General features: G+C 32.4%; 1 protein-coding gene across 3 annotated transcripts; it reads left to right on the top strand.

The window, feature by feature from the left end:
* The first annotated feature begins 25,973 nt into the window (after positions 1-25,973).
* Positions 25,974-66,394, top strand: LOC121129301 (uncharacterized). 3 transcript variants are annotated; one of them, XR_011783587.1, is made up of 4 exons: positions 25,974-26,202; positions 45,961-46,072; positions 55,860-56,040; positions 66,209-66,394. XR_011783587.1 is itself a non-coding variant. In XM_071893370.1 (3 exons), the coding sequence occupies exons 1-3, from the start codon at positions 26,065-26,067 to the stop codon at positions 55,955-55,957; spliced, it is 348 nt and encodes a 115-aa protein (XP_071749471.1). In that variant the 5' UTR covers positions 25,974-26,064; the 3' UTR covers positions 55,958-56,133. The 3 variants fall into 3 exon arrangements, 2 of the variants coding, with proteins under 2 accessions (XP_071749471.1, XP_040580942.1); XM_071893370.1 differs by lacking the exon at positions 66,209-66,394 and having other exon boundaries at positions 55,860-56,133; XM_040725008.2 differs by lacking the exons at positions 55,860-56,040; positions 66,209-66,394 and adding an exon at positions 49,668-50,122 and having other exon boundaries at positions 25,978-26,202.
* Positions 66,395-72,089: the final 5,695 nt, after the last annotated feature.

Below are 72,089 nucleotides of genomic sequence, written 5' to 3'. Positions count from 1 at the left end.
ACTCGTATATGCAATAATATATTGTTATACACATATATATATTTATAACTGCACTTCTTTTTGTTATTTATAAAAAATAGCATGTTATAGAACAAACTTTTTTAGCAATCAGATCAATGAAGCTTAATAAACTACAACTGTAAAAGATTAATTTGCTATTTTGACTTTTGTTTTATTTTGAGTATAAGGAGCTTACGTTTTTTTTCTTACAATAGCTTTACAATTTTCTGATTGAAGAGGCTTGTACAACATAGACCCATGTGTAGAGTTGTAAGGAATCTGATATTTGGCAAGCGCCAAATTTTTTTATTTTTCAAAGTTGTGATTCTTTTATTATTGAAGAGAGTGTATATAAGTATAATTTAAACAATAGCATGCAAAAGACATAGAGTAACACTGATGACGTTTCAACGTTTGTAAGCAGAGGACTTCCTAACCTTCTAATCCAGAAAAAGAAGAAAAATGTGACGTTTACTTTACAAACGTCATTTAGGCCCCTTCCAAATACTTCAAAATGAACCACAGGCCCCTGGTTCCTAACCTTCTTGGTATCGTTGCCGTAGTCTTTATCAACCCATGGACTCGGGGTTTATTTTGATGTATTTGGTGTTTTGTGGTCCTGTCGTATTCTTAATCAATACATGGGCCTGGGTTTATTTCGGAGCTTTTGGAAGGGGTTTAAATGCTTTTAGAAGGGGCGGTGGGGTTTTTTTAATGTTCCTATAATTTTTTAGATGGAGTTGCACTGATTAAGTATAAATAAACATTACAGTATTAAATTTACACGGTCTAACCTAGGAATCTTTTGGTGAAATCCTTATGCACAAAGTATATTTCTTTATCTAGGAATCACCTGGGCGCAAACGTACACAGATTGAATTCAAGTAGAATAACTTCTCCCAAGCGCGTTGTCCATGAGCTACAGCGATTCCATTTGGGATTTTTACCCTCGTGGTGTCTTTGACGTAGCATTAATCAACCCATGGATCTAGGGTTTATTTTAAAGTAATTGGAGTGCCTTAAATGTTTTGTGAAGTGTTGGAAGTGGTTTGTAACCCTACTTGGTGGGCCTGTTGTATTTTTAATCAATACATGGACCTGGGGTTTATTTTGGAGCTTTTGAAAGAGGCCTAAATACTTTATGAAGTGATGGCGGTGGTTTTTAAATTGAATGGAAGGCTTTGCCGTAGTTTAAATTAAACCATTGATACGGGATTTATTTTGAAGTATATGGAGAGGGCCTTAATGCTTTGGAAAGTGGCGTCGGTAGCTTTTAATCTGTTTAGTTGCCCTTCCATTTCACATAACAAGCTTTGGCCGATGTATCCTTATTTTGTTAGTAAATGACTGGAAATTTTCCCAATGACAATTTTCTCCACTGGCAATTTTCTCCAGGAGCAATTTTCCCCAATGGTAATTTTCTCAATGGCAATTATGCTCGAACCGTGTACTACATCCATACACACAAACTTTTATTTATGTAATTATGAAAAAAACTATTCGATTTAAATTATTATTTATGACTACCTTAATCTACTTATGGGCTAATATTGCTTATATGAATCATGCTCAAAATATAGATGAAAAAACCACATGTATTTATTTACACTCTTTGATGCTGATTATAATTAAAAATTCAAAATATGTATATTTTTCTCCCTAGTTGAATAAACTCAAATTACATGCGATGAATTTAAATACATAGATCTTGTTACATTACACAAAAAGTTGGTTTTTCTGAATAATAAATTTTATCTCGAGCACCAAAAAATAAAATGCTTCTTTCAGATTTAGAATGATGCGTCCTAAAGATTGTTGTATTACTCTATATCAGTGGTTCTCAACTGGTGGTATGTGTATCTCTTGGTTTGCTTGGATGGAATCCTGTATTTTTACACCTCAATATAAGTTTATATTCAATAAATTTGATTTTTTTAAATAATTGTCTGCATTTTGTGGCTGTAGAAAAAAGGCATGTTATATTTAGTAGTGTTGTGTTTCGCTCTGAAAATAATTTTTCTAATACTGAACTAATTTGGTCAAAATTCGTTCAGGACCCATTTCGTATTGAAACTCGGTCTTGATGGATCCCACAAATAACATTACGTTTTTAGAAAAGAAATTTCATAAAACAACCTTTTTTATTTTAATAAATTAGTTTAAAATTTCCCTTTTGGTTCACAGCTTCATAATACAATACCAAAATATTAGTCCAAATCCGTGTAGAAAAAGTCACTTAAGCCCGAACTAATTAGTCTCAACACTCATATTTAGAAGGGTGATTCAAGTTAGTTTTGTTTCAATTTTTGTATTAACTATCCCATGTTAAATATAATTAAACGTTATATGTAGTTTGTCAATACAAAAACAAGCTGGAATGATCTCAAAGTTGAACGTGAATTACATTCTTCGACATATAAGCCTTATTATTGGTCTGAAAGTAGAAAAATGGACTTTGTTGCTTGGAAAAAACATATAAGGGCTAAAATAAATTTCATCAATAAAATAAAGGTTCTAACTATACAGTGTCTGTATGTGCTGCAAAAACAAAAAAAAAAGTTTTTTGTTTAAAAGCAATTTTCCTCTCCAACCAGTTATCAAATTAAAAAAATAAAACTAGAATATGAAAGCTTGATGGATTCCGTTTTATTTTATTCAATAAAAGCACCTCCAGCCTCAATTACAGTCTCTTTACGAGGCGCAAAGCGCGAGCAGACCTTCCCCACTTGATCCCTTGCAAATCCTGGACTTTTTCTTAATCCCTCTGATAAGGTCGTATTTGGTTGCAGGGGTTTGTTTGGTTTGTCGTTTAATCGCACTTACACAAAAAAATCCATTGGATTCTGATCCGGTGAGTTTGAAGACCAAAAATCTGGCTAGATGAAGCCATCAAAATTGTCTTGGAACCATTTAATACTTTTTAATAAGGTGTGGCAGTGAGGCGAGTCCTGCTGCCACATGTTAGGCCTCCCATAACTTGCTAACAAACGTCTCACTTAGTCCCAAAGTTTGATCCATTGTTATTTTCTTGCTCCCGGCGCGGATTCCAAGGAGTGCTCTGTACCTTTTTCTAATATTTGGGACAACGAATTCGTCAGTTGGTCTCATTTTTTCAAACTTATGCAGGTTTGAACAAGCTTTCATTAAAAAGAATAGCTGCCTAAGTGTCTGCATTTGCCCAAGAGAGTGCGTCAAAGTGGCAGCATCGATAGCTTGCGCAAGCCTTTACCTAAAACTCTCAGGTATCTTAACTCATCCCACAAATTTTAATACAAAGTAAATAATTGACTCAAACGGGTCTATAAAATATTCAACTGCGGTTATATCTATACAAAGTAAAAAAATAAGTTGTAATTTTCTTATTTCTTCATATTTGCTCTAAATTCTTTTATATTGACACACTGTATATATTCTTCACTATAAGAGAACGTTATTCACTATTTTTTAATATTAAAAATGAATGAATGTGATTGTCAATCAATGCAAACAAATTTTGACTTGCTATTATTTGCTAAATCCATACCTATGTACGAGAAGTGAAATCATTTTTCAAAAAGATGTTACATCTCCTTCATTACCATTTTCCTTATTGAAATATGTAAAGTATTTATATCGTTTTATACAAAGATTGATGATAGACTTTGTGAAGCAATTACATTTTTCATAAAGAAGTAATTTGATATAGTTCGTGGGACGCCTTTGGCTCTTAGATTGCACAAAACAATTTATAAAGTAGAAGTGTCCTTTACTAATTAAAATACAGGGCATTTTGTGGGAGGTAATATTTCATATGAAAGTACAAATGATGGTACAATACCCAATGCCGATTCTAATAAAAATTCCCAATTTCGACATTATTTATAATACCACGGCGCTAAGTAATTTTGCTTTAAACTATTTTGCCTCCGGATATTTTGCTCTAAAGAAATTTTTCCTCAAAGATATTTCGCCTGAAACTGCGATTTATACGTCGTTTTTTCCTATTTTTGGTTAAATTTGAAGTTGACTTGGAACTTCTGAATCAAAATATGTAATGTGTATCACTATAAAACGCATTAAATGGTTGTTTTCTGTTGTAAAAAGTATAGAATCATGCCCCAAATTTCAACGTATGCACCAACAAAATCTCACTATGTACTGAATTCGAACCAGAGACAAAATAGGTAATAAAATTAGTATAATAAGAAAAACAAAAATACATAAACATGGCAACGATTCGAAACTAAGAATTGCTAGTCAATTCTCCGCTAGCTATAATCATTAGACTTGATAGATATGGATGGGTGCATTTGGTTAAATAAATTATTTTTTGAGATTAGACAAGGAAAACGATTGTTGCGTATTCTATTTCTGATCTTTTATTCATTATTTATGAATAATTGTTGTACAACATCTTCCTCTAATAAAGACTATAGTTTGCCACTTACCTTAGTGCAATATTAAATATAATTAATTTTATTAGTAAAGACCCTTAAAAAAGTTCCTCCTCCACCTGGATTGCAATTCATTGGATCTGCATCTGTCCATTTTCCATAGGAGCTCATATTTTCCATTGGATATCCTAGCCACACGCCTTCTGATCCTTTTTTCATGTTTTGTTCAAGGGATCTCGTCTCTGTGTGTCTCACACAGTGGATCTCATCTACTTTGATGGAAGGATCGTTCATTGTGTAGATGCCCCTTCCCATCAAGGTCTGTGATAGTGACTTATGACAGCGTGAATCATAGTCCTTAAAATACATAAACTCCTCCATATCTTCTACGGAAAAATTGTATAATGCTCTAAGAACTAATGAGTTCCATAAAAAGACAGAATAATTCACTGAAAGCTCAAATTAGGAACATAAAGAGTTCTCATCATTCATCCGCTGCTCCTTCATTGAAATTTTGAAGTCCATTTTTTCTTAAGTCAACCCTGCGTCGCCTCTTACTCTAATAAAAATATTTAATTGATAAGAGTCCCTCAGTTTCCTTGATGTATATATAACAGAAATAACTTATCTCAATTCCATTTATAAGGTGGAGTTTGTTAGGTATAATATATATGGATAATTACCTTTATAACCTGGACCCTTGATTTTTTTATTACATGTATGCATCTTTAGTCATTGGAGTACGGGTAGAAAATAATTCTAGACTCCTAAAGATCACGTGCCACTCTTTTCTCGAAAGTTTTGTCTGCATTGCCAATGCATATTCTATTCTGCTAGTAAGTATATTTATTACTGTATACCAATGTCTCATTTCATTATATATATGTATATACATATAATGTTACTAATAATTGGTTGAATCTATTAATTTTATTTTATATTCATAACTTCTATATTGTATCATGTGTCTTTTTAAATTTGTTTGATTCTCTGCTAATGACTTCTAGTTATAATTAATATAATTGTTTATTTTTTTTAAAATTTACCTATACTATTTTTATTTAACTTACTATTTTAAGCATAAGTTATAATATTTTAATAAATTAGCTTAATACTGGCCACTATTTCAATACAACGATAAAAACGCCATACTTCTTAATAAGTAACATTGCTTCTACCGTGCTTCGTAAAAATTCAAATAAAGTAAATACTAAGTATATTTGAAATTTCTAAGATTACAATTGATAAAATAAATTGCCTTCCTCTATTTAATGTAAATCATATTTACATTAAGAGTAAGTGGAGTGATCCCATCACAAAAATTTCTTCAAACAAATTTTCGGAAGGTAGGCTTCCCTAGATCCAGTAATAAATAGTAAATTCTAGTAATGGTTCGGAACGGGATTATACAACAGTTCCGTTTGCTACGTTTTTACTTTTGGTACGGTACGTATAAATGTAATCATATATTAAATATTTTGATATTATAAGTTTTTGAATATTTTTTTTTCTTTTAGATTAATAGATTTAGATAATGATGTAAGATTTTAATCCATAAGCATACTTTTAAATAATAAATAATTTATGTCTTTGTTTATACAAAAAAAAGATAATGACTTACGAAATGATAAAATACATCCCAGTTGACGAAAACTTCATAATTTAAATACGTTTCACAATGTTTGTAAGTTAGCATCACGAAACCTCCCTACTACGTCTACATCTGTATCATTAAAATATTTTTTCGAGAGCTGGTGATATTGTGACTCCTAATCGGTATTTTTATTAACAGAAAATGTAGACAAGCTCATCTTTTGAAAAAAATAAATAAATTAATGTATAATAGTATAATATACACCGGTTATATTTTACATCACCTGTGTTTCTTATATAAGTTAAATATATATAGAAATAATTTATTTATACAGAAAATATAAAGAATAAAATATGGAAACTTGAAAAATTACATAAATTCTTTTAAAATCTCGAAGGGTGTACTGCGGTTTGCACCGATCCGTGGGTTTAACGTACCGTCCCAGCCCTATTAAATACCAGTAATAAAAATTAATACTTAAGAATAAGAAATTAAACCACTATTTTCCCGACGTTGATGCTATAAAAATGCACCCGATTTCGATTAATAGTCTCATCACTAATCTAAATAGTAACTCAAATTTAATTAGAAATAACGAATAATAAGGATATAGATAGGGGTTTGAACTGTCCTGGTGAGAGTAAAATAAAACAGGATGGGAGGTAAATATCTTAGCGGATAGAATGTCTGGGCTGAAAAGATCGAGGGGTAATAATCTTAGTTCTAACTTTACTCTTTACCTATAGCAGTAATTCATCTTCTCTTTCCAAAATCAGACTGTTGATATTAACTAGGGTCTTAATTCAAGTGTACCCTATATCTTGCTCCCGCCTTCTCCTCGCGCTCTTACAAAAAACCTATCTCTACGTATACTTAATCAGTGCAACTCTATCTGCCCAATTAAAGGAACACAAGGGGCTTGCATGCATCAAATTTCACACATGCTTTTAAATCAAAATCCTTACTTCTCCATAGTTACATCAATTAAATACATCATCCAATATTACTACTAACTACTAATAATGGTAAAACAACAAAAGAAAAGTTATATCTAACTTTTCATTCATAATCTAATTTGCTCATAGTAAGATTGGAAACATAAATTTTAGAGTAAAAAAAAACAACAAAACTTTTATTTTTCCCCTCTTCAACTACAACATAATATCCTCACAAAACTTTTTGAAAACATGAGGTAGGTTAATTGTAACATTTTCCTATCTATTTACTTAGATACTACATATTTTTTTATTTGCTTATTAAATCTTTTGATATAGATTGGTAGGTTTCTAATAAATGAAAGGGCCTCCTCTATTTTTTTATATGTAGAATATAAAATGTATTTCCTATTGAGTCTGTACAAACTTTTGCATCCCACCCCATTATTGATCTTTGTGTCCGTATATCTTTAAGAATGGATAAAACTACTGGGTTGATTTTATCTAGTGGCACACTTTATTAAATTTTTATAAATCAAAAATTTATTCGTCGATTGGTGAAAAATAGGTTTTTTGACTCAAAATTCCTTATGTAAAGTTTTGACTCAAGTAAAAAGAAAACACACGAGAACGAGTTAAATATAGCAATAATAGACATTTTCAAGGAGCTCGGAATTAACACTGTTTATCATGCCAGTGACTTATTCACCGTATCAAGAAGAGGATGAAAAAACCAAGAACCGTCTGGTGAGGAAGGTTATGCCCTCATTGAAGAGGAAAGCCACCAGCAATGTCAGTAATATAGCCAAGCATATCAAAACCTCAAGGGGAATCCGGAATGATATTGGTGCAGAATCACAGAGGGGGACAACAAGATATATTGTCTCTGAACCGAGCAATCTGAGACGGTTGGAAGGAACAAAGAATACAGGTGTGCGCGCCTAAAACTGAAAACTCATTTAAATTTTACACCATGCACATATTCGTGATTTTATTGAGTTGAAACCGGGTTATACTTCGAGGTATGGGTCTTGACTAGTTATAAACAAAACTCCAGCAATATCTAAATAGCAGCAGTGAAACAACAGTCGATAATATGGAGAGACGTCGAGTCGCAATTTTGGAACTTTCCGCACGGGAAAAAACTCCCACTGAAATTGCCAAGGTTCTGAACTGCAGCCGCACCACCGTTTACAGCGTGGTAGCTAAAGGGACTCTTGAAGCGACCACAAGATCTAAGTCAAGGCCTCGAAGGTCGGACGAAATGGTTGCTGCCGTGAAAAAGTCTGTCGAGGACAAGAGAGGCAAGGTCACCGTCCTCTCCAGGGAGTTCAACGTCAGCAGATGGACCATGGACAGGCTAGTTATGAAAGACCTTGGCCTTAAGGTCTACAAGAGAACCACTCGTCAAGCCCTCTAGGCGTAAAATTTAAAGGAGTGTTCAGTTTTAGATGCGCACACCTCTATTCTAAATTTTCTCAAGGCCAACAAAATTTTTCACGTTGATGCCACTGTGAATAAGCCGAACAGCCGCTACATCACAACCAAATATCCAGACAATGTCTCAGCTTAAGTAGGACATTTCTTCGGAACAAAAAATCCATCCGGAACCATGGTCTTGGCGCTGTGGTCAGTACAGGGAAAGTCTGCTCTCCCATTTATGTTAAGATGAAGAAGTGGCTCAATGCAGATGCTTACATCGAGCTTCAAGATAAACCTGCTACCTTGAGCCGGAGAAAAATTGAGGAGAACTTTGTTTTCAATCAAGACGGAGCTCCGTGTCATTGCACCTCTAAGACCATCCTGAGAGACAGCTTTCCGCACATTTGGGACCTCAGCATGTGGCTGTCCTCCTCTCCAGACTTTATCTAGGGGCCTCCGGAAGAGAGGGCGTGTGCTTTTCCAAACAGGAGTGCCCATTTTTTGGAGGCATCCATCAAGAAAGAGTGTGCCAAGCTCGAGTCTGACTACATAGTCTAGGTCTGCCAGGGATTTAAGCCTCGTATTGAGGCAATTATTAGAGCTGGGGGCTCACATATTGAATAAAATTTCTCCTGAGGACTATTTTCAGACTATTTTGGTCAAATAATGTCCTAACAAAACCTCTTGTTAATTTTCTATTGTTGTAAAATTGAAAATAATAAAATGTTTACCACCAGATAAAATCAACTCTAAGGACAATTAAGGACTGAAGACTGCAATCCCTTTCAGTACACTCTCGGTTATGTACAGATCAGTCCTAAAAACATATAAAATTCGGTCTTTCATGACGTTAATCAACTGTATTTCTTCCTTTTTTTTAATCAGTTCTTGTACTGACAACCTTAAATATTCTCTTCTCAAGAATGAACAAATAATTAGAACACCTTTAATAAAAGAAACAAAAAAAAATAACAACAAATATTATAACCTATTCATGTAGTAATAAGAAAAGCCGAGTTCTTCCATTAAAGTATTATTTTTAAATATGGTTATAATCCTAATTAATCGTTTATAACGAAAGTAGTATGGTAAATTAAAGTACACATGAAAGAGAAAATGAGTAAATATGTATTAAACAATTGATACATTTTATGAACCAAATTAATTTAAGTATATAGATTATATCCAGCTACACTGGATGCTAGTAAAAATTCATGGCAGTACCCCGGAATTAACAAAAACCCTCGTGAATGGAGTTGATTCATTTCGAGACTAACTTCATTTTCGTAATCCTTAACTGTTTTTGTATTACAACTTAGTCGTTTCCTTTCCTCTGAATCTCTTTTTTGTTATTATAAGCAGTTTTTTATATAAGAAGTGTAGTTTGTATAAATATCCTGACAGACGAGTCACTGCCATGTAGTATGGCCATCAGAGACGAAAATAATGCTATTTACCGGCATGCTAAAAAAAACCCCCAGAAATTAACGTGTTCCCCTAACAATTTGAAGAATGTTTTGGAAAAGAACAGTTTAGCTGTGATGACATTTTATTAGATATGTTATTAGAAGCCCTGAGAGGGTTGAAAAGGAAATAAAATTTAGCAAGAATGACTTCAAAGTGATTCCTCAGGTCTAGTCTTAGTCCAACTTCCGAACCCATGTTGCATAGCCAAGAATGGGTACAATTATCTCAATAAGTTTTTATCAAGGTTGAATGACTTACCAAATGCTCAATTTTCAAGAAAATGACCCGTTGCTGGATCATTTTCCTCCTAAAATAGTATTATGTATGACGTAAAAGAATAATGCAATTCTCATCATCAAGACCCGAAAAAAAGAACAGCACAATTATGAAAATGTATAATTGTGATGAATATTATCAAAGTTTGAAAAAATAAATTGAATAAAAATGATAGTTTTGTTTAATGTCGCCTTGTCATGTAACAATATTAACCATTCAAACTATGTTTCTAATTTGACAAGTTACCTACGTAGTTCACCAGGGATAATTTAAGGGATGTGTTCACCATAACATCTTATCCAAAAATTTGAAAAAAAAATATTAAATTTTTTTATATATAGGCAGTAATCCATATAGGCTGATACAAATGGGTCGAGCTATTAAAAGTTATTCTACATATTTACTAATGATTCGACACATGGATATATATCAAAGTACTTGTTCTTCTAGTGATAACGAAAAGTTATTTCTAAAAACAATTTTAGTATTCCTGTAAACCCTTTCAACCTGACTGTTTGATTGTAGGCAGTGGGATTGTAGTCAGAGTTCAAGGAGCCATAAATACTATCACATCTTAGAAAAACAATAACAATGAAAAGTTGAGTTATTATTGTGTCATCAACATGTGTCTTCATCTTTATAGAGCTGTGTTCACCCTTATGAAAAGACTCTTCTGCTCTGATTGCGAGAGTACGGTGGAGACAAAGAGTAGGAATGTATCTAAATAGATACCGAGTGGTCCATTAAAATATGAAAAATTTGAATTTTAAATTCAACAAGATATGATTTAATAATTAACAATAGAATTTCAACAAAATTAATCCTATAAATAGATGTGTCTGAGCTCTTTTGATCATTAATGTAGCTGCCCTGAGCGGGAATGATCCATTCCAGGAGATGGTGGAAGTCCTGGCACCCACTGCAGATGTAGTCCCCTGTCATGGTGTACCAGTGCTGGCTTACAGTGGCTTTGAGGGACTCAGTGTTTGGATTAAAGGGGCTGCAGGCTTTCCCCTTACTTGATTCCTAAAGATGTAGTCGAGAGGGGTTATCATGATGACTGTGGGTTGTGCCAAAAGTGACAAAAAAAAAAGTTCAAGTGAACTCAAAAGAGTCTTGTAACGAGGGAGATGGGCTCCTTTAATTGTTGATGTAAAAAGTGGCTTTTTCATTCTCAAAAGGCACTTTTCCCCCTTTTTTAGATATATATCTGGGCAGTCTGGCGTGAAACCTGAGATACCTTGCATGGGCCATTATGGTCTTGAAGGGGCAAGCCTTTATTGGTTGTCTTTATCGCTTCTCGTCCTAGTTTGGCCTTTTTGACAGAAACCTTCTTCCTCTCCAACGCTTGGACTTGCTGACAGTGTAAAAGTTGGTCAATGGAACGCCCAATTCCTTGAAGTGCAAAAAAATAGAGTGGTATTATTTCTTATTTCGATATATTTAAGTATAAACAATTAGTTTAAAACAAACCTGAGCATTCTAGCTTACGTACAAGTTAAGAATATGACACTTGTAGGTGATCGACGAACTACCATTCGTGCACTCCAAGGAGTTGGGCGTCTCCAGAATCACCTTCTTCGCCGTCAGCAAGTCTGAAACTTTGGAAAACTCTGATGCAGCCCCCCTCGACTACACTTTTTGGGTGGATGTTGAGGAGAAGGCTTGCAATATCCGTCATCCAAACACTGTGGCCATCAAAGCCACTGTGAGCCAGCACTGGAACGCCATGACAAATCTGCAGTGGCTACCAGGCCTTCCACCACCGCCTAGAAGCCATCATTACTGCTATTGACGGCTCCATTAATGATTAAGAAAGCTCAGACAGATATCCATGAATTTTATTGTTAATTAATAAATTATACTATGATCAAGTTTAATATTAAAAAATTTCAGCTTTTAATGGACCATTCAGTATAAAATGGGTAAAATGTAGCTTGATTTTTATATTTTCTTTAAATTTAGTTCACAGAAAATTGCATTTGAGCAAAGTGTCAATCGAGAAAATGGCCAGTGTCGAAAATCGCCATTGGAAAATTTTCCACTGACAATTTTGCTAGAACCTTTAAATTTCAACAATTATCAATGACACTACAAAAATAAAGAAAATAAAAATATAAACAGCTTCCCAATTTACTTACTTTGTTAGTTTGTATATAAAAATCGTTTTCATTTTATAAATATATACATATATAAGTATGTAGATTCAATCATTATAATTAATTATTTTTATACAGTGGAAATGAAGAAGAAAGTTTTATAACTTCGATCTTAATTTTTTGCAAATTAAAACTCATCATTTATTTTTCTTTGTAGCAAAAAATTTGGATACACTGTCTAGTTATATTATTAGAAAATATGAAAAAACTTGTTCTCGTGAGAAGAAGAAGAACAAGGATTATGGCTTGAAGGAGAAAATTAATTTTATTAATAAAGCAAAGTTTTAGTGTATGCATGTATGTGTATATACACAGCTCACATTGAATCATTTTTGGGTGCATCTTAGGACTGCGTATCAATGCAATCAAACTTGTGCGTCATTTTTAAAGAAAAAAAAATAATGAATGTACTAAGAAGATATTTAGGAATGAGCGATTGATGCTAAAGCTCAGACAGCTCTAGAGACTAAAGTACTCTAAGCTTATCCCGTTATATTAAACAGAAAAGAAAAAGTAAATACTGAGCATAATTTAGCTATTTTTCGATTAAAACGTGCTTCCCAGAAATAAACCCGAGGGAAAGGATAGAGCTAACAAGACAGTGCCTAAGATATATATGACTATCTTTCATTTATGAGTGCTGCCATCTTCACATTGAGGTGAAGACTTTCCAGACACTCCTTGTATTTTAATACAAACACTAATTTAGAATAATTTAATTTTTTTGATGGGTCACTAATTCTGGACAACCCTGTAAATAAGTGTGTTGCTCCAACATAACACTGACCTGACTTAAAAAAGGGAGAAAAATCGATTTACGAGTATATATTTGGTTGATTGGTTTTTCTCCGTTATTTAAAAATAATATTCCCCCGAGCAGTTTTATGTTGTATAAAAATATGTAAAAAAGAAGGTATTTGCTTCTAATAAAAAAATGTTTCAAGATACCAGGAAAAAATAAAGAAGAGGTAGATGTTTATACTTACACATTTTTTTTTTTTTTCAATTTTTCCAAAGTAAAATTTAAAGGAGAGGTTTTGTGAGTAAATTTAATAAACGAAATCTTCTAAAAATAGTGCTGAGCACAACTTTAATTCAATATGTGAGCCCCAAGTTACAACAATTGCCTCAATACGAGGACTAAATCCCTTGCAGACCTTTACTATGTGGTCAGACTCGTGCATGGCCCATTCTCTCTTGATGAAAGCCTCTAGAGAATGAACACTCCTTTGAGGAGTAGCACTCACCCTCTCCTCCAGATGCACCTAGATAGAGTAGTCCAATGGATTTGCATCTGAAGAGGAGAGCGGCTGCATGTTGAGATCTTAAAAGTCTGGAAATTTGTTTCTGGTGAAGACCTGGTTCTTAGCAGTGCAAATACACGGAGCTCCGTTTTGAGTGAATACAAAGTTACCCCTAACTTTTCTCAGGCCAAAGGTAGCACTTTCTGATGCAGAAGTTCAATAAAAGTATCAGCATTGAGCCGCTCCTATCTCTAAAAAAAACCAAAAATAATTGCAGACTCCACAACGCCAAAAACCATTGTTCCGGCTGGATTAATTGTACTGAAGACATGTCTCACTGAAGTTGAGACATTATTTGGATGTTTGGTTGAGATGTAGAAGCTGTTTTGCTTATTCACAGTGGCATCAACGGTGAAAAGTTATAAACACATAATAAAAAGTTAGCTATCTACAGACTATTTAAGATAAATTCTTCTCAATAAATTTATGATGATAATTTAAAAAAAAAAAGTGAGTTATCAATTTTACTATAAAGATGTAGGCAAAACTATTTTATTTTATGTGTCCTTCATTTAAGTCAAGGACTTTTTCCACAAGACCCATGAAAGAAGGTATCATCCCCTCGTTATGTATCTCCGCAGGGATCAAGATTCCTGAATGCTAAGGTAATGGAATGCTTTAGGTAGTTAATAATGTTATGGTGAGTCATATTTAATTTAATATAATTCTTTATCAATGGATTTGAAATATTCAGCTCTAAAGTTCGATACATTTCTGCTTAAAAAAAATCAATATTATAGCTCAACTTATTAAAAAAACACAAATTTTTCATCCCATAAATAAATTCCTTTTTAAAATAAGCCTAAAAATTTTCAAGCAATAACCTACTTTTCATTTGGTTATTGATTTTTTTCTTATTGAAAAGTTGTCTCAAAAATTTTTATAAAACAAGTAAAAATACTCCAAAAATTGAAATCGATAGTTCTCGAAAACCAAACAAGGAAAAAAGATTACAAATTTGGAATCAGGGCGTAAAGGACTATTTTGCAAAAGATTTTATTTTTTTAAATGCATAATTAGTAGAAATGTACCAATACCAAAATTTCAGCCGATTCCGACATAAAAAGACATAAATATATCAATCATAATTATGATTATAATTAGTTGTAAACAATTTTAGAAATTAAAATTATTGTAAGAGGTTAATTACTTTCCGTGCTCAGGAGTCAAGTTATTCTTGATTGGGTAATATAGATTGCCTGCACAACTGAATAGACTTTCATTTTTAATGGATGGACCTAAATTTTGACATGTAAGTCTATTATTGTTGCAATTAATAGATTACATTTAAATAAATAATAATTTTATCTGGGGCCATATAGGTAGGAGTATAAGCTTTAGAAAAGAGAAAATATTCAATTGGGACTATCGTTCGCTCATCCTTGATATCATTGTCAAAAATCCTTTTTCGTATTCTGTTTTCTTTATTTTAACTTTTCAAAATCTTATAATCTCTTTTAAAAAAAAGTTTGTAAATATACTTTTTAATATTCAGCAAGAATCATTCTTAAAATTTTACGTTCTTTATTCATTGTTTTATATAAAATGGTCGTTTGCTAGTCAAAAAATTCGTTTAAGAAAATGCTATTTTAAAGCCGTTATGGCCTTGAAGGCCAAAAAAATTCACCCCAAAAAATTTATTGAGTATTAACAACCTTCATGAGTTTATTTTTATAGAAAATTCATCTATTGGTTTGGCCGTAATTCCAGGACTCACAAACAAACATTCGTATTTAAAATATAGATTAGTAAATCAGTTTCTGATACTTTAAAAAGGGCGATTCTTGTAGATTCTAATGCATCGGCACACCCCTAATAATTAGTTATCAGTTATACATATCTAATAAATCAATTTAATGCATAATTACAAAAAATACTTGATTAATTACTTTGTACAAGATAGGGATGGATCAGTTCCTACATTTTGATATTAAAACCATATAAATTTAGTGGTTGTATGGATATTGCTACAAAGCCCCACAACTCAAAAATAATTGAATCCTTCTGAATGGATCTCTCAAACCCTTCCTTGCGAATTGTACTAATAATTCAAAACAATCCTTATATTAAATTTTTATTTTATTTATCATCACTGTGATGAATAGAAGTCAACAAAATATTGTTAAAAAATGTCATCAAGTTTGATGCCCCCATCAAATATTAATAAAAAAAATACATATTTATTTTTTTATAGTATTCCATTCAATATATTATGAAGATGATGAAATTGGATATTATATAAAAATAAAATTCAAATAAGAGAAATAAAACCCCAATTTATTTATGTATATAGACTAGAGGTAAAAATATATATATTTCTTGTTCGTAAAGACACACGTCAAACAGGCTCCACCCTAAAATGCAACACTTTTTCAAAATTACAAAAAATACCATAATTAAAAAAATGTTATAAAATTTAAGTCATAAATACAATCAAGAGATTTCTTATTTCCGTTCTCAATCTATCCGCTTTATGCCTTTTATGACCAGTTCAAGCCTGATCCGGAATTTTGAACAGGATTTTGGTATAAAACACAGCTCGAGGTTGGCGGAAGCAGTGATGATGCTGGCCTATAGTTGGTTCTTTGTTGTGTATCGCACTCCATAAAGCTTTCGCTTGTGGTCTCCAAAATACAGAATTCCTAGAGGAAAAACTAAGGGTCTTGTTTTTTTATCTTGTTGAGGAGGTTTTTGCTCCGGGTCACACGCTTTACTCGATCTAAAGACTTCAAACCCTGACAAAGACCTCTCTTGTAGGCATAATATTTAAGTCTTGCTTCAGCAAGCGGTGCTTGATAATCTGGCTGCTGTCAAATTCAAGAGCAAGGGCATGGGCGGTCCCTTTGCTTCTTTTGCCTTCAATGGTGCCTTTAACTACCTCAATGAATTATTTTGGCGTCCTTCGCCTTGATATTGACCTTGTGGAAGCTTTTGATAATCCTCTCATGGTCACCTATTACACAGTACAGCGGTTACACCCCAGCACGTGGATAGCTCCAGAATTGCAGCTCTGCGTTGCTCCATGTTTTTGGTTATGATGGACTCATTACTTGGTTGACTTTGCTTATTTTTTGTTTACATTTTCGTAAGTCAATTGTTCACAATAAGTTATAATGGTTAAACCTCTTAATATAACAAATAGAATAAATCCACCATTAAAAAAAAAAGGCTTCACTTTTTAAACGGAGGCTCATGTATAAATATATTTTGTTTGTTTCCGAAAAAGATTTATAAATTATCAGTCTCAACGAATCAAGCAAACATAATGTTGAACACATATTATTTAAGCACTCTGGGATAGGGGATGGCTGTGTGTTGAACATGTTCCCCTCCAGATTTTCTGTAATCCCAAAATTTCAACTTCCTAAAGATTTATGTGTTGACACCTTGAAATTTAATTATGTCATATTGTTTTAATCAAATATTTCATGAGCCTATCTGAGGTGTGATTTTTCTGGAATTTCAAGAGTTTTGACATATCTACATACTTGTATGCTATCTAAAAAGGAGAATCTTACAATTAAACAATTCTGAGAAACACTTTCTCAAACTAAGTTAATAGTTTTATGGTAGTGGTCATTAATTATTTTTAAGTAAATTACAATTAAAAATTAATTAATCGTATTATCATAATAATTAAAAAAACAAACACCTTTCTTTTCTTTCCTTGAACGTTGGTTCTTAGGACTGACAATATACTTTTCTTATATATCAAAACTGAATTCATTTCTTAAATTTTGAAGGTATAATTTAATGGTTCTTAGGAAAAACTCCTTATTGACAAAATGACGCCGTGGACACAACCCTGAGAAGAAAATGGTTCGAGATAAAAAAGGTTATAAAATTTAAAATTAGAGTTTATACTTTAATTCTTTAATCAAGAGTCACTAATTAAATTAAATTCTTAAAAATTGTGTTTTATTTTCCAATTAACGGTACAAATGTTTTTTATTTTCATTTATTTTTTCTAAAATATTCTTTGTTATATCGGATATTTTTTTTTATAATAATTGTATATGTAAAATATTTAAATGAAAAAATAGTTATTCGTTTGTTAATTAATTATCTGTAATATAATTTATATCAAACTTTAAATATTGACATTGTTTTATGGGATATTTTTGAAAGCATTTTGACCTTTAAGACAACGGGGTTGCATAAAAAGTAAAGACCACACTCGTACCATATACCACTATATTGTAATTTCATCAACACTGTTAAGGCTACGTAGCCTCGATTATATTTTTCAAATATATGTAGTCCCCAACTATTACATTTGTCACAGTTTAAACTTACCGCTGACCTTGTTTTTAATGAAACAGAGTTCCTGCTTACTTTGAACAATATCTAGAGTCAATATATGCAAAAAAATACTGCTTAGAATATTGAAAAAACTATAAAAAACAAAAAAATGATAATAACTTTATTTTCAAAAATATTATAAATTTTATTAAAAAAGAATTTTTGGATGGGAATAGCTATATTTAGATTTTGAAGTTGGGTAATGAAGGTATGAAGATTTAGAACCACTGCTCTAAATTAATACAAAAGGTAATTTATTATTCCATGATACTCCCAAATAAGGGCAGTTATTAATTGTTTATATTGATCTAGTCTTCTACAACAACTACAAAAAATTGAGTATTACTTGCAACGACCATGACTAGACTTTTTTTTACACTATTTCAAGGTTGAGTAATTTCAATTACTCAACCTTATTTCGATATATCAAACCAAAAACAATTATTTACAAAACAAGGAAAGCCTGAGCTCTCTAGCCTACGTACAAGTCGAGAAAATGACACTTGAACGTGATTGACGAATTTCTATTCGCCCACTCCAAGCAGCTGGACGTCTCAAGTACTACTGTCTTCGTCGTCAGCAAGTCCTAAGCGTTGGAGAGAAAGAGGGGCTATTTCAAAAAGGCTAAATTGGATCGGGGCGAGTTTAAAAAAAATAGCCCAGACCAATCCTCTCAAGTCCATGAGGGCCCATACAAGAGATCTGGGTGCTTAACTCTAGATTGTCCTAAGATCTGGGGGTTTCACACTAGATTGTCCTAAGACCTATCAAAAAGTGGGTGGAAAGAGCCTTGTCATGGGGCAGATGCTACTTTTGACACCAGCAGTTAAAGAAACCCATCTCCACCGGTGCAAGACTCTTTTGAATGACCATTGCATAAGTCTTTTGAACACTTTTTACCTGCAGTATCCGTCATTCAAATAACGAGATCCCCAAACCTACTTTCAGTCAGCACTGGGACGCATTGACAGAGGACTACATCTGCAGCAGGTGCCAGGCCTTGTGCCGCCGCCTGGAAGCCATCAATGCCTCTAAGGGCGACTACATTAATCAGTAAGAGAGGTCATACACACAACTATTCATAGGAATATAGTTATTGAAATTATATTGTTAACCAATAAATTACCTCTTGTTGAATTATAAAATTTAAAGTGTTCCGATTTTAATGGACCACTCGGTATCTTTTGCTTGTCTTAGCATATGATTTATGTAGTTATGTGAAAACAATATAAATTACTCAACCTAATTTTCATATACAGTGTGGTACAGGATTAGAGTATTTCCTTTATAAAACTTGTATGCAAACTTATGTTCTAAAAAAGTAATTTTTTGTAATTTTTCCCATTTTATTATGGGTAAATTGAGTGAACATTGAGTGATGTAAAAACAAATTAATTATTCTTCAAATGGATGGTTTTAGTAGTGTGTATCTAACGTTGTATATGTGGCATAACAAAGATAAAATTTCGTACTACAAAACTTTTGAGACACTTTTGTTATTGAAAAATTAATTAATTATTGTTTATGATCAACCCTTTTAACCAATTATATTTTAACTTTAAAAATAGGTAATATATATTTCAAAAAATTTAATCTGATGAGGCCTGATTTTGTACCCGATTCTGAAAGGGAACTATATTTTTATAAGTAAAAAAAGATTAAGCCATTTTTTCAAATAATCTTATTTCCTTGATAATTAAATAGACTAAGATTTTAGGCCATTACAAAATTCTCAAAAGTTATTATATTTGAGTTCCATAATGCAGTTTCAAATTTATTCATTGTTTTGAATGTAGACTAAAGCTTTGTAAAAACAACTCTATATTAATAAAACAAAAATTTGTCATTATGTATCTATTTAAATACACTTAAGTTATTGAGGTCAATATTGTACATACAATAATAAATATTATCTATTTGTATTTTTTTTTTCATATCATGAATTAAAGTATTATGAGACTCCTATATTATGTCACATTGCCAAGTGAGTTGTTAAGTTCGTCAATAACTTTTACACATGTACTTACCAACATTTCTATATGAATTTTGAAGATTGGTGAGCGTACAAGAGTGGTTTGAAAACTTTTTAACTTGGAAAAGATACAAGACATTTTTTTAAATTTATCTTTACTTTTCAACATAGTCTTCATGTAACTCTACATGCTTTTCCCAGGGATACTCCCATCCCTGTAAAAAAAATGTACAGTTAAAACAATAATAACAAGACAATTTGGAATAAAATATGTACAAAATATATCTAACATTATATTCCTATAAATCATTATAGGGATACCGATAACAATTGCTACAGGCCCTGATTAAAAGAGAGAGAAGGAAAAAAAAAAAGATGAAACAAAGGCTTCCCTACTTAAGTAGTTTGTTCTCTTCCGATGACTAGAGATAGAGTTTTTAAACCCGAATCCGCAGTTCGGTATAACTAAACTTGTATTATCTGAAACCCAAACCAACTTTGTGTATCCGAACTTTCAAGGGTAATAAAAAGATCCGAGGGACTTACCCGTCGTTACCCTTATTGTATCATTTAACTCTTCTCACAAAAAAAAAAAAAAAAAAAAAAAAAAAAAACAGAAAAAGGGTTCAACATAAGTTGGATTTCTGGCAATTTTTCTCAACTATGGAACGCCATTCATACAAACACTAAAATGTACAATATATTTGGTCGTTAGCTGTCAAAGTTTCCTCTTATTTTCCTTTAATCAGTATTCTTAACATTGATTGGTTGGACACGGATGAGTTCATATTAAGGTACAAACATCAAGAGGCGATCTGAAAAGATTCACAGGAACCATTGCCGATTGAATTCCTCATGCCGGGATCACTTCCTTTACTCAAGCTTCTAATTTCCTACAACAAGGCCCGCCAATCCCCTTCTTCATAGGAATTGGTTCAGTGGAATGAAAAAACCCTCATCAACACCAAGTTTGTTGGTGGCCCAGGGCAAGATGAACCTTAATATGGAAGAAAAAACAATCAAACCAAGAATACTAGACTTAATCCCCTTTACTGCATGGTCACAAAAGTGGTTTCGGCTCAGATTGGCCACATCATCGATATATATCAGCAAGTTTGGATGTTTTGTCTGCAAAGAAGTTGTAGAATCTTCTTTCATTTTATTTTATTTTTGTGATAGAGTGAGACGTTTATTATCTATGGCGGAGAGTATAATTACCGATAGGATTGGGATAACTCTTAAGGCGTCAGATTAGCTCATTGCTCTTAGAATGAGGAGAGAAATTGACATTAAAGTGGAGGAGATAAATTCAAAGCATCTCATGATAATTTATGCATGCAAAAGGTCTTAATACAACAATCGTGAGATATATGGACCCGATGGACTTTTAAACTATAACACATTTTATATTTTTATTGTTTGAAAAAAAAAAGTAAGATCAACTGGAATAACCACAGGCATGGCAATTACATCCCTAACACAAAAATATAAACTATATGTCAGCTGTTGATATTTCGTTTTTTTCTCTCCTAATCAACGTTTTGAACGTTGATTGGTTGAATTAGGATGAGTTCCTCATAACTTCTTAATAATTATCAACAGCTACTGAATAATAGTTATCCTTCCATTGTTTGGAAGAATTGGCTAACTACCAACTAACTTGTGTTTTCTTCTGTTTCTTTTCGGAGATAAGGTTGAGTTATACAATTACAGTAACAACGTGTAAGATGCAACTGATTATGTAGATGTCGCTGCTAGGACGACTCAAGACTAATAGAGATGCCACGTTCTATATAGATAATATATTTTTTTAAACTAAGATTAAGCAATTCTGTTAGCTGCTTTTTTTTAGATTCGAAAAATCCTTTGGATCTTTTATTGATTCATAAAAGTTTGAGTAACCGAAGCCAATTTGGATCTCTAATCTTTTCAGATGATACAAGGATTATTATACGTCACCTGGGTCCACCACCCGTTCTATTTCTACTAGTTGGATAAACATTTATGTATATTGCAGTTGATATTAAACATTGGAGCTTACTGTAGGCCTTCTTACCCAATTTGGATTTAACAGCCTGGCTAACTTCTTGGACTAAATACATAAGGGAATAGACGTCAAGTAAAGAAGATAGTTAAGAAAAATAAACTTTATAACAAATTATTTGATCTGCAGTTTATGAGTATTCAATAGTTTGTCTATTGAATCCTCATATTTTACAAAAAAAATTTTGTTTTCATAATAGCAAGATGTTGAATATTGCTAGAAATGAAGAAAAAATATGAGTCAATCATACATCCATTAAATACTTACACATTTTCTATGAATAAGGCAACTGTTTCTAAGAATAACAATTATCTCAATTAAGCGTTGAGCCTCTTCACTTGACGAGATTAATTAGTGCCAATCTATAGTGCATTATTTTTATGAAATCAATCAATTAAACGTCTTAATATATAATGACATGTAATAAAGAATCAGTACAAAATATGATACTTTTTAGACAAGCTCTTAGTTCTAAATAAACAAGAACTCCCGTTTTTGAAAGTGAAGGGTCCAACAATTGTAACTAAAAAATAAAGATTAAAGATACTGAGTGGTCCATAAAATCTGAAAACTTTGAATTTTATAATTCAATAAGATATAATTTATTAATTAACCATAGAATTTCAACAATAATAATACTATAAGTAAACATGTTTCTGAGCTCACTTAATCATTAATGTAGCCCACCTTTGTTGAAATGATGGCTTCCAGGCGGCGGCAGAGGGCCTGGCACCCGCTCTGGATGTAGTACTCTATCATAGTGTCCCAGTGCTGACTGACAGTTGCTTTGAAGGCCTTTGTGTTTGGATGACGGACATTGCAGGCCTTCACCTCGACATGCACCCTAAAATGTAGGGGAGTGGGTTAGCATTAGGGCTGTAGATGGGCCAAAAGTGTAAAAAAAAGTTTAAAATACTCATTCAAAAGAGACTTGTCATGGAGGAGACGGTTTTTTTTTCATTGCTGGTGTCAAAAGTGGCCTCTCCACCCTCACAAGGCTCATGAAACCCATTTTTAGTGCTCTCGGACTGTCTGGTGTGAAACCACGAGATCTCTTGCATGGACCCTCCTGGACTTGAAGGGGATTGGGCTAAGCTGTTTGCTTGAATTCCTCTGGTCCAGTTTGGCCTTTTTGACAAAGCCCTTCTTCCTTTCCAATGTTTCGGACTTGCTGACGGCATAGACGGGGTCTTGGAGACGCCTAACTGTTTGAGTGTGTGAATGGAAATTAGTGGGTTACGTTCAAGTGTCATTTTCTCGACTTGTACGTAAGTTAGAGAGCTCAGGTCTATTTTTTTTTGTTAGCAATTGGTTATGCTTTTATTTATCGAAATATTAATTAGTTTCAATAACTCAAACTTAATTAATTATTGAATTAGTAAGTGTTTAGATTTCAATGGACCACCCGGTAAATACTCAAGGCCTCCCGTTTTTGAAAGTCAAGGGGTCAATAACTGTAACTAAAAAAGGAAGAAATGTAGAAAAATAAAACAAAAATACAGAAAAACATGACCTTAATGTGTTACTTCTTGAGAGACTCCTTTGTTGCAATGGTCGCATATTTTGTATCATTGTCCATCCACAGTCCATTTTCAGTCCCAGGACTGTATTGAGGAACGGTGGTTGTCCCAAAGTTTTCCCCAGTACTTGAACCCATCCACCTTCCCTTCAATTCAGTGAAGTCGTTTTTCCCCCTTAGCATAGAAAAACTATTAAAACGTAATGTTTCCACCTTCATGCTTGAGGGTGGAGATGGTGCTCTTGGGATTGTACTCAGTACTTTTCCTCCTCCAATATTTTTTTTTTCTTTGTACAATGTCTCTCACTTTTAAAATAAACCACCCATTAAAATTATTAATTGTTTTCTTTGTCAGTAGACAAACTCACAAAATCGGTCAGGGATCAAATACTTATTATCTTCATTGTCCTGTAAACTCTGTAGCATTAGCTTGACTTAAATGTAAGTCAACTTATATGCAGTATTGATTGCATAAGGAGAGTAATTATTCTATTTTATGCTTGACAGTGTAGATGGTATTCTTGGGATTATAACAAGTAGTCCATTAAAATCTGAACACTTTAAATTTTATACTTCAACAAGATATTAAATGGAATTGCAAGGAAATAAATACTTTAAATAGATGAGGGTCTGAGCTCTCTTAATCATTAATGTAGATACCCTTAGCGGCAATGATGCCTTCCATGTGACGGTGGTGGAACGCTTGGCACCTGCTGCAGAAGTAGTCTTCTGTCATGGCTTTGAGGGCTTCGGTGTTTGGATGACAGATGTTGGTCTCAGGGCTGTAAGGAGCCAAAAGTGTCAAAAAAAAAAATTATTTCATTTTATTTTTTAGTCTATCTCACTTTTGTAATAAGCCTACTATTGAAATTATTGACCTTTTTTTCTTTGTGAGTGAGCAAATGGCAAAATTGGCAGGGGATAAAATAATTACTGTCTCCACTCTTTATAGCAGAAAAATATTGGACATCATCTCTTTTTTAAAATTTATATATTTATTGGGATCCAGCTTCACCATAATATACATAGGTACTTAAACTGCTATTCAGTCTACGAGCTTGCTTTTATTTTACTAATTAGTCTTATAGATTTAATATAAAAAGTAAAAATAATGCATATAGACGCATGGGGACTTTTATGTTTGCTGATTTGTATATATGAATGCAATGATTCAACTTTTGAAATGAAAAAGAAAAAAAAAGTCGGTGAAAAATTTAGTAAATATACAAAATTAGAAAAATATACATTTGATACAAACATAGGACTTACAATTAGTTTCTTAATAAATTACATTCAGATATTGCTTCAATTTGTGTATAGATATATAGGTATATACTTAAGGTAAAAGGTCTTCATTTAAACCTATATTTCAAACTCATGCAAATTTTAACGGAGCTAATTAAAAAAAACTACTTACATCAAAAATAAATTACGTGGTCAGCAGTTTTCATCACCAGAAGAAGCCACTGATACCATCAAAACATAAATTTTGGAGCTATTTAAAAAAAAAAATGCTTCGAAAACTGGTTCAAACGTATGCAATAGTGTATTGATCTTCATAAGGAAATAAGTTAATTAATTCATTGTTGCCTTGATACACTACGTTAAAAGTTGTTGAAACTGATTACAGAAAAGTGTTCCGGGATCAATTCCATTTTTTACTGGAAATAATATTTCAAATCAGTATAAAATACTGAAATCATTTGTAATTAACAAAAAGTAATAGACAAGTTATTACCTATAAATACCAAGCTATGAATTGGATACAACAAATGGGGCTTACAATGCATAGTTTCAATGAGGCCAGAAATATGTGTAGTAACATACGTAGTTCACTATTTTTTATTTTCGGTTTACCATTTCAATTTCAGTCAAAATCCGTCTAGAAAAAAAACCCACTTAATACCCAACCGAAAAAAATTGATATGAGTGTTTCAGGACAAACCAAATACAACAAAATATGTTCGCGGGAGAAACCCTTTTCTTGTTTTTTTCATTATTTAATCAGTCGTGGGGGTGTTAACATCTCCCTCTAAAAGAAGAATTCTCGCAGATCTTTGGTGTAAATTGATTTAAAAAGGATTAATAAATTAAATATAATTAAAATATTTACCCTGTACGAATGTGGATTTAAATGTAGAAAGTTCACCTCTTTATAGCAGTAATTCAGTTTCTCCCCCAAAGAGGAAGTCCCGCTCGTGCCTTTTCCTCGCGCTCTTACAGAAATCTCATCTCTGCTCATCTCTATTAAAGAACTGCAGCTTATTCAGACATAATAGATGCCCATAGCACTGAAAATGCAAGAGCACAGTTCGTAGAACCTGCTAGAAAATAAAAGTGTATCAACTAGCTCCCTTCCCTCCTAAGTTATTTCAGAAATAATATATAATGAATATTTACATACATACTTCGAGGAGCAACTTCATCGATAACATTAATAAAATATCACAATGACAGTTCTTATCTATCACAAATATTTATATTACATAATTTTTTAAATAATTCAATTATGTTTTTATCTATTCCCTCTATTTGATTCAATCAATACTAAGAAAAATATTTTTTATGCAAACAAAAAAATTAATAATGAAATTCAACATCTCAACTTCAGTTATCGTTTATATATGTATAACAGAGGTATATATATATGTTGATGAATATACATTATATAAATTAACATAATTGGTTAAAATAAACATGCAATCCATGAAGAGCGTATACTTATGTGCAATAGTTCTTGCCATTGTCATTAGACCGAATGCAGCCTTCAAGTTCGATTATGTATCTGGGGATAGAAGGGTTCAAGAGGGAGTAGAAATTCGTTTGCTGTCTTTGGTAAGAAACATATTATTTTAGTCTTAAGTGATGAAATGAAGAAAATAATTTTTAAGTTCTTTGTGGATGAACTTTTTATGTTTACGGGTTTAATGGACCCCAAATAGTAAATATATCCCATTTCCCAAAGTGGGATATTGCAATTATACAGGGTTGTTCAGGTAAATCTGGACTACCTTTAATTGAATCCTGATTAATAAGGGAAGCAAGTTTTTTTTATGTACAAGTTCTAATAATATAAAAGAAAAACAATCATTCGTTCGTTACGAGGCCTAAATGATTTGCAGGCCTTGACCACGTCCGTGGGGTAGACTTTGTCCTAGTACTTGATGATGGAGGCCTTCAAGGAGTCGATGCTGTTGTGTGAATTGGCAGAGTTCGTCCTTTCTGACTTCTTTTAAAAGAAGTAATCCGTAGGATTAATATCAGAGAATTACAGAGCCAGGACTTAGGGTCCCAAAATGGAATCTTTTCAACAAGCTTTAGGTCATATGGGCCTTGTGAGAGGGGATGAGTGTTGTTGAAATATGAACTTGACAGCATTGCTCAGATTTTATCAAAAGTTTAACTTGGTTAGACATGAGTTCACCCATCCCCTCTATTGGCTCAAGGAGGATTGGGGGTATGAAACTGATTTTGCTCCCAATGATCTCAAGGGTTATTATGCTGACCACAAACTTGGTTTTAATGACGTGGGGGATATAAGCTCTCTCTGTGGCTAAACATCTTTTGTTCTGGATGTTGTGGGATCTATAGAAAGTCCATTGATACTCATCCAAATAAAAGATGATTCGGTTACCATGGGACTTCAAATCGTTACGCAATTTTCTTCCATGGGCAGCCCGATTGCTCTTTATTTTCTCTGTAAGGATATGCCTTTTGTAGAGGCGGTATGACTTCATCATCAGGTCAGTGTTTATGATCTTGGAGACCATAAACGGCTTACTGGGCGCTTTCTGGCTAGAAAGTTAATGGGAATACCATGAGATGCCTTCATAGACCGTTTTATGCCTACGATGAATCTGAGAGTGCATTTTTTATCCCTCGGGGACTAATGGGCTTTTCTCTGATATGTTCCTCTTCCTACCAGCGGTTGTAAACGTCGTGGACTGTGCTCTTTGCATACCTGAGCATCTTTTTAATGTACGCTGGGTTGTCCCACGTAAGCCAATTAAATGATGGTATTCCTCTGGGTCTCATCCATCGCAAATACTTGTTTTTAATTAAAAGTTGCACAATTAACTTAAGCTAACAGTCAACATCTCACTTTAAAATTGAAATAACCGAGTTAAATGCTTTCTTTATTGTTTAGGAAGTAGTTAAATATAGTACAAATGTACTTGAACAACCCAGTATTACTTATATCCTGTGTTTCATCATTACCTCCACCAACAAAGTTGAATGGAGATTTTTCAAAAAATAATTTTGATAGACATTTTTTTAACTGATAAAAAAATGTTAAAAATTTTGTTTTTCTAAAATTGTATTAAGGAACAAAAGAAAAAAAAAGTTGAGAAGTATGATGATCTGTGTATTGCGCGCATCCTTTTTTTATTTATTTAGAAAGGAAAGATCATAACTTTCTTATGTTATTCTCTATTTTTGCCCCATAACATATCTTTAGAAAAAAATTTATAAATATTTTTTATTGGTTAGAATAATACCTATCGTAATTAATAGGTGTAAAATTATTATTAATGATTAATCTTAATTGAGTAAATAAAGAGCTTGTGTCGCCTTTCAAACTTTGAACGAGATCTTCTACCTAAAAATGATATCGTAGGGAAATTAAATTATGCATTGGTTATGTACTTAATACATGACTACTTTTCTGAGGTAGTTTTTTAGTAAGTGTGTTTATCCCAACAAAGAAACAACAAGTATGAAATTTTAAACTTGTGGAGGCGTGAGGGCCCGTTTTGGAGTCCCACAAAGTTTGGCCCCCTTCGAAAGACCTTTGAACTTGAGTAAGTGTCCCATAACTCTATTAAGAACATACCAATTCTTTCTTTTTTTTGCATTAAAATACTTTCAAAAGTAAGACCTCTAATTCATATTTAATAAAAAATTGTATATGTGCAAAAAATACAATTAAAACATTGTTGCAAAATTAAAAAAGTAAGAATAGCACCAAATTACAATTTTTTTAAATAAAACGACTGAATTTTCTATTATGGCGATTATGACCTATTCCAGTTATATACCTAAATGAAGGTAATCCAATGGAGATACCAACTCTAATTTTTTACACACATATAGAATATGTGTTGGTTGAAGTTCTTACAAAATATTGGCAAAATCTATTTCGAAGCTTGGCTTGGGTGCCATTATTAATATTTTGCAATAATGTTTTCTCGATATTTTTTTGCACATATGTCATGTTTTAAGAAACATGAATAAAAGCTCAAACTAAGTCTTTTAATGCAAAAAAATAATAATGAAAATGGTGTATTCTAAGTGAAATCATGGCTTACTCAAGTTCAAAGGTCTTTCAAAGGGCGCCAAACTTTGAAAGACTCCCAGACAGGCCCTCACACCTCCACTTGTCTATTTAAAAAAAAAATGACATTATTTATTTAGAGAAGTTACACGCAAAAAATTTTATATTTAAACATTTTAGTTTTAATTTTTTTATCAAACTCCGTGACGGTGATGACAAATGGTTTGTACAATTGACATGGAAACTTCAGAGATAAGTGATCTTGAAGAAATTCTTTCAACTGAAGTCTGAAGTTTCAATTTTATTTGGCCTCACAAACTTTAGGTTTTGGGTTGGTGATTGTTTTCACCTAGTCTCTTTATCATAATGGTAGTTTAAAACATGAATTAGAAAGGACTTCAAGTGAAATAAGACCTTTTTTTTAAGGCGGAAAAAAAGAATTCCACAATTATTTCATAATATATATACAAGTTTATGAGGGCGAAACCTCCGCAAGGTAAAACTTTCTAGGGTGAAAATTCCTGAGACAAATTTTCCGGTCCCCATTAAGTTTTAATATTTTGTGTTGCTGAATATTACTTAAAGTCTATCATTGAATAAAGTCAGAAATTTCTAAAGAAGGATGGTGAATACCAGAAAATATACTGATTCACTTAGTCAGAAATAAAATTACGCACTGTTAGAATTAACTGAACTAATAACGAATTTGTAGATTTTTTTTTTTTGCGTATCTGATTGAAAATAAGTATATTTTCAAATGCATTATTTAATAATAATTTCAAATATGTATTTATCCCTATATCTTGTGGGTCTACTTTTGAGAAAGAGCAAAGTTTGAATCATAATTTATATTAGCTGTATTCAGCTATAATTAATTATGTACATAATTATTTATACAAAAAGTAAAATAAAGCCTATCTGGTGACCGGAAGATTCTCCCCATTTTCACCCTCATCAACGATTTTGGACAGTTGTTAAGGACGAAATAGAGTATCGAGGTGTCATTCAATATTTTTAGTATATAATGGATGAAACTTTGTAGAGTAACTGTAATCATATACTAGATATATGTGACTAGCTGTCTCAGCCATTTTATACAACAAATATAGAATGACAAAACAAATACAAAATCCATACTCGATTCAGTCCATTTTCACTAAAACAATCACATCAACACACTCAAAACCTTATTAGATTACAACTACACGTCCAAATTGGCTGAAACTTTCGTAAGTAACTCTTAACAAATGCTAGATAGATGTGACTAGCTTTTATTTACAAGCACTACTATCTTCACGTTGAGGTCAGTAACTGCATTAACAGTATATGTAAAGATTTGAATAAAATAAGAACGCTGGTATGTTAAAATGAATTTTTGTAAAATTTTTGTTAAAAAACGTTCTAGAGAAAAGAAAACGTCATATGAATAGATATAATTACTATTATATCGATTAGTTACGTCTAAGTGTGTTCATGAAAAACGTACAAAAATACTGAGGATTTCTTGGGGAGTACTCTTATATTTTATTTAAATAAAGTTTGTGTTTTAGTCAACGCCTAATAACTCTGGTCAATGTCGGGTACCATAGCTAGTCATCAAAACATTCTATTAAATATGCGTAATTACATGGTTTATGTGCATGTTTAAGAAAAACGAACAAAATATTTCTTGATCCACATTTTGACTACTTTCATTTCAAATTACATCACAATGCGATCTCAACTTTTCACCTAAAATAGAAAATAGGCCAGAAATTATAATACTATTATAATACAGTTGTTACTAATACATATTTAATATAGATTCATAAGAACTTTTCAAATCGGAGTTCAGCACCCAAAAAACAAAAATTAGGAGAAATTATCTTTTTGAGTTATTAGGATAATGGTCTTACTTTTACAGTATCGTACAACCATTTGACCAAAAATAAACAAGGGAAAATCCCAAAATCAGTTGGTAGCAATGTGTCAATTTTTCCCGCCATTGGAATGATTAAATTAATAATTAATGCAAATTGCTCAGAGCCGCTTAACAAGAGGTAATTCTTATTCAACCCGTCAACATTCATAACAATTGAGGTAGATAAATTGACAGCTGATTACCAAATACCAAATTTTGAATTATTTAAATTATTAATTATAATAAAAAACTATAAATTAAGGTAAAGAAGAATTTTTGTAGTGCTAAATGAGATATTTTTTTTATATATTCATGCAATAGAAGTATAGAATTATGCATTGGGGGAGTGACCTGTATGTATTTGATTTGATATCTAGATTTAAAACTTTTGGTTATTAATTTTTATTTACACAAACTTGTGATTAAAAAGGTTGCTAAATAAATATTGATTAGGTTCCGATTACTGAAATTTTACAATATTGAAATGATCGGATTAAAAATAAAGTAAATACCTGATAAACATTAAATTTTGCAATTATTTTACTTGTTTCTTGTCTGACATACATTATTTTAAGAAATGTATCATGAATAAAATGTTTTTATTGTCCTAACAATACTAAAAAACAAAAAACAAAGTTTAAATAGTAAAAATTAGTACTTTTTTTTGAGATTACACCCAAAAAAGCAATGCTTACAACATGTGAACAGCTATAAAAAAAAAATCTCAGAAATTATCTTCACGGAAGAAAAAAGTAAGTTACAGGAACTTTTATATGATCCAAAGAGTCAAAACCTGTATTGGGTATTCTGAGTTTCTAGAGGACAATTTATTAAAAGGTCCTTTTCAACTTCATTGTGTTTATTATGTTCATATAGTCTCTGCTATTCAGAGCAGTCCAAGCAGTATACAACTGAATTTGTAGACGTTGTTTATCACTTTGCTGATGGGGTAACAAAAAAGATCTTGCTTATGGCGTTGATGTTGTGAATCGTACTTCCACTATTCCTTCTTCTAAGGAGGATGTATGTGCAAAGAGTTAGTTTGGAAGGATGAAGATACAGTCCTTGTAATGCATGCATCCCGGTGTAGTACATAGTTTTAAAAAGGAAATATATAACTATAGATATTCTTTGCGTATGAAGAAAGGCATGAGTCAAAACCTCTATAACTGCTTTATAAGAGTTTATTTCATTTTATTATTATAAGCCTATCATCAGATTTTGAAACCTTTAGGCTTCTTCAAAAATAAACTATATAATTATATGTTTATGTATATATTTTTAACGGAAAACGAGTAAATTTAACCTTTTAAGTCTTTACACCAAAAATACTTTCATGACCAAAATCAATACCCCTTTAGGGAATAGTTCCATGTACAAAAAAAAACAACCTCATTCTCTTAATTTTTCAATGTAGAAAATACAAGTTTACACTATATTTGTTTAGTCAATATTGATCAATCATTCATGTATTGTAGGTAACATATATTTCAACCCATGGGTTTGATTCCATTTGCTCTTTTCTATTTCTGTGTCAAATGTGTTCAGATGGGGTTATATTCTTAATTTAAGAGGTCATATGAATGTGGATAAAATTAGTTCTTTTGAGTGCGGATTTAACCCTAATGTTAGTTATCTAAGAATATCGTCTGTACATTTCTTTAGATTTTTGGGATTTGACTTGGAGTTAGGTATTCTATTTCAATTCTTGAGAATTGAAGGCCAAGGGAATAGGGCAGAGCAGTGGCGTCGTTAGCCTATAAGTTCCTGCACTCCCCCCCAAAAGAAGTAATTTCGTATTTATCACTTTATTTATTTTAATTTTAATATGCCCAATTCTGTTTGATAAATTGTTGCGAACGAGAATCCAACTTTATAATACTCTTCTCGTAGAAACCCTTGTCCCAATTGACAAATAAATTGGACAACCAATTTTCACAGGTCTATATTGCGGGCAAATTTGTGCCCCCATGCGCGTTGGCAATAGATAGCAACAGGCTGTGGTCACTAGGTGCCAGGCCTGGAATGAAGGGTGGATACATAAAAGCTTCCTATTCGAGCTCCCTTAGCTTATGAAATGTCATCAAAGATGTGTGCGGCCTTGAGTTGTCTTGATGATCTCTTGTTGTCTCCTATTCACCAATGCTGGCAGCTTTTGTTCCATTACCAGCTTCTATTAGTCGATTTGCCCAGAGTAGAGTGCATAATTGTGTGGGGGGAATTGCTCGTACCACTGTTTTGCAACACGAACCGAAAGAGTATCGGTCCCGTATACATTGCAAATTTTCTTTCCACGTGTTTTTGTCTTTCAGGGAGTAAAAATGTAAAATATGGCGAATTTCTTCCTATGTGACCTTTATACTCGACATACGGTCATTGACGACCGAACTGGCCAAGTGCAATATTGTCAAAAAACAAACAAAAAAACAACGTTTGTAGTATATACTCGCATCTTTATAGCACTTTATTGTATGATCTGGTGCGACCAATCATGAACAAGATATACAAAGTTAAAAAGGAGGGGAATACGATATTACTTCACCAACCTAATATATTTATAAGTTTATTTTGGTTTTATCAAACATGTAATACAAAACAGTCAAACAGATCAGTCTGAAATTTAGTAAGTGAAAATATTTAAGTAAGTTACAATAATCATACTTAATTTTTTGAGGACTCCAAGGTCATTTAGAGCCTTTTATGACCTAAATAAAACCTCCTTGACATGATCTCTTTCTATATATATCTCCTTCTGTCTATCTCTTTATATATCCCTCTCTTTTCTTCTACCTTCATTCATTGTTTCAATTCAGCCCTACAACGTGGGCACCCTCTGCTAACATATATTGGCAATAAAATCGACTGATAGAAGCTGGTAATCGAACAGAAGCTACCAGCATTGGTAAATAGGAGACAACAAGAGATCATCAAGACAACTCCAGGCCGCACACATCTTTGATGACGCACCAGAAGCTCAGGGAGCTCGAATCGGAAGTTTTTATGTATCGACCCTTCAGTCCAGACCTGGAACCTAATGAATACAGCCTGTTCCAGGTCCATTTACATAAAAAAATACAATGCTGATAATTTTAAGGGCCAAGACCCGAAATGATGAAAACTATCATTCGCCTTGGACTGAGATATATTTAGGTTGTATGGTATTTATCTGATTACTAGGGATGGGAATTTTGTATGAGTGGGTAAAATTTTTTTTTGAGTGATGTGGCTAATTTTAAAAACAAATTTTTAATAAATTTTTTTAAGTGTTTTAGATATCTTTAGGTTTTGGTTTACGAGGTGGAGGGCTACAATTTTTATTTATTCTTTTAAATATTAAAAGAGTGAATACTAGTATTTTATAAAGTCAAAGTGAGGATTTTGAGGGTAGGTATATGCATCATATACGGACATACCACAAAACCATAGTACGATTAAAAAAATTCATATTATATACAGGTACTATGTTATAATGCCGAGAAACAGCGAGTAACCCATTGCTAGTATTATTACATAGATGTATTGTTTCACCAGTCAAAGCAATCATCTAACTTCCCATAAATATCTAATTTATGCCAAAAACGTAAAATTTTGTATATACATTGTTTTCCCAGATAGTTCTTTTTTTTATATTGAATTAATTTTCTAACTAACAAAAAAAAGTATAAATTAATAATTTAAACGTGAGTACAAAAATGGCATGTTGAGTGTAATTATTTATTTATTAATGTTTAATTTAAATACAACAACAACTCCTTCATCTACCTACCAACTTAATTCTTTTTTTTTTACCTGGGGAAATAACCTGAATAACCTGAAGTGAGAATGAGTAGATTATGTCCAATACAAATTAACGTTTGAGATATAATAAAGCTAGGACTAAATATATTGTTCAACAGACATTAAAAGTATAAGTCCTTTATTTTTATGTCCCATGTTGAATGGACTAAAAAAGATAAAAAACCCACACGCACCAATCGTTCTTCTTTTTACTAATTTCCAAACATGGTTTTTCTTTACAAAAGTCTCATCCCTACTTATATTAGAGGAGATTAGAAAAAGCTGCAACATTTTTTGTTTTTGGATCCGTTCGATGTTGTAATTTCGACTCAAACAGATTAAATTTAATACAAGATACCAACATATCATGTCTGCTATTCTAATAACCTATTTAAAGATTATATCCGTCTGTAATTTTTCCAAAAATTGCAGTTGAATGTTGCAACCTCATAAATTTTATAGCAGGGGACAGTTACAAACATTCTGATGCCCTCTAAATTTTTATTATATATATGTTGTACAATTTGCAACTTGTGCATATATGGAAATTGCACAAGTTGAAAACAAAAAATGAGATGAATAATTTTAAATGAAGGATTTACATTATATTGAATGAGAATAATACAATTATTGAATATTCTATAAATGATTGATACATTAATGGTGTAATTTTTGATTATTTTAATACAAACTACTAAAATATAAGTACTCTGTGGCACGTTATAAAGTTTAATTGTCCACAGTTATATTACTTATAATTATATAATAACTAGCTAATTTTAAAACATCAAAATAAAAATTAAATTATCTGTAAAGTAATTAAATAATGCATTTTATGACACAGAAATTGCAACTTGTATGGACAATGGACATCGTTATCTCTAGCTTCTCCAAGGCCCTTGCTCCCTAATAACCATGTTTATTTCCAAATACAAATATCTATGAAACAATGAATAGAATAAAAAAAAAAGGAGGAATAATGTTCTTTTTGGAACTGACTCTTTGTATTGGGCCTAAAAATATTTTAAAATTTATCCTTAGTTACTTAATTTAGAACTTTGATTTAACTATTAGTATTGAAACTCGGTGGAAGGCCGGATTATTTTTGGATCCGTGTTAGAGATTTTTTGTGGACCGATTTGGACCAATACTTTGGTGCAAACCGCGATCTGAAACTGTAGACCGAATTTTAATCTTTTTTAAATCGTTAACCCATTTTTTTCGGTCTCAATCTGTGGACTGATTTTCTTGTCATATTCGGACTTATGAGCTTTACAAAAATGATTTATGCAATCCATTTAACTCCATATTACGTTATTGTACTGATGTTCACAATTTTGAAAAACATATAGTTTATAGAAAATCGGTCTAGATCGAATTTTAAATGAAATCGATCCAGATGATTTTTTATTTATGACCGATCTAGGACATAAATTTTTTTAATGTTCCTTTAATAGGTCAGATGGAAAATTATACTACTTCAATAACTCCATCTGATCTAGGTATTGTCTTTAAAGTCTATATACATTAAGTATATTTTCTTCTATAGGAACGACCGAGACGCGACCCTACGCTCATTGAGTTAGAGGAAAATAATGTTCCCGATCATGTTTTCCATTGAGCTACGTTATTCCAATTGTTCTTTTGAGGCAGGTATTTACAAGATTAGATGGCTCGACTAAAAATTATAAAGGTCTCAAACCGATCTACGATTGTCAGACTGAAACCCAATTGATACGGGGAAAAAAAAAAAGAAGTTATAGCCAAATCAATGAATAACTAACTATACTATTATAAAAATTATTCCTGGTTGCTTGTGTTGGAGTAGACTACAAAAATAGAAAGAATGCGTTCTAATCAGTCCAATCCAGATTAATTTTGTCTCTCCTAAGATCGGTTCCTATAAGTCTTTTATGGTAACTAAAACACCTGAAAGAAAGTAATTACTAACTTTGTCATTTCACCTGTTTTTTTAAGAGCTAAAATACCTGAATTTTAAATAAGAGGTGTGTTGCTCCAACGTTTAATATTATTTAAGTATTATACGTTCCAGCTATCATTGATTATTTTCTTCAGTCCTAGTTAGAGCTGAAGAAAATATAAGATAGCTAGGACCGTAGAACTTGAGGACCAAATAAGTGGTCATGAAATACTCAATCTGTTTTCTCATAGATTATACAAATTTTCAAGTCTTTATTTCTAAACTACATACAAATAAAAAACAATTATATTAATTAAGGAGCAGTTTAAAGCAATTTATCATATTTGTCTATTTTGACGACTTTAAAAAAATTATCTTGAATGCTATAAATACAAGGAAGAAGTTAAATACATAAGTGGACAACAAGAGGATAATGATTCAATATTGTACTACCCTGAGCTTGATCTTTTATTCTTGTGTATGAATATTGAATAAGAAAGTGTGCAGTCGTAATTTACAAACATATACAGGGTGTGCAAGCGATTTTTTTTTCAAACGCAGTTTTCTCTCCAAACGGTTATCAGATTTAAAAAATAAAGTCAGATTCTGAAAGCTTGATAGATTTTGATTTATTTTATTTTGTAAAATCACCTCCAGTCTCGGTTACAGTCTCTCTACGAGGCCGAAAGAACGAGAAGGCCTCCTCCACTAGGTGCCTTAGCAAATCCTGGAATAATTCATCAGAGTCAAATCCAGAAAGTTTGTAGGCCAAAACTCCAGCGAGATATAGTAGTCAAAATTGTCTTGGAACCATTTGATACATTTTTCGAGGTGTGGCAGGGAGCTGAGTCCTGCTGGGACATGTTAGGCCTTACATTGGTTTTATTTAACACCCAGATGGGCATTAGTATTGTCCCTGATAATTTAGGGGACACAAGTCGTCAATATGGTTTTGGAGCCACTTGAGACTATTTTAGTAAAAATAATAATAAAAAAATCGGTCATGTAGATCTAAAAGCCCTATTTAGTACTTTAAAATTAAGCAGTGGTGTCACTAGCCCCTTTTTTGGGAGGAAGGGAGGCTTGAGCCCCTTAAAAGTTTCTGAGCCTCCACCCCTTCATTTTTTTATGTATCATACCCTATTTATATTTATCAGTAGATTTTTGTAGTTAGCAAACTCAAAATGGTCGAACAGGTAAGTTTGAAATTTAGCAAGTATAATTATAAAATAACTAAGTATGTTCCGATGATATATTTTTTTGGTCTCCAAGGTCAGTAAGAGGTTGTTTTGCACCGAAATAAAACTTCATGTATGAGTAATTGACTTCTTCAGGGACTGACACAGACGAATGACACATGGCACATACCTCATGCTCGATCCTCCCCCAGATAAAGAAATCGCATGTGTTCAAATCTGAGCTGTTTTCAAGCCAAAAATTTTGGCATCTACCTTCTTTGTTTCTTTCTATTCCCCTCTTTTCAGCCCTGGATGCGGGTACCCTCTGATAGTACTGGGTGCGTGGACAAAATCTGCCGTTTCAAAAAACCAACAACTACAAGCTTATTTTATAATATTTATTGATAAAATAAAATGAATATCTTTATTAGGATATAGAGCAGCTATTTATTCAATGTAGCCGCCATCTGCGCCCAAATCCCGCTCAATGCGGCTACGAAACCAAGAACAGGCATTTTGGATCTGTGCTGCTTCTATCTCACTGAATTTTTCCTTGATGCAGGTGATGAGAGACTGCTTGGTGTTATGGGAGGAACAGTTGGTCATGTTCTCGACGTAGGACCAGACAAAGTAGTCCAACGGGTTCAAATCCGGTGATGAGGGAGGCCAAGAGGAGAAGGGTACGAATGCAAAAGCATTGCTTTTCACCCATTCTTGCGTCCGCTTAGCTTTGTAGGCCTGAGCCGAGTCCTGCGGCCACATCCACGGTCTGTCGCTGACAACAGACTTGATCCACGGAAACTTGGTCTTCATGACCCTGGGAACGTCTGGGACAATCCTGGTGCTCTTCTCCTCATTTTCTTTTTCCTGTCAACAACGTCCATCGGATCCGATGACTCCTCCAGCTGCTTCCTGAGACTTCTGATTTTTCTAACTGGCATTGATAGAAGGTCAGAGATACCAGCATTGCTTAATTTCATGTGATCACTAAGCATAATCTGAATAGCAGCGCACCTACCTACAATCTCTCTCATTGAACATAATTACTTTTCTTGGCACTTAAAATGATGCTATCGCTACGAGTGTAAACAATAACTGAAGCCTATGACCCGGGAAAAATAATTTTAACACCAAAAACAGATGGATCAGACATCAGCTGATGGAGTAATGTGTTCTTTAAAATGCGGCAGATTTTGTCCACGCGCCCTGTATATATAAAATAAATCTATTTATATAAGTAATTATAAAACAGTGTCGATAATTTTTTCGGGCTAAGCTCCCAAATGATGAAAGCTAGTAATAACATAAGTACTAATGAATGGATATCAAAATAAGAATATGAAAACCATTTTTTACCAAAAAAAGAATACAATAAAAGTTATTAAATCCCCAGCTCATTGCTTAAAACAGTAGCATATCATTCGAATAGGTATAAAGTGTGTTTAATTTTCTCATATAGGTATAAATATATAACAACACTGCACCATTTTATTCTCTCTTTTATTTTATTTTTTTGCTTGCTAAGGCAGGAGTTAGATTTATGTTCTTTAATGAACAAGATCTTTAATTAAAAAGCCGCATGGGCTTGAAAATTAAATCCCTTTAGTTAAAAAGCACACACAACAAACTCATAGTATCCAGCTATGTTTGTTTGTAAAGTAATGAGATATGTGAATTCTAAGCACTTTTGGTATGTTAAAAAAATAATCCGAAAATGAACATGGCAACCAGTGGCGTCACTAGACCTTTTTTTTTTTTTTTGGGGGGCTTGAGACCCACTTAAAGTTTCTGAAGTCTCCAAAAATTTTATCCTACGTAGTATTAAAATAATTTATGTGTGTATCTGATGAACGTTCCCCTTGGGAAAACAATGATAAAATTTCAAAAACGGAGACAAATATAAATACATAGGTATAAAATAAAAGTTGCTCAAAATTTTGAGGTACATATGCAATGCTATGTTTTATTCTGATCAGGCCAGAGATTTTTTAAAAATAAGTTGATTTTTTTGCATAAGATAAGATTGATTCCCAGTACCTCAAAGTTTTTTTAAAGGTTTGGGTTGTCAATTCGAAAATGCACCAGGACAAAAAAGAAAATTAAAAAAAAATAATAGAATTTTTGAACAAACGGAAAATGGGAGAACCTATATTAAATACGAATTAATAAAGGAAATTGGGTAAATGAAGGAAGAGTGGATTAGCAAGTTAGTGAAATCCCGAGATCTCTAGCATGGGCCCTCATGGGCTTGAGTGGATTGGTATGGACTGTTTTCATTAACTCTTCAGAGTACAGTTTGGCTTTTTTGACAGTATTTCTTCCTTTTCAATGTTTCGGACTTTCTGCCTGGCGTAGCCAGTGATCCTGGATACGCTCAGCGTCATTGAGTGCGTGAATGGAACTTGTTCGATCACATTCAACTGTCATTTTCTCGACTTGTACGTAAGCTAGAGAGCTCAAGCTTTTTTGTATAGTAACATATAGTTTATGCTTTAATATATATATTGAAAATATATTAATTTAAATCACTTCCTTCATTAATTATTGAATTACTAAGTGTTTAGATTACAATAAACAACCCAGTATCTCACTTCCACATAAGTTTTTTTTATCCATGAGCAGTAAGTACTATAATAACTTTTTGAAGGTAACAGTAATGGCTAAAAGTTTTTCCATGCAATGACAGTATCTTTATGTACAGCTTTGTCACTCTGAGCCTCATTGATTTACAACTGAGGCTCCTTCGTGCATCGTTTAGGGCTCTGTGAGGTTATTAACGTCAGCAATAAATGTTTAGTCTAAAAAAAACACCATCCAAAATTTTCAAGTCAATCAAGATTTGTCTTTCATTTTTGGTTAGCCATAAAGAAGAAAGGAAAGAAAAGGTTGAGTTTCGTGTATATAGTATTTCTTTCATAAACAACAAATCGTAGCTCAGAAATTTGTTTTTTTCTATTTGTAAAACAAATTTTTTAATCATGATTTTTTGAAGAATTTATATAGATATTAAAGCCCTTAAACACTTAAGCAGTGGCATTGCTACCACTTTTTTTGGGGGGGGGAGTATGAACCCCTGAAAAGCTTTTGAACCCCTACCCCTCCATTTTTTTTATTTAACATATTTATTAGTAGATTTTTGAAGTTATCAAACTCAAAATGGTCGAACATATAAGTTTGAAATTTAGCAAGTATAATTATAAAATAACTAAGTATGTTCCGATTATATTTTTTTGGCCTCCAAGGTCAGTAAGAGGTTGTTTTGCAGAGGAATGCAACTTCATGTATGGGTAATTGACTTCTTCAGGGACTGACACAGACGAATGATACTTGGCACATACCTCATGCTCGATCCTCCCTCAGATATAGAAATCGCATGTGTTCAAATCCGAGCTGTTTTCAGGGCAAAATTTTGGCTCTAAAAGTGAGAACATTTTTTAGCCAAGACATACAGTAATTTTTTGGTCTTGTGAGTGGGTGCATTTTCTTTTGGAAGGTTTAATTTCTTCCTTGGGCTACTCCGACCATCCAGGGAATGTAAATTAATTGTGAAAAGCAAAACCAGTACGATGACAAAGCCATCCAAAATTTTCAAGTAAATCAAGATTTGTCTTTCACGTACGAGTGAGCACATTATAATTACATATTCTTTTAGTTTTTTAGAATAAGAAACTTGCACACTAACAAATACTTAGAATTAACACCCTCAATTATAAATCCTAATCCCCTGAGTGTTATTCTCCGTCATTCATGCGCATACTTAATTAATTATTAGTTTTTGAAATCAATTTATACTTTATGCATATCTTACTCATTTTTAGTATGCGAGTTTTGGTGTTGTGGGGAACCTGAATAGTCTTTTTATTTTGTAAAGTTTTTGTCATTATGAGAAGAGAACCTCTACTGGGTGGAAACTTGAAATTTAAACCCTTGGGAAAAAAACGATAATAGATTTATACATATAACAAAAATGCTTGATAACCTTTTTCTGATATAAAGCCAATCTCAAATTGATTGATTCTATTCGGCCACCCTTAGAATCAATCAAATGGCGACAAGACTCTTGCTAAAAGAGTTCCAAGTACTGCAAATGCATTTCGAGACAAAGAAAACAAGGGAATAATATCTTCTTATTTTTGTTCTTGTGTAGCGAATAACATGAGAACCTGATGTTTAAATGGTTAAAAATGACGTCAGTCAAGAAATGCTTTCCCTGTGACTAAGATGTTGTGTTCTTCATTGCTTATAGGTTGAAAAACATACAAATAACATTCATAAACAAAAATGTCATACATGTATATTTTATATACTACAAATAAGTCTTGATAAAATAAATATACATAAATATTTTTCAAGCACAAATCTTAACCCTTAAATTCACTTTGTTGCACAAATGCAACATCCCAAAAAAAACAACCACATTTTTATTTAATATTTAAATAAAATGTGTCAAATCGCTTTATTTTTTACATCTGAGACAACACTGTTGGTAAGTGTGAGTAGATTTTTGTATAATTTTGCATCAGAAACCACGCCAAGTAGGTAATTATCAATTAATAATTCGGAAAATAAAATGTTCCAAAAGTCTTTTTCTCCATTATGTTATTTCTAAAAAAATTTTTAACCTGATAAAATAATTTTCAGGCCAAAAAATAAAATTTAATAAAGTATGTAAGAGTTAAATAAATCACTTTCGAGATTGCTGTTTTTTTATTATGAAGTTTTATGTCTTCACATTACAACAAACTATAATTGTTGTTATAATGATTCAAAAATGAAAAGTTTATAAGTCGTTTTTTGTCATAGTTTTCTTACTTACTAGGCACTTTTTCCAATTCCAAATAAGATATAGAAATAATGAAAATATTTTTAGAATTTGAAAACATGTGAATGTATTTAGGTTTACGCCGCCCTGGACGTTCCTAGAGAAGGAAATATACATTATGCAAATGATGTAAAAAAAGATAAATATGTATCAACAAACTATATTTTATAATTTTTTTCTTATACCGGCCCGTGCAGAATTATTTACCGATTTTTGTTCAGAACATATTGCGGACAATAATGACATTTGAATGACTTGAGAAACAATTTATTCATACATTTTTAGAATAATAAAATAGTTTGTGATCAAATTTAATCAATGTAGCCACCATTTGACTCAATGCCACTGGTCAGGCGACGTCTGAAGCTGCCACAAACTTGCTGGATGTAATCGGCGTCCATGGAGGCCCAGGCCTTGTTGACAGCAGCCTTTAAGGCATTTATGTTCTTGTGTCGTTTTTTGCAGGCCTTGGTCTCCACGTGCGCCTAGATAGGGAAGTCTAGTGGGTTCAGATCTGGGCTCTGAGGGGGCCAGTAGTCTTTGGCCAAAAATTCATGTTGTCCTTGAGCCACTCCTGAGCTTTCTTGGAAGCGTGGGCGGGTGCTCCATCTTGTTGAAAAACCCAAGGAAAGTTGCCGACTATGGATTTGATCCACGGAAGGACCTTGGACGCCAGAAACTTCACATAATCCTCCGCTGTTAATCTGAGCCAGTGGGACACCATACCGGCTTCATGGCCTTCCCGTTGGATCTCCAAACATCTCCAAAGCTCACAACACGGTCATTTTGCCTGTTGAAAACAGGATCGACCGTAAAAGTTTTCTCATCTGAAAAAATGATGATGCGTCCAGATGAGCTCTTGATATCATTCAAGATTTTCTTGGCACGCTCAAGTCTGACTTCTCGCTGACGTTCAGTTAGCAGAGGGCGTTCAGTACGCCTCAGGGACTTTCCTCCAGCCCTTTTCAATGCCCTTGAAACAGAAGATGTCGACGTTCCCATCTTTCTGGCCATGTCGGCAATGGACCTGTTGGGAGTCCTCTTGAACACTGCCTTTACTTGCCTTGTTGAGACAGTTGGCTTCCTGCCAGCCCCAGTGGAATGCTTGAGATCACTTCCAGCCTCCAAGTGCTTGGAAACGTTGTAAATTGTCTTCAACCAGGCCCCGACCTGTTCCTTAATGTTGTTATGAGGCACTCCCGCTCGGAGGAGGGCTGCAATTTCGATCCTCTTTGTTTCCCGATTGGACATGGTCTCACGTGTGGAAGTTGTTACGCTCTCGCAGGAAGGATTTTTGTTTATCTTAACAGTAAAAATACGAAACAATCAGATTGGTTGCGACAAAACCTCTTAAAAAGTATATTTACATCATTGGTAAATAATTTTGCACGGCCCGGTATTTAGATATGTTAAAATGACGCTAAATTATTATTAAAAAATAAGTATTTTCTGAAAAAAAAAAATACAAATTTTTATTACTTTTCTAAAGGGAAATCTTAAAGAACAACCCACATTTTAGTGCTCTTGATCCCAGTGATAAAGAGCGGGTATTCCTATAGGGAATACCCAAAGTAGCTCCTCGAGACGAAGTAGAACTTTTACGTAATCCTGGTTATTTTTGAAAAATATAAAGTTAAATTTCCTATAATTTTATGTACACTAAGTAATACGCATGTCTTTAAAGTCATACACGTGTATGTACATTGGATAGTAAAGAAAAATTAGATAGAAAACAAAAGACATTAAATTATCTGAAACACGAGGGGATATTAAACTTAAATTAATGTCAGATAGCTGTGTAGTGTGTACTTATATAGGAAAGTATTTTCTCTTGGGCCTTGTCATGGTTTTCATTTTATAGCTAGCTATAATTATATTGCACAATGTAATTTACATAATTTTATTCAAGGTGAGATCCAAAAGAAAGACAGAAAAGAAATAAAAGTTCATAGAAACATTAAAAGCCACCAAATGGTTACCTTAAAGGTATACAGTTTTTGATAACGAAGAAATAGTGCACACTTTTGGAAGAATGAAAAGGAGTACAACATTCAGGCTTTATCACAGTCTTCTATATTGATAAATCTTTCTATTTTTGAAAAAAAAAAATTCCTTGGCTCCTACCATGGCCTACAACCTGGGCTTATAGGAATGCATCACTTCTTGATGAAAGCATCGTACATGGCCACTCACTGCTCCTCAGTAGAGGCTTTGAGGTCATCCAAATTTCAGTGAGGGGTAGCACAAACTCTCTTCTTGACTACGTCACACATGGACTGTGAACAAATGCAAAACTGTTTAACCATAATGCTTTAAGAAGTCGACAATTTCTGGCTTCTCTTCACCCAGTTATCCTTGGTTGCTGTTAAAAGGAGTTGCCGATGTCGTCGGCCATAAAAGATCTTCCTCAAATCCTTTACGTACCTCCTCACAGTCCAATTACTAACATTGAGAGCCTTGGCATGCTTCTTCTCGACTTAGTCGGACTTTTGATGATCGCAGTGCCCACGTCCTCAAAGATCCCGATTTTTCAGCGTCTACCGCTGTCAAGGGACCTCTCAAGGCTCTGACCTGAAGTCGCCATGCTTTTAACTTAGTATACACGACTCCAGGAGTACCGTACGCCCATTATGATCTACTCGACACTCATTTGAGCGTGGAGCAAATAAGACACCGTTTGCTTTTTCGCTTCCATGTTGACAACTGTTGTTTTTTGAAAGTTTGTTACGTTTTATTTATTAACCGAATAGGCCTACTTTTAATATTCACTCTAAAGGAATGCTGATTGATTTAAATTCAAGTCCACGATTTTACCTCGCACACTGAACAGTGTGTGAGTATCATCATTACCATGTAATATCATAGATGTAGATCATTTGAATGCCCTGATTTAGTTGGCAAACCTCTGTGTTGTTTATCATAAGGAACAAATCAATCACGAGATTATACATATATTAGGTACTTAATTCTATTATATGTGTTTATTTTACTGCCACAATCAGATAAACTATTTTGTTGTATATTTTTGCATGATTTATAGTAGTATATATAAATGCCATTTACCTTTATAGTACCGAGGGAAAAAAGTATATTTGCATTAATTGCAATTATAATTGCTGTAAAATGAAATTTAATGAGCAATTTCTACAGTCAAAAAAGGTAGGAGGCCACTGTGTGCACGGAAAATTGCCTGAACAAAATTGCCAGTGTGGAAAATTGCCATCATTTATTAACGAAATCAGAATATATATACCCAAAACTTGTTTTGTGCAAAGGCAAAACCACCAAGCTGGTAAAAAAAAACCCTCCACCACTTGACAAAGATTTAGTTTCCATACAAATACTTCAAATCCCAAGCCCATGGGTCTTTTAGAACTACGGTAGAGACACTATGCATGTCAACCTCCCCGCCAATTCCCAAATATTTAGGGCCTCTCCGAATACATCAAAATGAAACCCGAGCCTATGAGTCATTTAAGACTAAAACAGGGACGCAATGCAGTTTAAAAACGTGCATAGTGGCCCTGTTATTGCACAAAACAAGTTTTGGTCCGACGTATTTTGATTTTGTAATGAAATGACTGGAAATTATCCCAATGGCAATTTTCCACACTAGCAGTTTCTCAAAGGTAATTTTCACCCAATGCCAATTTTTCTAGAACCATAATTCCGGTATTTTATGAGTTACACCAATGGTTAATTTCCCCTTCTTATTTCTAGGTATCAGGAGGAGGTCAGTTATCAAACAATAGTTGGAAAATATGCAAATGGATGAGAGGACAAAACATCTGTGAATTTCAATGGGCTTGCAAAGGGATTGGATGTGCCATAGGTAATCATACTAGGGTTTCATTTTAGTACATTTATATATAAAATAGATCAATAAAGAAATTCGTATTATTATCAGACCCGTAAAAAAAAAAAATACTGAATACAGTTGGGTGTAAAATAATTATATAAATTTCAATTGCCAAATTCTGGAGGTATGTTACTATTTTCTTATTGACTGTTCTTGTCCAGTCCTGCCATATCATTGCTCGACATACAACCGTTATGAAAACGAAAATATTTTTACATACAAAAGTGGTATACATGTACATTTTGAATATATCAAACATGAATATAGGCTTATAATTTACAAATATGGTTGTTTAAATTACCAACTTAGATTTGTATATTTCTTTTACACACACCTCTATTCAGTATTTTTTTAGAGTTATGTATCTTAATAATGAAATACAAGCCTGCTATCCGGCTTTAGGATCATTTTGACCCCTTAAGCACTAATTTCTTGACACAACTCGTCTTTTCGGATTGGAGTCTTTCTGAGCAGTTGACTATTTTATAAGAATATTAATAATTGAAAGGGTGGTCATACAGGATGGTATGTAAATACACCTTTGGTAACTTCATTCACGTTAATTCCATTCTCAATTAATTCATTCCTTGAAAAATTAATCATTGGACATTATATTCCTATGTTGAAAAGGGGTATATTGTGACATCATACGGTGCATGTTTCTAAACTAGTTATTTTGTGTATCACTCTACTGAGAGAGAGAGGCCCGATGGAACTTGCTTATTGCCTACGTAAAATTGAATTTTGAGAAGACAACAGAAAGATAAAAAGGGATGATGATTGTTGATTGATCTGGAAGAGTAGACGAAGTAGTGTTAAAGGATAGTCAACAACAGGGGAAAAATAATGACGGGGTTTACTTTTATCTCTCGAGGTACCAATAATATCCAAGACTTCCATCCCTACTCAATATTAAAGATGACGTCATTTCTAATCCCTAAACACCATAAATCATATCCATCTCCCTACCATCACTACTCATCTTGTGTACCTACTGCCCAGTCTTCCCTATACATCATTACAAGAAAAGCTACGGAACAGTTCAGAAACATAAGCCATATGACGTCACGACTAAATATCCACTTTCAAAATGGGAATGTAATTACCGGCAATGAAAAGGCAGGGAACAAATTTACTCGGAATATAATTACGGGTCATGATTATACATGTTTGCTACTTGAAGGTACATTAATATTTCAAAACTAAACATTTTTTGTCCAATTTTGCAAGAACACAAAAAAGCTGGGTGAAAAATACAGTTGTATAGCGCTAAGACAGAGGTAAAATTTGTCCAGATAAATTTGAATTTGGTAAGAAGAATAAAAAAAATGAGTAGGTCACTTATATTATTACATCCTGTCTATTCAATAATTTCAAGTAGCAATCCTTTCAACATGATTATAAGTAAAGTGATGAACAGTCCTTTTTATCTGTGGGCATGTTCTCGTTTTAATATCCTAGAGGTAAGTTTTTCATAAATTGATAACGGCTTTTTAAATAAGATCTTAAATACATTTTAACATTTTATAAAAAAATAGTAAATAACAAAAACTGATCAAGCCTCTTTTTTGTAAATCAAAATAAACGGTTAACTAACCCTTAGGATATTTATTACAGCGAAACGATTGGTAATTGTAACAAATTTCCAATGATAACTTTTGAGTGAATAAATAGATGTAATACTTAATATATGCCTGAGTCAGTAACTCATCAGACCATTTCCCCAATTATTATCATGTTACTTTCTTAAATGTATATTATTAATTTAACAATTCTCTTTTCTATACCATATAAAAACTCTTATAAAACTTTATGCGTTGATTACGAATCTGTAATTTGTTTTTCTGTATCAAATTTGATTTATGAGAATTTTCAATTAAATTTTTTTGAGTATTTATATCCCATATAAACCTATAAAGGTTCGGAACAAATTTTGAGTAAGAAAAAAAAAACTAAAACGACATGAAATTTAATTTAATCTATGGAAAATTTTATGTTAGTTTCAAATATCTGCTTATATTTACATGCGATTATCCAATCTTGAGTAAACACAATTTATAGATTAAAAAAACCATCGTATTTTATAGATTTGTTTCAAAGGGAATAAAATCTCGGGTTTAAAGTTGTTTTAATGTTCAAAACGTTCATTACGAGTGTCAATGATATTGATTTTATTTACAAAAGAGTATTTGGTTCTTAAAGGTATTGTTCAGCTGCGATATTGCTTTGACTCTAAGTTCTTAAAATTTAAAAAAACCTTGATAATGAATTATATTGTATAAAAAAAGGAAATTAAAAAAAATTTGAATATAATTAGGTAAATAGTGGAGTGTTTTTATATTACTGTATGAACCTTTTATTGATACTTTCCTCAATAAAATGTTAAAGAAATGAATACTGCAGCTGAAGAAAGCCTTTTAGAACTAAATACTCTCTTGTAAATAAAACCATTATTATCAATACTTCAAATAAATTCCTTTGAGATAAAAACAATTGAAACATTGAGGTGTTATTTTTTGTTGGAGATAATTGATAACTATCAATTCTCTTTATCAACTATCAACAGGGTTGATCTTATCTAGGGGTACACATTAATTTTTTCCAATTTTTCAAGAGAAATTTTTAAACTAGACTTGCTGTGAGGACATTTATTTTACAAAATTATCAAAAAATAGTGCTCAGCACAACTTTTATACAATATGTGAACCCTCAGTTCTAATAATTGCCTCAATACGAGGACTGAATCCCTTACATACCTTTGCTATATAGTCAAAGTCGAGCTTGGTCCACTCCTTCTTGATAGAAGGCTTTTAGAGACTGGATACTCCTTTAAGGAGAAGCACACAACCTCTCCTCCGGACGTTCCTAGATAGAGTAGTAGGGGGTCGCTTCTGGAGAGGAAGGCAGCCACATATTGAGGTCCCAAAAGTCCAGAAAGTTGTCCTGTAACTTTTCTCTGTCCCAAGGTTGCATTTTCTTATCCAGAAGTTCGATGTAAGCATCGGCATTGAGCCGTTCACTCCTCTCCCATAAAAATGGGAGGTCAGACTCCACAACGCCAAAGACCATGGTTCCAGCTGGATTTTTATTGTGACATGTCTAACTGAAGCTGAGACATTGGCTGGAGGTTCGGTTGTGATGTAGGGACTGTTCTAATTATTCACAGGGGTATCAAGGAGCAAAACTTTTCCCCAATTTTTCAAGTCCTTGAGAAAATTTAAAATCTTTTTTGCTCTTTCCAACCGTCTCAGCTGCCCCTGTTCAGAGATAAGATGTCTTGTTTCCCTCCTCTGTGATTTTGCACCAATGTCATTCCGGATTGAAAATAATAAAATATGTACGACTAAATAAGATTAACCCTGTACTACAGAAATCAGCTATTAATTAGAAGTACGGGGAAAGACAAAGTATAACAGACTTCAAAAATAGGTTTCCGATTGCAAAAGAAAGAAAGAAAAATAGAATACATACTTTGTTAATCTACCTTTTTTTCACACAAAAAATATTTTCATCAATGATTATTCAAGGAACACAAAATTAATGCGACTTTTCGTTTACTTTTCAATAGGAAATGGACAATGGTATTATAAAAAAAGCTGCACATTTGACTTTGCTGACTTGATGTTAATTCACACTCCATTGAAAAGAAAAAATCAATTATGTGGTTTGACTATTCCATCAGGAAACATGACGTTACATGGAGGAGAATGGACTCTACGGGTCAATCAGTGTAGTTATACGGGATGCTCAGGGGTAGGAAATGAGGTTTGGATCGAGGAGAAAATGTCTTTGGACTTTGAATAATGAATTAGCATACACTCTTTATGTATGTCAATTTATTGGCTCTTTTTTTAATTAAGAAAAAGAAAATTGAAATGAACCAATCGTGTAATGAATGTCTTCAGGATTAGAAAAAAAATTCTTATTAAATATAATCTTACTTTTTTAAATAATTGGAAAAAATTTGATATGTATATATTTTTGCATTCAAGTAATACATACATGAATTATTTTTGAGTTAAATTTGTATTTTTATTTGATTTGGAACTACAGCATGAAACTGATCCTAGAATTATTTTTATAAGTGAAAGAAAATTAGTTATATATTTCTAACAATATTCTTTTGATTTATAAAGTGCAACCAAAAATGTACATTTTACTTTGAATGTTAATAACTAAAGCAGATTACTTATCAACTAAATGGAACACAAATAGGTTGCACAAGCTCAAAAAACAATTTTTTGGGAGTGAGAAAAGAACAAGAAATTTGATGGGACTACGTTATGAGCAGGACAGTATTATATTACAAAATAATTTTAAATCGGCTAAGTTTTAGGATAATGTATATTACAATTTATTTCCCAAAATTTATTTAGTAATTCACAATTATTTTGTTTTTACATGACAGGATCCATAGTGAAGTCAATCACTCAAACCAATCACCTCCAGCTTCAACCACAGCCTCCAATCCGGGCTTACACCTGGCACAGGCATTGATGAAGAACTCATTTTCCATGTTGGCCCACAATGAGTCAACTGTGTTATGTGCATGTAAATTGGACTTTCTCTCAAAGCCACATTGTAGTCTTAGGGGCTCAGATTTAGGAGCCCACATTTCCTTTGCCCAAAATATAAAGGTATTAAAAATGTTGGTTTTTGGGATTAAATCCACTTCCAACCACTAATTTGGACAAATTAAATCAATTTAAAATTGAAGCATGACACCAGATCTATTATCATCAATATCAGCTGACTAACATCATTTTCTATGGAGTTATTTGCGTCCTTGGGCGTGCATCCGGCATAGAACCACAGATAGTAGTCGCACAGCGTTCGTATTTGTAGGATATACATATAAATTATTCTGTATTTTTGTTTATAAAGTTTTGTCAGCTAAATCTGATGAGCACACTTTCTTAAACATATATATCATGGTTGACAAGGTATTGAGAAATAACAGAAAGGGTAACGGGTGTTTATATCTCTTCTGCGCCGGTGTTATTGCTGAAAAGACTGTAAAGAGTGTTAGCATCTCCATTCTACTGTCCTCGATATGTAGAAGTACATTATAGCCCCGTACAGCAAGAAGAACCAAAACTTATACAACAGCAATATGACTGACTTCTGAACTGTCTCTATGTGGTCCTCCTCCAGCCTTGACCTCAAACCCATGGACTTTGAAGTTTCGGGCATCTAGGAAAAGAATATCTGCCACACGTTTCATCCAATTTCATATTCTCTCCGAATTGGGTCTGAAATACCCTTGTTTTCAACATTTTAGATAAAAAAATAAAATATATGTCAATTTTTCTACTTTTTATTCATTTTTTCCTTAAAAGGTTGATGTATCACATATGTATGTAGAAATATGTACTTTAGCATTATAAATTTTTAAAAAGGAGATCTTAGGATTTAAAATACAGTACTGAGAGAGAGAGAGAGAGAAAGGAAAAGTAAGACAAAGACACAAATTCACAAAAAAATTACAGTAACTTTTATCTTTTATTTCCAAAAAATCGACAGAGGTAATTCAACTTATATAAGAGTGAAATTACATTAAAAAAAACTAAATTAGTACATGTATTTATTAGAATCTAATGTAATTAATACCATTAACAAAAATATTCTAAAGGGTCGATCTTTTAAACGTTCGTAAATTTCTCTGGCCTCGTACACTACTTGATTCGTTCAAAAATTCAGAAAACATATCGAGGGACAAAGACCTACTAACCATGATTTCTCGGAACTGGAAAAGACCAAAATTGTCGGAAGTCCTGCTTTGTTGAGGAAAATAAACAAACAAAAAAATAAAAAAATGACAAAAATCCCGGCCAATCGATTAATTCAATAACTGACAGCATCGATGTTGCGTTCCGTTCAAATGTCCATCTGGTTATTAATGAAGACTTATGGTATTACAGCTATGCACGTCACAATATATTACAATTTAAATCGCACAAAATACACAAAAGTGCACAGCTGTTGTCAAACAGGGAGGAAAGTGTCACCCGAAGCAAGAATTTGATCTAGCTAAAAACAGAAGCCGCCGTGAAAGATCTTGTCTGGTTCTTCTCAGATAATAAAAAATTCTATCAAACTAAGAAACATAATTCGAAGAACAATAGATGGTTGTCAAAAAGTCCTTATATCGTCCCTAAGAACATGAAGGCCAAGTACTCACAGCAAGTTAAGGTTCTTGGCGTTGTTTGCATCAAGGGTCGTGTTATGCCTCCCACTATCTTGAAGTAGGGCCTGAAGGTCAACACTAAGCTATAAATCAGTGTTCTGTGCACCAAAGCAATTTGCTGGATCCACTGTATCGTAAAATACCGACTTTGGAACTGTCACTAGGCCTGGGCACCCTTTCACACCAGCAAAAGAACACTCTATTTTCTAGATTTTGATAATATTATGTACGTGCAGCCGAGTTCTTTACCTTCTACCTCGCCAGAATTGGACCTTTTAAACTATTTTGTCTTGGGCAATGTTGAACAGGATTCCAATGAAAGTCTCCACAGCACCACAAGATCCTTGAGAGCTGGGATAAAAGTCCTCTAAATATTTTTAACAACTTTTAAAGAGTAAAATACAATTAGGGACTTTTATTTAGGGCTGATATGAGGGACATATATGATTTAGATGAAATATTTAGGACAATTAGATTCCACATAATAATAGAACACATCAACTAAAAAGTCCAAGGCTTAACAAAGACAACACGTTTTTCAAAATTAGCTTTGTTTAAATTACTAAATTTTTTTTATTATTATACACTTTATACTTTTAGTCTTATAGAGGAGAGTCTCCTAAACACTTTTCAAATAATTTGCATACCTTGAACGGTATTTTTCACATCAGCAAGCAGTGTCAATTTTGTTTTGGAAATAACAAAAATAGATTCACACTTACCAGAATAACTCACATACTAAACAACAGATTGTCATTAAATTTTTACGTCCGTCTTTTGGAGATGGGTACTAACTAAAAATAAAAATTAGGAGTATTTGAATAAAAAAAGTATACAGGGCCATATATGTGTGAAGCCCAGGACTTTTCTGCCCTTGTGTTGCTTAGACATATTTTACTTAGTATTAGTCTAGATGCAAATTATCCCGGTTGGAACTTGAATGTGAGAACGTGTTGGGGGAATGAAGAAATGGGAGCTTTTGCATTGGCAACGGTTTATAATATGGATTTTCAGTAAGCTTATATTGTTTTTGTGTGAACCCATTTTTCAAATAATGGGTGTAAAGTACTCCGTATTCCCAAATAGCCGTGAGGAAATAAAAAGTTGTGAGACAAACTCTCCATTTGGGGAGAGCTAATTTTTTTAATGTTGGAAATATGAGGTCCTTAGGGTCTCGAAATGTTTCTTTTAGTCTATAAATACCATTGGCTAACTAGGACCTTTTTTGAAAAAGATTTGGAGGTTGCTCAATGTCCCTAAAGTATTAAGATTTTACACTTTTTGATAAAAAAATGTGTTTTTGTTTTGATGTTATGTATTTGATACATATTACAGATTTTTGTGAGAAATAATAAATTTAGGTATACAAAATTTAATCAAAAATATTTTATAAACTGTATGAAAAATTCTATATCTACATATTCAAAACATTACATATCCAAGTGTAAATTTTCGATGATATTGTCCCTCGTGACCTTTTTATGACCTTTATTTGAAGAAAAATATCTATATCACTAAATTTTATAAAATAAGTCAGAATTTTTGTAAAATAAAAAAGTTTTACAAAATAAATTAATTAGGAGCTACTTTTATCCGAATATAACATCTGTGGTCAGTTGAAGCCCAGAGCAACAGTTAAACAATAATTATTATTTTACTATTAACGACTACCAAAATGTTGGAGACATATATATATGTATACAAAACATTTAATGTAATTCTTAATATATATTTCCTTGAATACCATATCATTTCTTATTGTTAGTTAACATTTCAAATTATTTAGTTTTCATATTTATTTGTTTTGTATAATTACAATTTAGACAGAGTATGTTACCTTAAGGTCTTCCTTTCTCAAAGATTTAAAAAATAAGTTCAACACTACTCTCCATCCACTAATTTTGATTTTTATCTTTTGATCTGCCCTATCCAGGGCATCAAAAATTCTAAACACATAGGCTTCATGACTCAATGAAGAAATATAAGCTATTTCTAAGCATTGACCTCGCCAATAAGAAACTCATTCGTTTGAAACCCCAAAGTCTGGCAAGATGAAGTCGTCAAAATTGTCTTGGAGCCATTTAAGACATGTTTTTGAGGTGTGGGAGGTAGAAAATTCCTACTGACACATGTAAGCCCTCCCATTGGCAACCATGTTGATCCAGGGCTTCACTTTGGCCTATAAGATATCCAAGTAGGTATCAGTGTTGACCCAGAGTCCTTGGGTGTACACATGAAGAGGTAAAACGTAACCTTCGGAGCTAAACACCCCAAACACTATGAAGTAGCCCGGGAATATCGTCTGTATGACGATGGGTACATTCTTGGTGCAGAGGTTGGTGCACTTATTGATTGTTTTATCATATTTTAAAGAGGTGCTTAATTTAAAAGTTCATTTATTTCCTAAAAAAAAAAGATAGCCAAAATACCTACTTTAAAAAAAAAGTGGTATTCTGCCACTGATGATATTCAAAATGATGATTTACACCTTGGTATGTAAAACTAACAATTAAAAAATAAATTTATACTCAATGTGATTGAATACCTTCAAAAACTACCAATTTATCACGTAGAAATGAAAATATTTCCTATTGATATTCATGGATATGTCTATAATCTTAGTCAATTGGGGATTGACTGTTATACAAAATAAACAACTCATCAATAATTAATTGAAGATCTTAATGGACTATCATACAAAAACAGCTTAATAAAGATTAAAAGAACAATAACTAGACTTGAGTAGTTTGTAATTAAAAAAAGAACACGAAGAGAATGCGAAAGAAAGACATATGTAACAGCTGAATTAAGATCCTTGTTAATATATGCTGCCCGTGGTATGATTTAGAAGGGACAAAATGAATTACTAAATTACAAAGAGGGGAACCTTTAATATTAAAAGAGACATTAATGTAGGCAAAATATTATAATTATTGTTAAATTCATTAATATTTATTTTATGACGTATTTTTCAAATAATTTATACGGAAGATAAGGAATAATACTTTCTTCAGAGGGAAATGTTTAACACCCCGTGGAAAATTCTCATAAAGTACTATTAATAAGGGTCCTCGGTACTTTTTGCCTTAAATTATTTTGCCTCGGACATTTTGTCTTAAACCATTTAGCTTTAAAACTATATTGCCTCAAGAATATTTTGACTTACTATATAATTACATAAATTTATTGGATTTATACGTCGTTATTGTTTATTTTTGCTAAAAATTGTTACTTACTTTGAATTTTTTAATCAAAATATAGAATGTGTGTTGTTACAAAACGCGGTTAAATGGGTTTAAGTGGTCGCATACGCGTTATATCAATATTTTATATGTCATTTTTGTATTAAAAATAACAATTTTAATCGAAAACTATAAGAAAACTTTTGAAATGTTTTTTTGTTTAAAGTAGTTATTATTAAAAAGGATTTTTATTGACATATGTTGACTTTTTTTTGTAGATGGGAATTCTATTTTTCTTATCAAAGTTATGAAATTTAGAAATTTGAAAGCCTGTGCATTTTCTCAAAATATTAATTAATGTGACGTAAATTTTATAGTTGTTTATTTTTAGCAAAAGGAACTATTGACAATGTCCATCCAATATTTGAAGAAAACCCAAAAACCAATCAAGTTTATGGTTGCAAAATTTCGACATTCTCTAAGTCTTAAGTACAGGACCGAATCAAACGAAAGAAGAGTTCCATTAAGTAATTTTTGCTAAATGGTGTCATCATAGATATCATCATCAGTCGGTAACGTTTTATCAAACAATCTTCACCATTTTTATAAGAATATTATACACTTTAATTAGAACTAAATTAAGAATAACGATAAACTACTTTTGTGCATCGAAGATATCAAATATTTTTTCTAAACTAATTAAATTGGAGACCTGTGATTCTCGACCTCAAATGGGGCTACGACACCAATACACTCAATACAACGTTTGTGTCAGTGTCCTCCTACGATTATTGCCAAACTACCCGATTTTGATTAGATTTTGCCAAATTTAGCAGCATTTGGTCGATTCTTTTTCTTCACTTAGTGGATTCATTTTTTGTAAGAATACCATGTCATTGTTGGCCAATGCTGCTGGCGGAAGTGAAATAACTTTGAAGGGAGACTTTTCTGGACTCAAAAGCATCAATGATTCCGTTGACTGACCCTTGTAGGAGTTTTCTTAATAACCTGAAAAATTATGGCGGCCGGATGATTTTTCGTCCCTGATGACGAATTTACGGAATGAGAGTTACTTCACGAATAAATAATCAATAATTCATAGTCTATGTGAATTTGCTGTACAAAAAAATGAATGTTTATATCAAATATTTTAAGAATTGGGTTCGTTTACTGATGGCTTGTTTAAATTGGGTCGCCATATTTGAAAGGTTGGGTATCAATGTTATCAAAGGTGTTTTAAAACTTAGGATGGCTTTTTAAGAGCCATTAAAAGAATGGGAACAATTACAAGTCCTATATTAAGGATCAATACAACCTAGCCAATATTCTCAAGGATAATTGTCAATCCGTGATTGACCACCTTGAAAAACAAATAATTTGACATTATTTAATTATACAAATTTCCCAATTATCTCCATTTATCATTGATCATTCTAGACAAGTAGGGATTGAAATCTATGAAAGACAAAAAATATATATTGCTGCATCAACATAAAAACAATCTCGAGAAAAAATCCAGTAAATGATAAAACCACGATATATTTAATTAACTTCATATAAATACAGGCTGATATTTCATAGCCATTTTGAGTCAATTATTGAATTTGTTTTTAAAATTTATGGGATGAGTTAAGATACTCAGTAACTTTAACCATCACTTAGAATCTTTATTTAATATAACATCCTTATTTTGGCTCCGACATAAATTTTTAAATAAAATATACCAATTTATCATAGTTTTTTTATTATGACAATCTATTTTGGGTACTTTAAGTGCAATTTGCAAGCCACCCAAAGGGTTTATAAAAATAATTAATTGATGGGAATGTCAATAATTTGTCGAGGATTACAAATGTTATCCACACTCAATTTTGAGAAAATCATTCTACCTTGTCTTTGTGTTCACAGGCTAAACATGTGTAAATTTGGTAAATTATCAACCTTTTCTATCGATAAATTATTCTAATTAATCCTTTGGAGTCAACCTAAGTAACTCTTAAATGATCAAAAAATGATTATTGAGATAAAGTAATAAACAATTGAGAAATATTATTTGAAAGGTAATATGGGGGCCAAATTAAGTAGATTAAATCAAATGAAACCTTTAAAGCCAGTTATTCTCAACTTTTTCACCACAGCAGAGTCTTATTGCATAGTTCCATATCCTTTGGAGCCCCACCCATTATTTTAATACATTTTTATTACTAAACAGGTATTCCATCTCTCACAGAGCCCCGGTTGGCAGCCACTTCCCTATACTATAGTTCACATTCTTGGGTATCTCAAATCATCTCTCAAACTTAAATACAAAGTATGACCAACATGCCCCAAGAAATAATCTTAGAACTTTAAAGTCCTTATTTTTGTTCAATATAAAATAATCGTTTGTTTATCAAATTATTTGTTTTCGGAAAATGCTATTTTAAGGGTGCCATGACTTTGAAGCCCAAGCAAATGTAGGTTCTGACCAGAAGCATTTCTTGAGCTTGAAGAACCTACATTAAAATTTCAAAAAATCCATTTATTATTTTGGGCGTGATTTCAGACAAACACACGCAACCCCACACACGGACGATCGTATTTAATATAAATATGTATTGATAGGAAAGTTGAGTGAATGACAGTCCAAGTAGAATATTTTTTGCTCTCTAAACCGTATTATATCCTTTTAAAAAAGTTTGAAAACATACATACCAACATGCAGCGAGAATAATTCTTAAAATTTTACGGTCTCTATTTATTTTTATATGAAGTAGAAGAGATCAGAATTAATTATAATTTCTTAATGTCCTGGAACACACTGGGTAAAAGATGAAATATTGGACACTACTGTATAAAAAAATATATTAAGTCCTTCCACGGACGTTCAATATTGCTTCATAATTGAAGACGACGATATCTTGAAGGGCTCAAAGTTGATATTTTTACAACATAAAATTGACCAATTTACAATCCATCTTGATAAAACTTTATCAAAAGGCTTTATAAATAAAAAAAAGTATTAACGCCTGCATTAAATGCTATTCGATGCCAAAAATAAACAGTGATATTTGAATATAATCCAAGTAATATGTACCGAGTGGTCTATTAACATTGGAACAAATTGAATTTGAAAATTCAACAAGATATAATTTATTAGTTAACAATAAAATTTCAACCAAATTAATACTATAAATAGATGTGTGTCTGAGCTCTCCTAATCATTAGTGTACACTCTTAGTGGTAATGATGGCTTCCAGGCAGTGGCTGAAGGCCTGACATCTGCTGCAGTTGTAGTCCTCTGTCATGACGTCCCAGTACTGGCTGACAGTGGCTTAGGCCCTTAAGCCTCAGTGATAGGATGACGGATACTGCAGGCCTTCCCCTCCACATGTCTCCAAAAGTTGTGGTCAAGGGGATTGGCATCAGGGCTGTAGGCGGGCAAAAGTGTCAGAAAAGAGTTCAAAAGAACTCAAAATACTCATTCAAAAGAGTCTTGGAATGGAAGAGATGGGGTTCTTTCATTGTTGGTGCCTCTCCACCTTCACAAGGCTCATTTCACCCACTTTTTTGATAGCTCTCTGGATATTCTGTGTGAAACAGTTTTTTTAAAAGAGCCCTTCTTCCTATCCAACGCTTTGGACTTGCTGACGAGTAGACGGTCGTACTGGAGACGCCCAACTGGAGTGAGCAAATTGAAATTCGTCAATGACTTTCAAGTATCTTTTTCTCGACTAGTACATAAGCTGGAGATCTCAGGGTTGTCTTGTTTTTCTAACTAGTTGTTTATGCTTTAGTATATCGAAATACTAATACTAAATTTCAATCACTCAACCTTAATTAATTATTGATTTGATAAATGTTCAGATTTCAATGGACCATTGGATACAAAAAATTTCTAATAATGACTAGATTTGTAGAATTAATTTTCTTTTATCGTTTTATTAGTGATAAAAGTAGTATAATTTGAAATAAATATAAATTCTTTCCATTTTAATAGTTAATTTATAGTCACACAATGGAAATACAAATTTATAAATAGGTAATAACATATTTTAATTGATATTAGTGTCTGATATATAGGTACGTAATACAACTACACATTAAAGGGATTGATTTTTGAGTCATTATATTTGTTGGTCCCTTTTTGACATCCAATAGTTTGCTAGTATCCTTAATATTAATTTAAAAAAAAAATTAATTGTCAAAAGAGTTGTTTATACCCCCAAAATGGGCGACATAAACAATCTTGACGTCACATAAAAACTATCTATTGAACATAACTTTTTTTTAATTCATGTTCAAGATTGGGGCTGAGTTAACTCATCACATGTTTGCAAATATACTTAGTGATGTAATTCGTGTGTATTTTTTAATGTGCCCTGTTTTTTTTTGAAATGGTAATCCGAAGAATGAATTTTCATTTCCTTAGCAGTTGTCATTATTATTTAATTCCTGAGTAGAAAAACTTCCTTTCCTGAATAGATTCAATTATATTTAAAACCTGATTGAACATTCGTGTGTGCTTATAAAAGACAAAAGTAACCATGATGATTTGTTGCAGAGGTATAATTGTTAGTTCTTGTTGGACTCAGATTAGAATTGAGGATCGTTATCGGTGTTTTCCTTGCCAATGTCCTTGTTAATATCCTTCTCCTTTTTTTTTTTTTAACATGCCCCAAAATAGACAAAATTTTAATCAATATTTATAGTAATCTCTGTCAGTACATATGTTGTCTTTCAAGGCTACCATATTTCTTACGACATTACCTCAGGTGTGACGTTTTATTAAATCAGCTTCAAGCAGCCGTGAGGGGAAAGCAATAAGCACAAATCCTACACTATGTATAGGTATATTACAAAATGCCGATTTACGGAGAGAAAAAAAACTTGCAGGAGACGTGTTCGGAAGTCTAAAAATGTTTTGGGGAGCCCCATAGAAATGCTGGATTTTCATGACTTAAATGGAAGAAATCAATTTGACGTTGTTTGTACTTCATGTAGATAAATTATTAATCTTTTACGCGGTTTAAGTTTTTTCATTGAAAGAACTTTGTCTTAATTTTTAACATCTCTTTTTTAAAAAAATAATTATCATTTATTGTCTGGAGAGCGTGTGAAGATATTCATCTACTTGAATTTCAAATTATACTTTTTAATTACCGGTATTTAAAAAATATCATCTTTTGCATAATAGTATATTCTGTAATTCCTGAAAAAATCATTCAATTGTCTTGATATTCAAGACAGTAGTGTTGTTTTATTGAAATTTTTGTGCAGGTTATAACATAAACAATACGAAAAAAAAGATGTAAAATTTTGATGATAAATTGATCATAACTTCCTTAATATTAAAACTAGAGACATGATTTTGGTATCAAAATGTCTTTTTTTAGCATTTTCTATTAGATAAAACAGATTTTAAATGGAAAAAGATTAAGTTGAATTTTTTCTGTAACATATTTACCTTATATAGCATGAACATATTAGCTTGAATTACTCTGATGTCGAAACTCAATTCTACTTTAACTCTAATAAGTACTTAAAAATTTTAACTCCTGAGCAGCGAATCTTCATTGTCTTTTATGAGTAAAAACTCAAATTAGTAATTTATATTTTGATGTTTCTTCTGAATCTTTGAATAATTATGATAGCAACTTTAGAACATGACAAATAATGTTCTAATTGCTACTACAAAAAGTCTTGGGCGCTTTTTAGGTTATATTTTATTCAATTCTAAGAATATAAATGTATAACAGAAAGTTATTTACCTCAATTAACACCATTTAGATGGTTTAATAATAAGGACGTGTACATTAAGACTGTTTGTTTCTCAACTTTTTCGAATTTCGATTACGGCTATTTCAGAAAAGTTGTGATATGGTATGGACATAACCTATGCAAAATTTCATTGCTCTATAATGTCATCTTTAGATAGCACATCTTTTCCAATGTTTGAAAGGAGACAAAAGTTCTTTATTTACTAAGTAAAGATTAAAATACATAATTAACCCTTATTTTGAATAAATTAATGATGATGGACCCAGTGCTAAGGGAACAGGGGTAAAGTATCCAAAATGGGGTAATTTAGAATTTTTTTTGGGTAATGGGAGGCATTCTTCCTGTATTAAATGGAATAAACAACATGCCGCTACAGGAACGTCGGCAGGGGGTGGGCTGGAGGGTCTACAGCCCCCCCCTCCGTCAATTTTTTTAGAGGAATTCTGGCTTTTTATTAGATTTTTTTTTGTCAGGATGAAAATTTTTATGACAAAATCAATTTTTTGTAAATGGCTATAGATTTTTGAATTTTTTTCCTCAAAAAATTCATTTTTTTATCAATAGCTATGGATTTTTGAATTTTTTTAAAAAAATTTAATTTTTGATTTTTTTTTAAAATTTTTAATTTTTTAAAAAAAAATTTAATTTTTTAAAAAATTTAATTTTTGAATTTTTTTAAAAATTTAATTTTTGAATTTTTACCAAAAAATTCAATTTTTGCGAATAACTATGGATTTTTTCAGTTTTTTTATTTTTTTTTCAAAATAATTCCAAAATTAAATAAAATTATAATCCTGGGGACGCCCCTACACTAGTTTTGGTTAGATTAATTTTACTACAAGTTCAAACGGGATACTGCTAAAAAAAGTTAGCCAACCTCTGTTCTAACTAATAAAAAAGATTTATAAAATTCCGCTTTCATTTTTTTACCATGCCCTAATAATACACGACTTTCATCAGTATTTATCAACATCGATCACACATTCTCCGTTAAAAGGAACTGACAATTAAGCACATGAATATTTTAAATGTGTAGACTTGAACTTCTCTCCCTAAACGTAACTTTTTCTTACCCTTTCACTTCAACTCTCTGTCTCTCTCCTTCCTTTTATATAATTACATTTACAAACATCATCGACCTTTTAAAGTAATTATTTCTCAGCCGAGAGTCACTAGAGATTATAATTATATTCTATGAACCCACCTGGTATTTTTAATGATTAAATAAGACCTCTATTTAAAGGTACAAGTGTTGGGTTTCGGTCTGGAAATCCTTGACCGGTCTGAGACCGATATATGCTTTGTAGGACTGACCTAATTATGTCCTACAAAAAAGCTTGGTCTTGACCGGTCTCATATAATATGTGGTCTAGATCGTTCCATATGAAAAGTTTGGTCAAGATTGGTCCAAAGGAAAAATTTGGTCTAGTTCGGTAACAAAAAAAAATCGATCCAGACATACTTTATAGATAAATTGTTTAGAACATGACATCAATTGTATTTTCAGGTACAATCCTTTCAAACGAAGTTTAAACAGCGATAGATCAGATCAAGGTTAATAGAAATTACGAAAAAACCGTATTTGTATGAAATCAAGAAAGACTTATCAAAACTAATTTATAGTATCTTTAAATACAATATCTAGCTATACTTTTGATTCAAAATGTCCTCCTTCACAAGCAATAAAACCGGCAACCAGAGTGACAGCTCTTGATGATGAAGCAGTGTCAATGGCGTACCACGATGTCAGGATGACATCTAAGAGCGAATCCAAATTTGTATGGGAGGAGAAGCAGAATTCTTCTCCAAGAAGCCTCAAACTGCAAAGTCCTGGATGTTCAATTCAAGTAGGAAGAGGAGGGTTATATGTAAATGGAACAGGTTTAGTTCTTCTTGGCTGTATGCGCCTGTAATTGACTTCTTGACATTGTAAGCGCTGTACAAATGAAGATGCACATGGACTCTGCAGTCTTTGAGAAACTGACTCCGGCGCGGAGGAGATCGTAGACTCGTTGCGTTTTGTGATGTTGCTTAGACTTTTTTTTTTTTTTACAATTAGAGACACGGGATAAGAATAAAACTTGTTTATTTTTACTTCCACTGTCGTTTAATTGCGTAATGACTCTTTGTAATTAAAAATAATGGGGATTAATATTGTAATTAAATGCTGCTGAAAGTTTGTGGTCCCATCTCTGAATATCCTAAGTCAAGACCTTGACCAAGGCTACTATACCTGGGAATTTATGCCAAATTTATTTGTTATACGCATATTTTATAAAAAATTATAATTCTTTTAATTTATCAGAAATGACATTTTTTCGTTTGCACTCTTTATATTCTTGTAACTGCGATTAAATTTCACCACAAGCTTAAAATTCTTCTCTGCATGATGCCCCTTAGGAGTTCCAAGGAATTGCTATAAAATTCCTTTTTACCCTTACTTCACCCTCAAAGATGCCTTTGGATTAGGATTAATTTTCTTGGATTTTTTAAAGACTGATTTCTTACTCCCCACGACTTTTAGCGGACCCTGAAAATGTTATCCCGCCAATCTTTTAGTAACCCCCGTCCGCATTCAGCCAGAATGGAACTCTTTATTTGCCTACTACATGTTACGCTCAATTCCCAACAAACTTGGAGGAGTAATGGGTTAAGTTCTCTCAGTAAGAGTTTCTAGTTTTCCCTTTTTATCCCAAAATAAAGGAAAAGTCAGACCTGCCACGTTTAACCCCATTAAAGCCTTCATATTCTGACCCTTTATTAGGGGTTTTTTTCTCCGGACTTGGATTGGATAGTTTTCAAAACAACAAGAACTAACCTAATAAACCTTCAGGTTTATACCAAGGCCCTCAATGACACTGTCAACCAGCACTGGGAAGCCATGAGAGAGGATTACATTCACAGCGGGTGCCAGGCCTTCCGCCACCGCCCGGAAGCCATCCTTGCCACTAAGGGTGTCTACATTATTGATTCAGAGATCTCAGACAATCTTTTATTTAAAGTATAAATTTTGTTGAAATTCTATAGTTAATTAATAAATTAGATCTTGTTGGAGTTTAAAATTCAAAGTGTTTAGATTTTAATGTACCACTCGGTAATATAGAAAAATTTGTCTTTTAATTGACGCCTAATTACTCTAAGGAATACCGGGTGTTACTGCTAGTAAATAATACAACGAAACATAAATAATAAGTCGAAATTTTATGTTAAATTCCATTTTGGTGCTCTGACCATACTAATTTCTGATGAATATCAAATTTTACTACAAAACAATCTAGACCGAACCACGACCGAATTATTTTGATCTTACAAAAATTATGACTGGCTCAAACTGATTTAGAACTTTCAGACTCAAGCCCAACACTAATCTTGACCTACATATATGTAAAAAATATATACAGAAAAAAAGTATTTAAAATGAAGTTGTTCAGAGGGGGAAAACTTTTCCTTTTTAAAAAAAAAATAAACATATCTTGAAAGTGTTTCAGAGTAAATATTTGGTTGATTTTTTAATATAATAAATGAAATATGACATGAAGAAAAATAATAGCTAAGAGGGAAAAAAAGAAAATAGGGAGGAGGAGAGTATGAGCCAGGGCTTACCTTTGATATTTTCATTTCTTATTTTATTTCTAAGGGATCATTAATCCGGTGGAGGGAAAATGCCAAGTTCATACAAGTTGAAAAAACAACTCTGTTTCTGAACTTTTGTTTGTAGAAAATAGAAAATATATTAATCGAATCCAATCAATCCCTTTTGTCAGATAAGTAAAGCAAAACAAAAACCACGTGATCAATATTTTACAAAATATTGTTGACTAAACCATAACAAGTCTGTCCACAAGGGGCATTGATGGTGACGAGACTTCTAAGTAAAAATACTAAGGGTTTTTGTGTTTTGAGCTGTATACTTTTCTGCTTCTTTTTCCTTAATCAATGTTCTGTGCGTTGATGGCTTAAATTAGGGTGCCCAATATCTTGCCTCAGGACATTTTCCCTTAAATTTTTCTTGCCTTTAGATATTTGCCTCTAAATCAATTTTACACGTCACTATTGTTTATTTTTGGTTGAAATTGATGTTCCCTTTGAATTTTATAAATATTAGAGCTTGATCTTTTAAATCAATTTCTCCTCTTTAAGAATAAAAAGTTTCCTATAAAAACATGTCTCCTTAAAAACTATTATTTTTCTACAATCACACTGGCGTTTATATTTATAAACATCAGACCCATATTTCGGTTATAACTCAACTGTAGTAAAAAGTGATGAGTTGATGATATAAACTGTCAAATTAGGCTATTGATCATGATTCAAATAAGTTAAGATAACTTTTAAATAAATCTGTAAGGCATTAAAGGCATTGCGGAAAACATTTATAGTACTGGCTTTTCTTAATTATTTCGAAAAATGATTTTTTTACTACCGAGTTTGTTAGTGAGCAAAAAGTGGAAGAGAGAGAGTAAGGAGTAAAGCTCTTAATTCCTAGTTTTATTTTTCCCCCCCTTCCCCCCTTTTCTCCCTTCGGCAGCTCTTACATATTGAAAACAACAGTTCCTCACTAATTGATTGCATTTCCATTTAGAAATATCGATTTACAAATCTCTTTTATTATTTAGCATTATTTACAAATATCAGTTGCATCTCTCAACCTCTCATGCATCAAGATAAAGGAAAAAGACCCTTAGTTTTAGCCCAATACGGCATTTTCACTTGTTTGTTCGGCCAGATCCATTCCACTCTTAGGACATTCAGCCCTTGGATCCATTTCTTAGCTGTCGGTCTTAAATTTTTTTCCTATAAATGTAAAGTGTTTATTAAGCCAAATAAGATATGAGATATGTACAATAAGATCATTGCACTTATCTTGCTAAAAATATTCCTATTTCTGTTAAAATACAATATAATACGAGGACATTATATTTTTACTTAGTTATATAATTTAAACCCTAAATGATCGATTTTACCTTCTTCATCCTTTAGGACCGACAAGTTGCACTGGACTGGACTGAGGTCCTGTATAACAACCCACACAACACTAATTCTCACCAATGGTCCAACAATTTAGTATTCTACAGTTGTTAAATTTTCAGAGCATTGCTGTATTTAATTCAAGCTGAGCTATAGAAGTAGATTTAAGCAAGGATTATAATATAATATTAGAAATAATACTATTTTGTCTTAGTTTTGAATTTTTACCGTTGTATTTCCAGCTTTGAGAAATTAGAAACAAACATATAAACAATAACAATTCTTCAAACTTTAATTATATATAAATAATACGCAGGTTTCAAAGTATTGGAAAGGAATCACGGAATGCTACGGTGACGTTCCGTTGCAAAGAATCATTACCATATGGATCTATTTCTTCATCAAAAGGCTATAAAGAGATATTGAAATCTTTACTTACATCAAGGATTGTACTAGATTTATAGATCAAATTGGGGACCTCGTCCATGAAAGTCTACATGTATTTGTGAGTATGATATATTTATATTATATATCAACATACTTCATTAAATTATTAGCTATTTCAATCATGGATTTTGCTGTGCTCGCGATGACCCTTATCTTGTGCTTCCATTCCTGTGGCTCGGGAGTAAAACATCTTGCAATCTTGTATGTTTCTATCTTATGCTTATTTAGTGATTCCATGTGGCAATTAACCATCTTCCTATTACTGTGAGGATTTTGGATCCTAACGAATGGAAGAAAAGCCTATTTTCAAGACACTTCCGATATAAATCACCCTTTTAAGTTGTTGATAAATAGTAAATACAAGAGTGTGCAAGATATATAGAGAGGGAGTCATAAATTGTGATATATATTTCAGCTATACTTCTCTACTAAAAGAAACCGTATTGAATCATTTTAAGTAAATCAATCAATATTAACAATTTCATTAAATATATAACTTGTGGCATGATTCAGTATAATTTATTGGTTCCAGTTTATTTATATTCAACTCTCAATATATAGGAGAAAGACAAATCATACAATAAGCATAAGATATAGACACACGAACAAATATATAACTATAAAAAGTAGCATTCCCTCTATTATTATCCAAGGGAAAAAAAACAACTGTCAAGGCAAAACATTATAAGGCGAAAAAGTTACAAGGCGAAAACGCCACAAGGCGAATAAGTACAAGGCAAAAACGTACAATTTACAAATGTTCAAGGCGAATCATCCTGACACGATTCGAGTCATTGTTGTGTTTTTTTTTAATATAGTATTTTTTTTAGTTACTTTGGCATTGGTTCGAATTTATTAGATAGTGAGATTTTGGTTGGTGTATGCATTGAAATTTTGGTGGATGATTCCACCATTTTCCCAACAGAAAATAACCTATGTATTAAAGGGTTTTATAATAATACACTTTACATATCTTGATCCAAAAATTTCAAAGGAACCTCCATTTTAACCATAAATGACATATAAATCTAATATATTCATATATTGTGTCGAACTATCCTTGAGGAAAAGTAGTTTAAGGCAAAATTACTTGGCGCCATTTATAAGCTATTAAAAGACACTAAGTCGTGGATCCACATGAACCTTGTATCTAGAGGAAATATGGCTTCCAGTCATGTCCTCACAAAATTCTTTGAAAGGTCCAAGTATACTAAGGAGGTGAACTTGGGACAGTTGTCGATAACCTGACATGTCATTTTCGTCACTGGTGATACAGCCAAACACCATTACCTTGGACAAGAGCTTGGTTTTCATCAAAGGAGGAACAATACCTCTGTTTTCTGCCACCTAACCGTCATTTTTTGGGGGTGGTGGGTTGGTAGAAAGCGTCCAAGGTGAAGTTTGACTCATCATTGAAATGCTTTATCATGCCCGGATTTGATTTACAAATTTGCCGTAGTATGGACACAGCCTTTGTCTTTAGGTTGAATTTGTGACACAGTAATCAAGGGCTTTCATTCTGGGTATTAAGGAGACAATAAATCAGCAAAGTTTTCGGCGCAGAACTCCACTTCCTGGAGATCTGGCCGTCCCTTTCTCAATGTCCTTAGCATGCTGGATATTGCAGACGGTCTTCACATTGACCGTGTCTTTTTGGTCTATATGCGCAATAAGCTAGAATAATACAGCACACCCTTTTGCCTCCTGTTCACTCGTTTGGAAGCCAATTCAAAACAAAAACTATATTAAACAAAGTTTATTTATTACAAAATCACATGATAAAAAAAGTCATGCAACAGGTTACTCAAAAAATGAATTAAAGTGCAATTAAATCAACCAGAAAATTTTGCCTCCGTAACTTCAATAAAAGGCAGAGTTACTACTAAAGTTTTTAGCGTGAATAAATTTTGACAGGAATATGCCTTTAATAGATGTCGATATCCCTTTGACATGGAATGTTGTGTTGACAAATTTCACACAACTAGCATATTACTCACGCATTTCCATCCAATATCACTCTTCCAAGTAGTATTGTGTCAGTCTTTAGTTTTTTGGTCCAGTCCTGTCTTAGGTGTCCTGGTGAACGGTACTTAATACACTTGGTCATTTGGACTATCATAACCAGAACTAATTTAAAAAAAGAAGTACACTTGAATGACGTTCTCAAGGACCGAACTTTATCATTTTCAGGACTGATATGACGGACTGAACCGAACTGGACCAAGGCTGAATTGGATTTTTCAGTCCTAAATAAATATCGACACAATACTACTTTCAAGCCACACATTTTATATATCTCAACCCATTCCTACTCTATTATGTATATATAATAAAAACTTTTATCTGAATTCTATAAATTAATTTGTCACAATTGATTCTCTAACTTGAGAACCCTGAGGTGTAGGGACTTTCCAAATCATATTATTTATTAAAGTTAAAGATAGTGAATATAATACTGACTTTAAAATATAAATGGTGCTGCTAAAATGACGAATACTTTCCTTGTTCCAAAAGTTTATTCCAGATAGATATTTATGGACCATTTTTTGGCATCTCTAAGTGGACGCTAGACTTGAAATCAAGTCCTTTTCTTTACGCAACATCAATTTTAATCCACATTTTTGTGCTGTAAATAATAGGGTTTTTTCTGTACTCATTTTATATTGTACATAATATAATAGTCGTATGTAACAATAGAACTTTGGCAAATGAAGCAATTCTACATATGTACAATATTTGATTTTTTTGCAATTTGAAATAAAATAAAATGGACAAATATGAATGAATTGTATGTGTATTATTAATTTCAAAAGAATGAAAGACCGCGTTGTGTGTGTACCGTGTCGTTTTAAAGAAATTAAAATAATATTTATCCTAGGTGATGAGTAACTAAGTTATTTTTATTCATTATCAAAATACTTCTTTTGATCGAATTTAAAAACATTCCCGATTCATGAATTTAACTTTTTAAAATAACAGCATTTCTTTGTAATGGAACATGAGCAAACTAATAACTATATATTATCCGCCAGGTGTCCTGGCGGTATTCAATTTAAAGAGTCATTCACGTAAATCTGGACTACCAGACTACTGCTTGGAGTGTGCAAATGGAAATTCGTCAATAACGTTGGAGTGTAATTTTCTCGACTTCCACGTAAACTAGAGAGCTTATGTTTGTTTTGGTATGTAACTAATTGTTTATGCTTTAATATATCGAAATATGAATAAATTTCAATCACTCAACCTTAATTAATTATTGAATTAGTAAGGGTTCAGAGTTCCTTGAACCACCCAGTATTTGCTCCTGAAACTTGGCATCCAATTTCAAAATTTCCAAAGTGCTTATGTGTGAGCATTGAGTACATTTTCGTTCTATTAATGCTCACTTGTAAAAAGAACTTGCTCACAACGGTTGTTTGTCACAAACATGGACAACATTTTTGCGGCCAGTGCTGTGAATGTAGGATAGTCTCGTTGAAGATACTTGTAAAATGTGTCCAAGGCCACAGAGACAAATTTTTTCTTCAATTCTACATCAGACTGCAAATCATTGATTTCAAGTTGCATGTCAACGGACAAATTAGAAGCTCTCATTTTGAAGTGTTCTATATCAAGGTTGCTAAAAATCTGAAACTGTTGAATTATAGATAAACCTTTTTGGCCAAGAGAAAAAAAATGATTTGTTTTTGTCACCGCTCCGGGTGGAAAAATATAATTCAAAAGATGTGGGATCTGCGAGCTCTAAAAAAAATAAAACCTGTCCATTACATTTTGTATATCTACATTATTTGGTTAATAAAACAAATTTATAATCTAGGAATGAATTTTTTAAATAAAAACTGTCTCAAAAAGAAGAAAGACAAATATGGACAAAATGAAATATCAATCATTGTTATCTTTGTTTTAATTTTTACAAACACACACGCACAAATTGTAGTACAGTGTTATTTTGCTTCCTTTTCTCTATGTTCTTGTAACTATGTACTTTAAATTTGATAAAAAATGGCGCATTGAAAGAGAAAAAAGAGAATCTCAGAGATATTTCCTTCCAAAAAAGGAAATCATAATGGCTTATATGTCCATTGTGCCATTTAACAATCCTAGAAGGAATGAGTTATATTTGAGTATAATATGAAATTGCTGAGGGTGGTTTGAAAAGTTTACGAGGACAACGTGAAGAGGGCAGCACTCGTAAATTAAAGCTAGTCACATCTGAAGAGACTAAAAAGGAAAGAAAAGACAAGATGGTTGAAATAAAAAGTAAAAAACCCTATGTATATGAATTAAGTTCAGGATTCGCGTCACCTTGATCAATAATATAGAAAAAACATTCAGAATTTTTAGTTTTCTCAACATATTTTCCTTCTAACTCTCCACACTTCTCTTAGCAAAGTTACAGACGGGATGGGTTATAGAGATGGGAGCATCGTTGGGAGAAGTGTGGTGAGTCAAGAGGAGACTATGTTGAAAAATTAAACGAAAATTCAGAATTTTTTTCCAAAAAACTAACATCAATTCACTCAAGCGACTGTTACATACCAACCAGTCATCCAAAAATGGCTGAAGATTTGGTATACAACTGTCAAAAGATGCTAAATAGATATGTGCTATATCATCTTCATGTTGAGATAGGAAACTTTTAGACAACATTCGTAGATATCGTGTGGGAAAATCATTTTTGAAAGAAGAGTATAATATATTGGAGTATATTCTACACATGGATTACACAAGCAATTGATGAGAACAAGGGAATATATTTCATTGCGTACTGTACATTAGTCGTCATCACATTTTCTTTTTCTTTTCTATAACTTAGTATACTGAACGTACTATAAATAATAAATCAGTTAATAACTTATCTTTAAGAGCTTTATAACTCTCAATATTAATTAAGTTTAATTTTTGTGAGAATTACAGATCGTTGTAGTGTTCGAGAGCGTAAAACAAATCCGTCGGTTTAGAAAATATAATTTATATTAAACAAGTTTTATTAAATCTGAAGAAGTAAGAAATAGTTAAAGCCATTATAAAGTTAGGACAGATTTTTCATTTTTATTTTCGATCAGTGGTGATAATCAAAACTTATAACGGTCGACTTATAGTTAGTCTTCATAAAATAAATAAAAAATATCGTTCTTTGTAAAAGCGATACATTTAAGATACAAATATTATTGCGTTTAAAATAATACGCAAAGAAAAAAGAGGCATATCTTGCTGCAGATGTAATATTTATCTTCCTAGTTTCTCCAAATCGTAGTTCATTGTATAGTGAAAATTTCTTAGATTGGGACTTTGCCTGTGATTTGTCTCGATATTTTCCGTCTTGGTCGGTTAGATATTATTATAAACAAAACACTATAATAGATAGATTCCGGAAAAGTAAAGAATGTCTTTAAGGACCTTTGTTATAATTATTATAACGTTCTTTAAATGTAGTTTTTAGTGG

Source organism: Lepeophtheirus salmonis, chromosome 14, assembly GCF_016086655.4.
Source record: "Lepeophtheirus salmonis chromosome 14, UVic_Lsal_1.4, whole genome shotgun sequence".
In the NCBI taxonomy this organism is placed as follows: Eukaryota; Metazoa; Arthropoda; class Copepoda; order Siphonostomatoida; family Caligidae; genus Lepeophtheirus; species Lepeophtheirus salmonis.
Note: the sequence above shows the minus strand (reverse complement) of the source record. Positions and strands in the feature narration are given on the sequence as shown.

Bases quoted from the DNA above. Each gene is read 5' to 3' on its own strand.
- LOC121129301 (XM_040725008.2), top strand. From the start codon at position 26,065: ATGCAATCCATGAAGAGCGTATACTTATGTGCAATAGTTCTTGCCATT. The intron at 26,203-45,960 runs GTAAGAAACATA...TCTTATTTCTAG, and splicing joins AAATTCGTTTGCTGTCTTTG to GTATCAGGAGGAGGTCAGTT. The intron at 46,073-49,667 runs GTAATCATACTA...ACTTTTCAATAG, and splicing joins AGGGATTGGATGTGCCATAG to GAAATGGACAATGGTATTAT.